The sequence below is a fragment of the Uranotaenia lowii genome, chromosome 2, assembly GCF_029784155.1.
Source record: "Uranotaenia lowii strain MFRU-FL chromosome 2, ASM2978415v1, whole genome shotgun sequence".
NCBI lineage: Eukaryota > Metazoa > Arthropoda > Insecta > Diptera > Culicidae > Uranotaenia > Uranotaenia lowii.
Window position 1 is genome coordinate 395610707 of NC_073692.1, and position 72089 is coordinate 395682795.

At 37.2% G+C, this 72089-nt stretch overlaps 3 protein-coding genes across 9 annotated transcripts in view; 2 read left to right on the forward strand and 1 right to left on the reverse strand.

Annotated features, from left to right (window-relative positions):
* LOC129744058 (long-chain-fatty-acid--CoA ligase 1) overlaps positions 1-7261 on the forward strand; it is a 107326-nt gene extending 100065 nt beyond the window's left edge. For all 7 annotated transcript variants that reach the window (XM_055736389.1, XM_055736393.1, XM_055736391.1 and 4 more), the window contains 4 exons: positions 2397-3293; positions 3356-3584; positions 3644-3817; positions 5293-7261. In XM_055736389.1, coding sequence (XP_055592364.1) covers positions 2397-3293; positions 3356-3584; positions 3644-3817; positions 5293-5430 — 1438 coding nt within the window. In that variant the 3' untranslated portion in view covers positions 5431-7261. The remainder of the gene's footprint in view (positions 1-2396; positions 3294-3355; positions 3585-3643; positions 3818-5292) is intronic.
* Positions 7262-12937: 5676 nt separating this feature from the next.
* Positions 12938-13682, reverse strand: LOC129743300 (gamma-secretase subunit Aph-1-like). The gene is made up of 2 exons (XM_055735286.1): positions 13461-13682; positions 12938-13339 (listed from the first exon to the last, which is right to left on the reverse strand). The coding sequence occupies exons 1-2, from the start codon at positions 13680-13682 to the stop codon at positions 12938-12940; spliced, it is 624 nt and encodes a 207-aa protein (XP_055591261.1).
* A 14619-nt stretch (positions 13683-28301) lies between these two features.
* On the forward strand, positions 28302-35697 carry LOC129743301 (uncharacterized). The gene is made up of 3 exons (XM_055735287.1): positions 28302-28466; positions 29338-31933; positions 33231-35697. The coding sequence occupies exons 2-3, from the start codon at positions 29463-29465 to the stop codon at positions 35695-35697; spliced, it is 4938 nt and encodes a 1645-aa protein (XP_055591262.1). The 5' UTR covers positions 28302-28466; positions 29338-29462.
* The last annotated feature ends 36392 nt before the right edge of the window (positions 35698-72089 follow it).

Genomic DNA, 72089 nt, shown 5'->3' on the forward strand with positions numbered 1-72089 from the left:
CAATCAGTTTCATATTGTTCAGCTATATGTTTATTGTTTCGAATTGAACTGTATAAAAAAACCCTTATTGGCCAATAAAATAAAGTTAACCAGATATTCGTGTTAAAAGAAACCCTGATTAGTAATACATAAATACATATGCCTCTCTCAAAGCCGTTCTGTTTACTACTGGACAGTTTAAACTTTGTTGATTATCAAAATTCTATGAAAACTATTCTACGCATTTTTTAAATTTATCAAAGTATTCCTTTTTATGCATGCTATTTAAAGTTGCTTTTGTTGTCGTTCCTTTTTAACTTTTTTATTTAACTTTTATGAAATCAATACATGTTAAACATAGCTTTCGTCGTCACTTGGATAAAATTTCCCACGCTACGATTTCATAATTTCAACAAAAACCCTGAACATATGTTGAATTCCTTACCTGAAAAATCAACGTCAAACCTCAAAATTGGAATAAAGTTGTTTTCAATTCTGTATAAAAAGTTTTCAATAGTAAAGTTTACTTATTAATTGAGTTTTACTCTTATCGTTGAGTGTTATGTGCTTTTAGTAAGAACATTCCAAGATTTAAAAATTATAGATGGATAGAAAAGATTAGAAGAAACATGACAGTTATTGAAAATGAGCGAGGAGAGATTTTTGAGAAGCATTTTTCAACCTACCTAACTTTGGTTCAAGCACGGATCCACATTTTTGAAGTGACAGAATCGGATAGGATTGAACCACTTCGAAAAAGTTGAAACGTGCCACAGGGATGCAACTTTATACGATTACTCTATAAAATGTGTGACCAACATCTATTTACATACAAAGTGTTAGTGAATCTCGTTTTTAAGCTTTTTTTATCAGATTTGAGCTTTTGTTTCCTTGATAGCATTGAAAATGAAAGCTTAAATCTAATAAAAAAAAGCTTAAATCTGACCGAAAAAGTTTAAACCTGAGAGATGCTCTCCACACGGCTTGTATAAGGTTGCATTCCTCTGATCCGTGCTTGAACAAAAGTTATGTAGGTATGTGATGAAAACACTTCTTTAAAAAAATATCTTCTCCCTCATTTTCAACGAGGCTGGATCATTCGGCCGAAAGTCATGAGGCCGAAAGCCATTCGGCCGAAGGTCAATCAGCCGATGGACGTTAGGCAGAATGGGCTATCTGGCCGAACAGGCCACAAGGCCGAATGGGTTATTCGGCCGACGGTTATCCAGCCGAATGCTGTTGCCGAAATGGCCATGAGGCCGAATGGTCGTAAGACCAAATGAATACTTGGCCGAAAGGTCGTAAGGCCGAATGGTCATAAGGCTGAATGATCGTCATAAATGGTTGCTAGGTCAATAAGAAATCTTTTACACTTGTCTGCAAGCAAGGCCGAATGGGATAGGCCGAATGGTCAGGCTATTCGACCTAACGACCTTGTAGCATCCATTCGGCCTATCGTCCATTCTGTCTTACGACCATTCGTCCTAATGACCATTCGGCCTTACGAACATTCGGCCTTACGACCATTCGGCCTAATGACCATTCGGCCTATAGTCCATTCGGCTTAATGACTATTCGGCCTAACATCCATACGGCCAAATAATATTCGGCCAAATAACCTTCGGCCTAATGTCCCATTCGGCCTTTTGTCCTATTCGGCCGAACATCCGTCGGCCTTTTAACCCATTCGGCCTAGCGACCTTCGGCCTAACATCTTTCGGCCTATCGGCCTTTGGCCGAATGTCCGGCCCCCATTTTCAACACCTGCCATTTTTATTCTAATCTTCTTCTTTTTGTCTTTTATTTTAAATCTTGAAATGTCTTTAATAAAAGGACATAACACTTACCGATAAGGTCGTTGAGATTAATTAATAAATAAGACTCTTGGTGGTTAATCTTCATTGATTGAATTAACTCTGTAATATTTTAAATTCATTTGGTTTGTTAGCTTGTTTCAAATTTAGTATTATTTTCTTTTAAACCGAATAGAAATGATACCCCTGCATAACTTTTTTTTCATCACTATACCACGGCATCACATGTAGCTATGTAATTTAAATATTTAAGTAAGATCTTTAAATTCAAAATATTAGTTAAAGGTATACTCTACTCCAAAATTGAGCTCACTTTCACGCTTCCGATATATAAAAAAATGGACATATTGATATTACACACAAGTTAAATTATAGATCAAGCTCTTCTCAAAATGACAGCAATGTTTTAATTGTTAATATGCGCTTTGTTTATATAGTTCATCGTTGTATATTCAATGCGTTCTCGTTGTTGTAAGCTTGCATTTTTATTAAACTTACTTAAAGTCGTTCGTAGTTTCAATTACTGCCAGTATTTACTATTCAATTACGCTACCCAGTTAAACCCTTCCATTTAACGCCTACTTAAACCATTCGTTATTGCAGATCCCTTCGGAAACTGGTGGTCATGAAGGAGATCCGACCGGCGACGCACCAGCGGGCCAAAAACCTTGGCATCGAACTGCACACCTTCGACGAGGTGGAAAAGCTGGGCGCCTCGAAGAACTTCCCGGAAATGGAACCGAAACCGTCGGACCTCTGCACCGTCTGCTACACCTCGGGAACCACCGGCAATCCGAAAGGCGTCATGTTATCCCACATGAATGTAGTGTCCGGCTGCGTAGGAGTCCTGCTTCAGCTGGGACCTCACAAGCCACGCGTTGGCGACGTGATGATTTCGTTCCTCCCGTTGGCCCACATGCTGGAAAGGTGCTGTGAGAATGCGGTGTACTATAACGGTGGAGCGGTCGGATTCTACTCTGGGGATATCAAGGAACTGACTAGTGATTTGAAGGCTCTGAAGCCTACCCTGATGCCGGCGGTTCCCAGGTTGCTGAATCGGGTGTACGATAAGGTATTCGCAGAGGCCGAACGGTCTTCGGTGAAGAAAATGCTGCTTCGGATGGCCTTGAACGCCAAGGAAGCGGAGATCAAGCGAGGTATCATTCGGCGGTCCAGCATCTGGGACAAGGTTGTATTCCGGAAAATCCAGGAAGGTTTCGGAGGACGATTGCGACTGATGGTGGTCGGTTCGGCTCCTCTGTCTCCGACTGTCCTGACGTTCTGCAGAGCTGCCCTAGGAAGTCTGATTTGCGAAGGCTACGGCCAAACGGAATGCACAGCTCCGATTACTCTTACGGTGCAGGGAGATTTCGTCCCTGGACACGTCGGTCCACCGGTAGCCTGCAATTCGATCAAATTGGTTGATGTTCCTGAGATGGAGTACTACGCCTCGCAGCAGCAGGGTGAAATCTGCGTCAAGGGTGCTAACGTTTTCATTGGGTAAGGCAAACTAATATTTCCTTAATCAATTTGATTTGTTTACATATGATTTAATCTTTCAGCTATTACAAGGATCCGGTTCGGACCGCTGAAACGATCGACGAAGATGGCTGGCACCACACCGGGGATATCGGTCAGTGGCTACCGAACGGAACGCTGAAGGTAATCGACCGGAAGAAGCACATATTCAAGCTGAGCCAGGGCGAGTACATCGTGCCGGAAAAGATCGAAAACGCTTACATTAGGAGTATGTACGTTGAGCAGGCATTCGTGCATGGTGAAAGTCTGAAGGTAAGAGGAAAATTAGAATTGAAAGAGCATCATTAAAATAATCACATTTTTCTCTGTAGAGTTGCGTTGTGGCGATAGTTGTGCCAGATGTTGATGCCGTGAAATTATGGGCTATTCAAAACGGAATTCCTGGAACGCTCAGTGTGTTATGCAACAACCGGGAAGTTAAAACGTTGATCTTGAACGATATGCTGCGTATGGGCAGAGAGACCGGACTCAAGTCATTCGAACAGGTACGATGGTATAAATTATGTATTATGTAGTTGGCCTATTCTTTACATTTTTGAATACTGTAAGTAAACGGAAGATTCCAAAGTTCATTAGTTAAGCCTAGTCCAATTGAAGGCTATTTGAACTGCGATTTACGTTGTGAGATAAACTCCAACAACTTGCTGGAAACATGAGAAAATCTCTGTGTTTCGAGACCAACCGTCTTCAACTCTGGACTAGGCTTTAGAGGCCTTAATTGTTTTTTTTTCTGTATTAAAAAAAGAACAACGATCATACCCACGATTTTCTTCCAGAGTTGGATCGTGGGAATAATTGGGTCTTAACCAAAATAACCACAGAATATATTTTAAAATTTTACATAAGGTACACCGGGGCAAGTGCAAACTCGGGGCAAGTGCAAACGTTCATCTTTTCTCTGTTACAAAAAAAGTAAAAAATATTTCTTCTTCTAGAAATTGTTGTTTAGACCCAAACAAACAATCTGACATAGATAAACAAAACTTTCTTTGAATTTTTCACTAAAAACACGGCACTGTTTGATCACACACGAATTCAAGTTCGTACTAGACATGAACAGTGTGTTTTTGTTTTGCATATTTTGGCTACAAAAAAGGGCATTCAAATCCGAATTTTCGTTAAAAGGTGAGTGTTTGAGATCGATATTCAAGTGAAAGCAGAAAATTTATAATAAATTTTCATTACACCCCGAAAGTTGTGAAAATAATATTTGTTCTTGTCAACCCACACTGTGGGGCAAGTGCAAACGACACTACCGGGGTAAGTGCAAACGCACCTTTAAGCCATGCAACATAAGCCATTTCAGAAAATTCATCACCAAAATGGTTCAGCATTATATTAAAATGGTCAGGAGGGGTATCCAAAGTGTTGTATCTGAAGCGGATGTTCGAAACTCCTTAATGCATTAGTAAATGAAGGTCTTTTGCTTAAAACAACAGTCACCAAAAATGGAGTTCCAAAAAGTTATCAATATTGCAAGAAAACAGCAAACATATCAATCAAAGTTGATAAAACGTACCGGAACATGTATTCAATTCATTTTAAGACCGATACACTGACTCATCTGTGAATTAGTTTGGAAAAAGTATTGCGTTTGCACTTGCCCCCATAAACGGGGCAAGTGCAAATTTTGAAATTTTTTCACAAAAGCACCGTTACTTTTTACCAACATTTTTTAATTTTTCACTTCCAACAAGAATTTGTTGAGAACTATTTTAGTGATGCAACGAACGATAATTGATGATTTTTGAACATATACATATTTTTCTAGGACATGTGACAGTTGAACTATGGTGAAAACCGTTTGCACTTGCCCCGGTGTACCTTACATATCGCCGAATTAAAGTTACCTAGGAACATTAAAAAACAGTTCCCAGGAGCCTTAATCACCAAAATAATTACTCCAAAAGAAACTAAATAAAAGAGTGGGTAACTAAACATGGTTCTTCCCCTTCCACAGGTCAAAGACATCTACCTACATCCGGATCCGTTCTCGGTGCAAAACGGTCTGCTGACGCCAACGTTCAAGAGCCGGCGGCCGCAGATCAAGAACTACTTTGCCCCGCAACTGGATGACATGTACAAACACCTGGACTGAACATACATACACACACACACATTGAATGATCACAAAGGTTAAATTAAGCAGGACTCCTTTTTCGGTGGTCGGAACAGGGCGAGGATCGTCAAAAATTTAAATGGGTACCGGCAGAGGTACCTTATAGTTTAGTTGCAGAATAAATTTTGTATATTTGAGTGTACATTGGGGGCTTAAGTTTGTATAACGGGTGGAGAAAATAATTAATTCTTATTTGAAAAATTACCTCCCCTTTGGTGTAAAAACAGTGAGTGCTAGAATAGTGTGTGATCGAGACAATGATTCCAGAAAATTTAAATATGAATGCCAGCTTATACATGTGTCGCAAAATGAATGAACTTGAACTGTCGCCAAGCGCCGATTTCAGTTTATTTTCCTTTTATTTATATTTTTCTATTCGAATATTAGATAACCAAGTTTTGCATTCAGTGTAGAGCAGTAAATTTTTGTTACGCTGTTTTTCGAAGGCAAATTATCCAGATTAACGTGGAGGACAGTTATATAGTAGAGCGAACAGAAGCTATACCAAAATTACTTAGTTGTTACTTAACCAATTGGACTATCTAAAGTATAATTACAACCAACCTTAGCTAATAGGAATGAAACACGTTGTGCTAGGACAAGAAAGTAGCTTTTAAAACAAAAACCATCTGTACAGTAGTAGAAGAAACAATTGAAATGAAAAAGTGCGTGATCGATTCTTTTGAAGTGAATCAAAAACCAAGAAAAATATTCGTAATAACATGATGGGCTTGAGCCTAGTAAATTTTCACCACAAATCAACTTCACATTATCTAGGGCAAATGAATTCTTAAAGTCAATTTCGAGTTCTTATGAAGTTTTTTCGATTCTGTGAGAACCTCCATTCTGGTTTTCAGGGTTTACTAGTTACTTAAAATGTTTAGAACGGCAGACACACCATCAACACTTTAAAATGTGTGGGTGGCTTTACTTTACTTAGAGGATCAGAGGTGAACTGACATCACGAGTGAGTGCGTACAATTGGCAGTAAGACATTTTTAGAGATACCTTCCGATTCATGCGATAGATCCAAATATAGATTCTTTCTCGTTTTCCAACGAAAGGTGACCAACTCTAGTCATTATGATTCCCAAATGTAATCTTGTGTTACGTTTCAAATCTAATATTGTGAAACGAAAATAAAATTTTCTGTTTACGGGATAGGTAATACGACAATATCATTAACCAAATTAATCTTAGTAGAATGTTAATTAAAATGAATTTTTGGAGAAAACCCATTGTTTGCCCAGACAGAATTAAAACAAAAAAAATCAATTTTACTAGCAAAACTTCTTCGAATCGAAAAACATACCACAAACACGTTTACTTATTATTAGAAAAGGTGCTTCTTGTACCGACCACACCAGAATCAAAGTAAAAAATATTGTTAAATGATCTTTTCAATTTTCAACGGTTCAAAAACTCAAAACCAATAGGCTCGGTGAACTACAAGCACAGAGGCGGGAGCAATGTTTTCACGTTTAAAGCAGTAAACCCTTATGTAAGTAGTGGATGAGATCAGTCTTTAAGAAAAAATGACTCACAACACATGCACGCTAGAGCCTAAAATAGGGAAAATAAACGAGACCATAAGGAAATTATACCGCAACATGAACATATGTAAAACCGGATACTTACACAAACCACGATTGATTTGCCAGGAAAGAATAAAACGAACGAGGGCTAACTAGACTTGCAAATCATTTTAAGGAGCGCCTATTTAATCCTATGAAATTCATGCAATATGTAGTTAGTTGAAGGCAGTGCAGATATTGAATAAAAAATCCAGCGTGGGTGCTGTTGAACGGTATTTGAAAGTGTTTATTTATGAAGCAAAATAATGAGAAAGATTAGGAAATGTGGAAAATATATGGGTGTTTTTGTTCTGCGTAACGTGAGTGTATATATTGAACTCGATGGACGAATGGTGCATCAAGAAACCTATCCTCTATTATAGATATCTAATTCCAGGTATCACATTTGAAATAGATCGACGCCCAACGAAAAAAAATGCTATAGAATTTTTAAACAGCAACCACATCTGATAAGTAACTTAAAACGGTATGTTTCTACTACTAACAGAGTATCCACGTTAGTAGGCCAGATCCTAAAGTGGACTAATAAACCATTTAAATTAAACTGTTTTGATTAAACTTATCCTCGAAGCGCTCACAGACGAATCCGTTGTTCATGATGTCCGTGTTAGGGACAAGTTTAAATTCATACATTAGGACATAAAGGGTGAACACGAAATTATTGCGACACATTCAACAGGGCATAACTTTTTTTACCATTGGGTAAGATTCAACCAAATTTTGCACTCTTTCTCATTGATGTGTATTGTTTACATGTTGTCAAACTCGAAGTTGTCGATTCAATGAAAATGGAGGTGAACCAACGCGAGTCGTGAGTACAAATTCTTTTCAAACACATGGAATTTCCTGACCTGTCGCACCGGCAGTTGGGAAAAATGTTGAACATTCACCATTCAACCGTCTCCAGAGTATTGAAGCGGTTGACGTTGGACCACGGCAAAGGAGCTGGAAGAAAACCGAGACCGGAGAACAAAAAGACGGAGGGAAAGGTGAAGCGGATGATTAAAGCAAATCCCAACGTCTCAAGCGGTGATTTGACTAAAAAGATCGGCATGTCGCAGAGCTACGTCCAGAATGCAAAGAATGTCGCAGTTCACCTCCAAATATCTCGTTTGGCAGGCCATCTGCTCTTGCGGACTGAGTGAGCCTTTCGTAACAAAGGGCACAGTAAATGGCGAGATCTACAAATCTGAATCTGAAAAAAGCGTTCGATTCCATTGATCATGGTATAATTGTGTAAAAATTAGAGTACCTGTGTATAAGAGGAATCGCCAATGATTTAATATCAAGTTATTTAACCAACTGAATGCAATATACAACTGTTGACGGTGCGTGTAGTTCCCTTGGGCATATTGCTCCAGGAGTGTCCCAAGGTAGCATCCTAGGTCCTATACTTTTCTCATTGTTCATCAATGATCTGGCGTTTCGGGAATTGATGCGCCCGAACCGCGAGTGTGACCTGATGAGGGCGGTCTATAGCCCGATCTGCGCTTCGGGTGGTCAAGCGCCCGACTTGAAGATCGGGTAGTTGCGCTGAGTGGTGACTTAAGTCAACACTATTTGTGAGTTCGGAGGAGTCTGAGTCCTACACGTGACCTAGGGGGCTTACCCCCCCTACCCGCGTGTTTGAACAGAGAAAGTGTCGTCGACAACTCGCTTTGTGTTTCTGGATCTTGGACAGGATTCACAAAGTTAGTAGTTGCGCTGTGTGGGGACCTCATTCACACGATGAGGTGTCGGGTCCTAACTCGTCAGAGGAGGGGTCGCGCATCGAGTTGTGTTAGAATGAGGTTATGCTGACAGAGGATTCGGAAACGAGTATTGCCTTGGAGCGCACTAGCGCGAAATGACCTCCCACTATTGAAGTAAAGTGTGTCAAACAGTTCGAGGTGGGAACAAAGGTCAGTGGCCCCAGGTGGACTTTATGGCGTAGGGGGTACAGTGTTCCTTAGCATTGTATCATGAGTCGTCCAATTGCACCCATGGACCCAGAGTAGCAAACTGGGGGGACGCGGTGGCTCGCCGTGCCTTGGAATGCAATCCGTAAATTGGATTTACCACCTGGGTTCACAACTAATAAAAAAAAAAAATCAATGATCTGGCATAATTGCACCTCCACGGGAAGCTTCGCTTATTTGCTGACGATACCTCACTCTTCTACCGCTGTGGAAATTGTAATGTGATACGTGTAAATATGGAGCACGATATTTCGCTGCTTAAAAATATTTCACCTCCGACCTTCTCTCCCTGAATCTCTCCAAAACGAAACATATGTTCATTCGATCATCAAGATATGCATCGCCAGCCCACGATCCATTAAAAGTTGAAGGCCAAATCATTGAGGAAGTTAAGAAATATCCATTCCTTGGATTGGTTCTAAAATTCACGATGTCTTGGTCTGCCCATATAACATCTTTAAAATAGAAGCTTAGTACGTTCTGTGGATTGCTTAGAAAAAATTCTGCTTTCATCCCTGTTTCTTGTCTAAAGAAAATATATTTTGCTATGGTACACTCAAGACTGAGCTATCTTGTTTCCTGTTGGGGAGCTGCCAGTAAATCAACTCTACGTGAACTTCAAGTTATCCAGAATCGCTGTATTAAAGCAGTATTACGCAAATCACACCTGTATCCAACACGCCTCCTTTACGCTGACAAAGCTGATTCTTTTCTACCCTTAAGAGCGTTGTACGAGTTCCAGATGCTAGTACACGTGAGAAAAATTGTAACTGAACGAAAGATCATCAAGAAGAGCCGTTACTTTCATTCTATCGCGAACAAACAACAAATTCAGACGCCGAAAATGATCGTTCATCGGAGCAAAACTATACAACCACCTGCCCACACTGTACCTCAATTGTCGGACAACTTCAAAAAAACACCTAAAGCTGAACTTCAAAAGAAAGATAAACTCCTATCTTACATAACATTTCTTTTGCTTTTCTCTTCCGCCTCCCCTAGCCACCGCCACATCTCGCCGCCACCCTCCACCGCCAACGGCCTGCCCCTCTAGATCAACGTGCACCAGAACCATGCAGCATTTATAGTGAAACATAAAAAATCATTCATAAATATTCTGATGAATGTGAAGTGTTAATTGATAGCTATTTAACCAGAAATAGTAATCCCTTGAAGGAGTTCAACTGACTGGGATTGTACCATTGTAGAATGATTGTAAAACTGATTTGAAGGGTTTTTATGCCAATTGAAGAAGAGGTTTCAATGTAACTTAACTTCAACTGGCTTATCCCTAAAGAAAAAAGCAGAAATTAAAAAAAAAATGTATAGTTTTGCTGTTGATTTTGTCTATCAAATTGTAAAGTTTGGAGGAAAAAATTAAAGAGGAATAGTGCGAACTGTCAGAGAAAATGTCGATGGTTTACAAGCCTGGTGGGAGGTCTATTCGCGCTAATGCGCTCCAAGGCAATACTCATTAATGAGACCACTTTCAGCAAAACCTCTCATCCTTACGACTCGACGCCTGAACTCTCCTCTAACGACTTGAGAACCGACATATCCTCGCAATGACTCGAGATTCCCACACAAACCTCTCCTCTTCGCGACTTGATGCCTGATCTCTCCTCTAACTACTCGAGATCCAACCCTCCTCGCATCGACTCGAGGTTTACCTCTCCTCTGCACGATTCAAGGCCCGATCTCTCCTCTAACGACTTGAAATCTGACCTCTCCTCGTAATGACTCAAGGTGACCACTTGTACCCCTCCTTTTGTTGATAAGGGGCCAGATCCCTCCTCTTACGACTCGAGACCCGACCCCTTATTATAAATACTCGGGGTTGACCACACAAACCTCTCCGCCTGAAGTTTTGAGGCCTGACCTCTCCTTTAACGACTCGAGGCCCGACCTCTTATCTTCAGGGTTCGAGGTTTGCCACCTTGCCCGTCGTGTTGCTGATCGAGAGCAGCTTATCCTAGACTCGCGCCTGTCACGGCACACGCGCGGGACTTAACGCAACGACTCGGATGATTCCGACGAGACGTCATCCTACTCCGACTTGAATGGCTCACCCGGCGTCGAGAGCCACTCTACCCGTGGGTATTCCCGGACGTGGAATAACCCTTTCCCAACGATTTCCACTGCGAAGAAGGTAACAGCCGCTTCTAGGGCACTCTATCATGTACACCTGTCCGATCATCGTGCCCTAGGTCACGAAAGGTGCACTCCGCTTCCCACACGTGCAGATGGCTAGCCAAACCAGGAATTTCTTCGCAAATTTGGACATCTTCTGGGTGCGGACATGCTCCTGAACGCTGAACTTGGCCGTGAAAAACAGGTTGCCGGGGTTCTGTTTTTAGTCTGCCTTAACATATGTTTCATCGTCCATGATAAAGCATTCAACTTTCGTCAGCATGTTGAGGTACAACATCCTGGCACGGATTTTGGCGGACTTGTTCTGCTTCTCGTCGCGATTAGGGGCCTTTTGTACCTTGAACGTTCGAAGCCTAGTCTTAGTTTTGGCCTTCTGGACAAAACTTCGGCTTAGGTGCAGCTCATTAGCCACATTTTGAACGGAGGCGTTCGGATTTCGGTTGAAGGCCCCAACTACGCGGTTGTGATTTTTGGTGTTGTACGGAATACTTTTTCCTTCACTTCTGGGCTTCCGATCGGTGGTCCATCGTTCCTCGAACCGCTTAATCAATCGCGACACCGTGGAATTCGCGATTTCCAACGTTTTAGCGATGGAACGATGCGAGAGATCCTTGTTCTCGTTATGAATGCGCAAAATTTTATCACGCACGAGCTGTTCTTTCGACCCCATTTCCGCGAGTTTTGATCACAGGAGTTTAAAACTTGCAGGATGTTAACAATGCACTATGAACTAAATCCACCAAAATTTTGATTAAATTCTACCCAACGGTTAAAAAGTTAGAGCAATTTCATCGTGGGCACCCTTTATTCAAAAAATATAACAGCGCGCCTGGAAGGCCGCTCTAAAAGAGGATTTGAAAATCGTGTGAATCGGCTTTTGGAAACCTATCCAAAAGCAAAACAAAGAAGCTCTACTACAACGCTCACTATGTCAGCGAACCTTACGCTCAAAGCTTCGGTATGTAATAAGGGCAAACGATGGATAACAGCAACGGAAACGGAAACGGGAGTCTAGCAGTAGACAAGAAGCGTTTTTCTCAACTTGGCCGCAAAACGAAAGTCCTAGACAGCGGTTCCAATTTCCAAAGCAGTCCAGATTCAAATGATTGAATGAAAATTGGAGACCATGTACCATGGGTACATGGTTGAGGTACTGGAATTGTTATTTTTTTAAATGGGAGAAGTGGGAAGATGTGCGGTTCCGCATCCCAGTGCCGGCCGAGACAACAGATGAAGAAGCTATGCCCGGGATCGGGCGATTCCTTGTAGCAGGACAGAGTTCCTACCTACATATGATTTTTATAGCTTACATTTTGTTAAACGATGAAAGTTTGTTTAGATTAAATCGGCAAAAGTTTCAAATAAAAAAAATTTGGATCAAAGCCAATGACTCGTTGCCAAAGGCTAAAAACTGGTTTTCACTGAGGTGTAATAAAGGGTATTTCACATTATGAAACAAAATGTCTATTAAGGAACTATGAAATGCGTTACACCAGTCAGTACTATTGGAGTGCTATTGGTATAAACCAGTGATTTTCGTTATAATTCCTACAGCCCCCCCTGGGGGCGGTGAAAGAGCACAAAACTATAAGTTTTTGTTTCATTTGTATACACATTTGTTCGAAAATACTCCTAGGGGGGTGGTGAACTTAAAAATATCGAAATAGGGGCGGTGAGTGAAAAACGTTTAAAAACCACTGATATAATAAATGATAAATTGGTACCTGAATCAAAAAGTTTAATCAAGAGGTTGATAACCAGATCTTCTTCTACGGAAATTAGTTATGAATTTCCAGAACCATGCAAAGTTCCTCCAGCAGCTCGAAAAGCTAGAACCGTGGTGACAAGCAGCACCAGATAGGACCCCGTCAGGGTGACCGCAACAAGTCCCTGAGAATTCAGCAGAGTCACACACGATACAAACAGGTGACTTACTACCACGTAAGCAACGTGGAAATAGTTCTTCGTATCCAATGCGCTAAAAAATATCACATTCCAGAAGGTATGCAGCAATATCATGCAGAGAGATTGGGCCGCATTGAACACGAACAAGTAGCTGGAACCGGTTTTGAGTCCAAAGGTTGCTGGTCCTAACGATGCGCGCAGAATCTGGATCGAGGAAAACACTCCGCTCATGATTCCAAAGCCCAGGCCGGTGGCGTACTCAGATATGTGCCTACTGGGCTGATAGCGCAAGAAGGGTCCAATTTTGGGCAGAAATTTATACAATAGATAGCGGAAGCCCTCCAACGAAAAAATTTTTTTCGTTATGTGGATCCATCCCTAAACCAAACTAAGCACTTACCTGAATAAAAACGGAAATGATTAATGCAAACACAAGCTTGTCTCGTAGCGGAACAACCACGAACCAGATAATTGCGGAAAGCAGAAAAGACACCGACCAGAAGAAGGAACCAGCCACCATGAGTACGAATCGTTTGGCATCATGGGCTATTGTCAGGTTAAACATGGCAAAAGATGGTCCGAAAGCCAGGAATAAGCAGCCGAAAAATTCTGCAATGGCCATGCCGCTATCGCTTTGAAATCGACGATTTTCATTGAACTGAAACCGACAACTAAGTCTACTAGAGTTCTTTCTTCACATGACTAATAAAGACTGTTTGCTTTATTAAAGTCTTGTCCAAACTATATAGACGGTAGACTAAGCCATTTGATTGTTGCAAAGATAGGCAGGTTACTCATACCGTTGAGAGATTTGAGGAACACGCTCGCTTGTAATAAACCAAATAAGATGAATTTCAGCATAATTTAATGAAACAAGAAAGTCCTAGCTCAAACTAATATAGCCGAAATAAGCTGTCTTATAGAAGAGATAAGGGTATATTGGCCACCTTAAGAAGGACGCTTATTCAACCATAGAAAACAACTGTAATATGTGAGTTCCACCGCCGCCGTAGTATAAGCACCATTAGGGTGAGTGCTCTAACTTTGGACATAGAGCCTAAACTAGTCCTAAAATACCGAACATTGTAAATAATTCATTTTGCTAGCATAGGATAAAGATACTCCTATGCACACAATGAACTCTCATTCTTCTTGAATCTTACCATACCGCCTTTGGCCATAAAATGTCTTTCTGATAAAATTGTCTACGTTTTTAAGAATGTACCTCCTAATAAGTAGCAAATCAGACAGCTCAATTAGTGAGACGCGTTTTGAGAAAGTAGAGGGAATAAGGAAAAACACGTTTTTTTACTGTCCAAGCCAAAGCTTTAAGGAAAAATACTTTCACTGAGAATAATATGAAAAGTTTCAGCTTTTGTTTTGCTGATAGAGCTGACGGAGAGTGTTTGAGATATTCATAACAGAAATTTCAATTATTTTGAATATTTTTAAAGATGTAATACTTTTTTATAATAATATTTGATAGAAGATAACATTTTTATTGAATTTGTTTATTTGTTGTCGAAAACTTTTATTTTCTGTAGGAATTTTAGTTCTAGGTCGAATAAAGGGTACCAATAAATCGATCACAGTGGTAGCGAAAAAGTTTTTTAATAACTGTTTGCCAACTGCATTGTTGATATAAGACGCGAATGACATAAAGAGGTAAAACCAACTATAATCGAAATAAATAAAAAGTAACACTGCAGTATCAAAAAAGAACAGTAGGTCCAAAGTTGGAAATTTTTTATCATCCATATCTTTGCAAGTTTTCAATAATGGCCAAACCTTTATTGAAAATTCTCTTTCTAAATTTTTTTGATTAATCAAAAACCACTGCTTAAAGGTTCCAAAGTAGGGCAACTAACCCTAATCGGGGCACGATAAGCCTTTTCTGCCGTAGAATCTAGCAGCTAATTCAACTCAATAAGATAAAATGAATTAAAGAGCTACAGCTTGACTCGTTTTCATCTGACGATTTGGTCTAATGATAAGGTGTCGGAGAGATAATCAGAGGACTCGAGCTCGATTTCTAATCGTGGCAATTTTTTTTCATTTACTATGCATGATCGATGCATTCTACACTAAACGGTGAGTTTTAGATCCATCAAAAGAAGCAATAACAAAATAATGTATGTGTGGTATCCTAGCTATGCCTCTGGCTGTAAGACTATGAGAGACAAGCTCTTAACATCAGCGATAGCAATCGCTAGCTTAACTGAGCTCTGAAGTGTAGTGTTCGATAATGCCAGTTGAGAATCAATCTCGTGAGAATCTTGCATACGGACACCTCGGAATTCCACTGTATGTCTGTTTGTTGAATACAATCAATTGCAAAAATCAAAATTATCGATCATGAATGGTAAATGAAAAAAAAACAACCTTGACCAGGAATCGAACTCGAGTCTTCTGATTACCTCTCCGACACCTTACCACTAGGCTAAATCGTCAGATGAAAAGTGTAAAGCTGTAGCTCTATATTTCATTGAATTGGATTGGCTGCTAAATTCTATGGTAGAAAACGCGCATCGAGCCCCGATCAATGGTGCTCTGTTCGCCCCGAGTAAATAAGTTAAAGTAAGAACGCGTTTAAAATTGATTTTAGTGAAAAATCAAAAATTTCATCATGGTGAAAATTGAGTAACAATGTGAACATTATGTTGCAGTGCGTACATTATAGATCAAAATTATTTATCGATAGTAAGAGCTTATTTTCAGGTGCTCATAAATTTTAATATTTTCGTTACTCGAAAACCTATTTGGTTTTTTTTAAATATTTCTTTTTTGCTGAAAGATTAATGAAATATAGGAAAAACGAAACTAATCCTTATAAAAATTATTCAAGAAAATACGTACTTTTGAAGAAGTGAGGAGTGCATACTATTCCCCGGGTGCTCGTTAATGCCCCTATCTCCCCTACGTACCGCGTAAAAAACCGTGTTGTAATACCCGAAAACTACGTTAAAACCGAGTTAATTCCTGAAAACCGTTTAGAAAAAAAAACTTGAATTTGGGACTGTGAGGACCTGCTCCGCAAGATGAGTTTGAGATTATTGATTGAGATAATTGAGATTATTTGACATGAAACCTGAGACAAGATACATAGAATATGAGACCTGAGACATGCGACATGAGACCTGATGCTTGAGACCTGAGAACTGAAACCTGAGCCCTGAAACTTGAGAATTGAGAACTGAGACGTGAGACCAGAGATATGAGATTTGAGACCTGCGAATTGAGACGTGAGACCTGAGACCTGACCCTTGAGATCTGAGACATGAGACCTGAGACATAAGACACGGCTTACGGTCGCAGGTCTCAGGTCTCATAGTTTATGTCTCAGGTCACACAGTTTATGTCTCTGGTCTCAGATCTCAGGTCTCGAGTCTCAGGTTTCAATTTTCAGGTTCATTGTCTCAGGTCTCATGTGTCTGGTCTACGAAATGGTGTTTTTTTTCCTTTTTCATCCTAGTTCACAAATTTTTCTGATAATTGAAATCGCTTGAATTGTCCTGATTATTGAAACATGGTCTTTAAAATGTAGAGGAGTGTGGTATCGTAGGCCACTCTGCATATCTAGGATATGTGTTGAAATAACAATCTCAATCCAACTGTCATCATCGTCGCTCTGCGTAAGCATATATTTCCATATGTCGTAGACTTGTGTACGCATCTTATGCTCGTTCATTTCTAGCCTAGAAAAATGTACTTGCATAATTAAACAAGCACCCGAAAGTTGCATCGGAGAGAGACCTTATTAAGTACCGTAAACTGGGGGAATTTTGATCAACATGAAATTTTTGCAGATAATCATCATTAACTAAGCAAAACGTTAAAATATCTGAAAACTGTTTACTATACGTTTGAAAGCCTATAAATTGAGTTACAAATAGGCTAAATTTGGTTTTTATTAGAATTTTTTTTATATTACTTTAAAATGTTATTTTAAAATCTTAAAATATCTTATTTTTCGAAGGCTCACATACAAACATCTTTCCTGATCAAATTTAAGCATTTAGGAGCAAACGGGTTGTTTTATGTGAAAGTTCAACATTTTTCTTTATTTAGGTTTGGTTTATGTGTTATTTTTATGGACTTTTGGTGATAATTTTTGGATATTGGCAAAAAAACGGCGATTTTCCATTAGAAAGCGCGTATAGTAAAAATGGCTAAAACCCTATCAAATGGTTCAATTTGAAGAAAAATAGAACATGGGAATAGTGCGAGGACCTAAGGAATTGCATAAAGGCAAAACTTCATTTGTTTTTGAGGCCAGAAAAATTGAGAAATGTTTATAACTTTTACCCCTAGATGTATGCAGCAACATAGTCCATCTTTTGATTATAAATGGTTATGGTACATAACATGCTCAATTGCTGATGGTATTAGATTTGTCTGGCTCTTTCACATGGAAAATGAATTTTTCATGAATTATCAAATTGATGATATCAATAACTCACTCAAAGACAACCATTTTGCAAATCATAGCTTATAGGGAATCATGGGCCACATAATGTGGAGTATCTTGGGCCAAGGCCGTGCGAACGAGGGGGGGGGGGAGGGTGTTTAGTGGTGTAACCCCCCCCCCCCCATGGAGATTTTTTCCAAGTAAAAATTTCACCGTAGTAACGAAAAATTACTTTATCTTTAAAGGTGTTTCAAAATCAGTGTTAACAAGCAAGTCAGAAATTTGGTTCGCGGTTTTTAGGCTTGAATCACCCTTGACTAGAAACATTTCATTTTACGACACTATAAGACGTTCATGAATTAAAACTAATTTTAATTGTAAATTTCAATTGCAATTCATTCAATCTTTTGTATTGAATCTCAAAACTTGATATACAAAAACCCTACCGTCTTTAGAATTGGTTTTTATTTAGAAGTGTAACTAAACAAGAACAGAGTTTGAAACGAACCATTTTAACTTCAAAACTAATTTCAGATCTCTCGATGGTCAACAGATTAAGCTGAAAATATCTAAAATCTAATATCCTCTTCTCTATTATAACAAAATTAGATTAAAAATTTTTTTATGTACTTAAAAATGTTATGCTGATACAAAATAATTTTCTAAAAACCAACTTCAGTCTCAATTTAATTTCGCTCTTCTTGTTTTTTTAAATTCTCAACATCATATTTAAAAAGTTTTTGATTAATTACACAAGGCCACCAAATTTATATTTTTCTCAGGTGCAATGAATTTAAAAGGTAATTTTGATTAATTTGGGTGTTCTGAATCTAAGTATGCAATATTTCTACCAGCTTAAGTTATTAAAATAACTTTTGAAAATAGAAATTTAAGAAATTTCTATACTTTTGTGACAAAACTTAAAAAAATACATTAAAAAAAGAGGTTTTTTTTATCATTTATCAACTTTCCTCGAGACTTCAAATAATTTTGCGTTCTTCGAAAAAAGTTAAAGAAGTTTTATATTTGTTGAGTTCCCTCATTTAACGAAGTTTTCAAGAAGTTGTAAATAAAATTGTATTAAAATATCGCCACATCGCCATTACGAATTATTTTTTCAAGTTCAAAATCCTACAGAATTTACAATTAACTCTTCAGTTGAAAATGAAGAAAAGAATGAAAATTATGATGAATAATTAATCACAAGTATTATTTTTTTTCTTACAATTAATCACGGGTAATTTTTTACTTGATCTGATTATTATTTAAGAATTCAGATTTTTTTCAAATCTGTATTTTGGAAATATTTATTTCTAATTTGAAACTAGACAGCATACAAATTCTATTGAAGCAAATTTCTAATACAGAATAAAGAACATCATTTTGAAAAATGTATCAATGACTTACCGAAAATAGAATTGATTTGCTAATATCATTTTTAGTAATTTTATTTATTATATTAGACAAATGTATAATTTTTTAAGTTTGTGAGTTAATGAGTTTGAAAATAATGTTAGAAAGTGCTTTTTAATTTACTGGGTGTATTTAGTACTGTTATTATTTTTGACTAGGGGAGGAAGACTGAAATTTGCTGTACCGTTTTTTTACTGTTCTGCAAAAACCCAGCAATTTTCGAATAGATTTGTAATCGTTCAAATTTTTAACTTTAGATGACTTGTTTCGTGTAGCGAGTCATGTAACTCAGTTGTTTAGGTGCCAAATTTAAGTCTTCTGAGTTAATTGCAATGTTCCGAAAATCAATCATTTTCGATCAGCCATGCTTTACTGCATTTAGAGCCAAAAAACTGAAGCAGTCAAAATTCTGCAAAAAATCATGGAAAAGTTTTGAACCAAAACAAAGCTTTAAAACCCCAGGCACAGATCATCTGTGGTTAAATGATGAGAAAATCAAACAAACCTGTGGTGAAATAGTTTAACCCATTAACTCGATGATGGTCTTCAGTTTAGATGATGTTTAAATGGTGTTATTCGATATAAACTGCATGCCAACCAAAGTCTTGCTCGATTTCGCAGGAATGAATTATCTCAATGGATGAAAATCCCGTAGGAAAATTATTCCCATTAATCTAGTGGTGTCCTGTAAAACCGGATTTTTCTCATCGTGGTGAACTGAATTTCGACAAAACCACCTGGCTACATGAGCTCTTTTTTTCCAGATCACCCCGAAATTTCAGCTAATGTAAAATACACGGCGAAATCGTAAAGTCTCTGAAAAAAACAAATCACCTGATAAAAGCTTGGCCACAGAACTATTCTCAAATCTCAGCAACACTGTCCCCTAGAAGGAAATTAACATCGCATTTCAAAGGTTTTCCCACTACATAGACCGATATCATCGCATTCGAACCAATCTCTCCCGGCGTTTGGTTGTAGTCCATGCTAATCGAACCGCGATGTTTTCGAACCAATCTCACCGTCCGACACCTAGGTGGCAGCACCAGTATCGAATTGAGCTCACTGCTTCACCACCACATCGAAGGTGCTTTGTTTGATTGGGGGGCTTGTTGTGGGAAAACTTTGTTTCACACAGCGGAAAGATGCTTTCCCTTTGTTTGGGAGAAGGTGGTTGATATTCTGCTGAAGAAAAAATAACGAGATCGTATCCTCGGTTCATTTTATGCTCTCTAGGGATCAGGGATACTTTTTTTTATTTCAAACGCCATTAGCCTTGGAACAAACACGTGAAATGGTAGTAAAATCTAAATTTGCAGTACATTCTCTGTAATTAATCTTAACTCTGCACTTATTCGTTATTCTTAAAAAAAATTGGGGAAGTTAGAAATAGGAATATACATTCAGGAAATAATATCCGGAAGGCAAACTCGGTAATAAAATTGTATCGGAAAAAAATCTATTTAAAAAAAACCCTTTTTTTTATCTCCTAGAGCCTATTGTACCTCTGTGGAGTCCAAGACTGGCCTGAGGGTTCAAGCTAGACTCTGGCTTGCACTTAACTCATGCACTGGCTCCGTTTCTCTATCTCACCAAAGGATGGAACACTCTTTTCTGGCAGGATCGCCAATGTAAATTTTAAAAACATAACGTTCTTCAAGAACTTATCATCGACTTTTGCCACTAAACGGATATGGTTCCATCCATAAGATTTCAGATATGATTTAAAAAAAAAATTACTTGAATGCACATGAATAAAGACCTCTAAAAGTTTTAGAAGTTTCAAAAGGAACTTGATCTAGTATTGAGCGAAACCTTCACCAACTTTCAACTGAAATTTATTTTAATTTTAAAAGTTCAAAAAAGTCGCCAAAATTACCATCGGTTCAGAAACTTTCACTGCCCTCGAACCACCAATCAGAACATGCATTTGTGACCAGCAGTAATCTATCAGTCAGTAACTGATTCCGGCTGCCTCGAAGCTGGCAGACAGCTCTCTCCGGTTAAAATTTTGTCCCGGGGTTGTCGGATCCAAATAATCACCAGCCAACCGCACACCATCTGAAGGCATGGCGGCGAATGAACAGATCCGGCCCAGGGCAGGTTTCAGGCCAGGCGAGGAACCGATGATCCGGAGCCAAATTTATTTCCCTAAATAACTCAAAGCCGGTCTTGCGGAACTCCCTGCGACTGGTGTTAGTTGTTTCCTTTTCGGTGGGGGAAAATGTGAAGAAAAACATCATCATCATCCTTCTCCCTGGCGAAATGGCGTGGTGCTGTGGTGTTTTGTGAATTGTTTTTCCTGCCCCAGCCAGCCAGATCCTGGGGGTGGCAGAGAGTTGTTGAAGAAAAAGAAAAGTGGAAAAAGATAAAACTTTGATCCTTAATTTCGTTCATTTATCAACGTCTTTGGTCGACAGGCGTTTTCCGTTTTACTCCCGAAAATTGGTATCGCTTCGGTTGCGCTGCCGTGCTGTCTTGCGAGACTTTCTTCGGTGATTTTGGTTTGGTGATGGGAACGTTTGCTTCCTTCCTTGCTTCCTATCTCTCAGGGTGTAAGCGTCTTGAGATTTACTTTGGAGAAAAAGATGTACAGCTCCAAATTTGCGAGCTGTGTACTTTTATGATTAAGAAGATATCTTAAATTCTCTGATTGCATACACAAAGGCGTTAAAGTTTTTCTAGATTCACACTTCCCGAATTCAACCGCAGTCCTAAAAATTGATTTTTATTATTCGATACTCAGATGATAGACATTTTAGGTGACAATTTTTAAAGTCAAAGACTTTAGAGAAAAAACTTAAGCAACCCTACCTAATTTTTGCTAAACATCTTTACCATTTTAACGATCTTACCGACAATGGCTTCGTGTCTCCTGTAGCTCCGCGCAAAGTGCATCAGCTTAACCGAACAAATTCCGTTTCCGGTTGTGCTACAAATGTTCCCAGTTAAGCTTCCTTGCACCTATTTCCGACTATCATCAATGGCCACTGGGATAAATCCGATACTCCTGCTATCGTCATCGTCATCATCATCAACATCATCACTGGGCAATCAAGTTTATCTCCCTGGAAGCTGTTCCATCAAACTGCCAGAAGAGCACCCTGAGCCGGTCGTCGTTGGTGTCAATGTTCTGGAATCTCACATTTTCATCACACACAACACACGGGGGCGGACGTTTTAGCCATCATCTGCAGGGCAAGGTGGAACGCTGAAAAACCCTCAAAGTTCAGATAAAAGAAGAAGAGATCCTGGTGCTGTTTCCTCTATGCGTCTTTGGGGCCGAGAGGGGAGCAAGCTTATTCAGAGCGAAAATCCATTCAAGAAATCACTTTTGTATATTTATAGATCACCAGCCATGGAGAGCAACCATCCAGGCGACCCACAATGTACCTTGTGAATATGATGTGATACCTACACACATTTTGCTATCCATCAGGCAGCGACCGAACATTTATCGTCATCCCTTTTTACAATCTGGATGAAGTTATCTTTCCCCCTTAAAAGAAAAAAAAATTAGAGTGGGAACTTACAAATTTACCTATCCGCAGAAAACGCAATCTGATTTGAGAATTTGACGATTGAAAAAAAACTTCCATTTGTCCATTAAAAATGTGAAAATCGAAAAAAAGTTGAAGCCACAGATTTGAAAATCTAACATTGAAGTTATTTCGAAAGAAAAACAAACTTTGTCAAAAAACAAAACTGACAAAAATGACAAAAATGACAAAAATGATAAAAATGACAAAAATGACAAAAATGACAAAAATGACAAAAATGACAAAAATGACAAAAATGACAAAAATGACAAAAATGACAAAAATGACAAAAATGACAAAAATGACAAAAATGACAAAAATGACAAAAATGACAAAAATGACAAAAATGACAAAAATGACAAAAATGACAAAAATGACAAAAATGACAAAAATGACAAAAATGACAAAAATGACAAAAATGACAAAAATGACAAAAATGACAAAAATGACAAAAATGACAAAAATGACAAAAATGACAAAAATGACAAAAATGACAAAAATGACAAAAATGACAAAAATGACAAAAATGACAAAAATGACAAAAATGACAAAAATGACAAAAATGACAAAAATGACAAAAATGACAAAAATGACAAAAATGACAAAAATGACAAAAATGACAAAAATGACAAAAATGACAAAAATGACAAAAATGACAAAAATGACAAAAATGACAAAAATGACAAAAATGACAAAAATGACAAAAATGACAAAAATGACAAAAATGACAAAAATGACAAAAATGACAAAAATGACAAAAATGACAAAAATGACAAAAATGACAAAAATGACAAAAATGACAAAAATGACAAAAATGACAAAAATGACAAAAATGACAAAAATGACAAAAATGACAAAAATGACAAAAATGACAAAAATGACAAAAATGACAAAAATCACAAAAATCACAAAAATCACAAAAATCACAAAAATGACAAAAATGACAAAAATGACAAAAATGACAAAAATAAAAAAAAATGACAAAAATGACAAAAATGACAAAAATGACAAAAATGACAAAAATGACAAAAATGACAAAAATGACAAAAATGACAAAAATGACAAAAATGACAAAAATGACAAAAATGACAAAAATGACAAAAATGACAAAAATGACAAAAATGACAAAAATGACAAAAATGACAAAAATGACAAAAATGACAAAAATGACAAAAATGACAAAAATGACAAAAATGACAAAAATGACAAAAATGACAAAAATGACAAAAATGACAAAAATGACAAAAATCACAAAAATCACAAAAATGACAAAAATGACAAAAATGACAAAAATGACAAAAATGACAAAAATGACAAAAATGACAAAAATGACAAAAATGACAAAAATGACAAAAATGACAAAAATGACAAAAATGACAAAAATGACAAAAATGACAAAAATGACAAAAATGACAAAAATGACAAATATGATAAAAATGACAAAAATGACAAAAATGACAAAAATGACAAAAATGACAAAACGGATTTAAACTGAATAAAATGGCCTTATGTTATCAACAATAAATATAATAGATTCAACTATAATTTTATCAACAATAAATATAATAGATTCAACTATAATTTTATCAACAATAAATATAATAGATTCAACTATAATGGGATGATTGATCAACTATAAACATAATAGATTCAACTACATGTGTATATTTTCATTTAGGCATTCAGCTATAAATATAATAGATTCAACTAAAAACTGTTTATTGACCTTCTGCAATCAATCATGAATACAATAGATTCAACTATAATGGTGTCATTGATTTAACGTTAAACTTGATAGATTAAACTTAAATTGTATGATGGATTCTACGCATTCTTCTAAAGATATAGTATATTCAAACACTGGTTGATGTTTTCATATTTAGGAATCTTTCTGCGGGGGAATTTCTTATCATTTTTTGACCCTCTAGGTCTACCCTAAGGTTGCCAGAATTTTTTTCACTACCATCCGGGCCTAGCAATTCCGGGCATTTTTTCAAAAAAACCTGGCAAAATCCGGGCATGGATTTCAATTTTTCAAATCCAAAAACCGGGCAAAAACCGGGCAAAATTTAGGTGTTATTATATATAAAAGCAAAGAAAAAATGCAAAAAACATCGAAATTAATATTTTATTATTGTAATGGCAGACTTCCAACAACTTTTTGGATCACTTAAATATTTAAAGGTTTCTAAAAGTAAATCAGCGAAATTATTTGAAACAACCGTTGAAAATTTCCATACCGATAATCGATTTTACTGAAACGTACTCAAAAACTTTGATTTTTTTGGTTTCTTTATAAAGAATGTTAAAAATCCGGGCAATATCCGGACTTTTTTCACGATATCCGGGCAACCGGGCCGGACCGGACTTTCTCGAAATTTTGCATCAAATATCCGGGCAAACCCGGATAAAACCGGGCAATCTGGCAAGCTTAGTCTACCCCCGCCAGGTGCAACAGCTTTTAATCCTGCATCCTAATCTGTGCAGCTGCTCACGGTACGGAAGCAGCAAAATTAAAAAAATAAAAACAATGTTTTGGGCAAGGCCAGCAACAGCAGACAATTAAAGGGAAGCAAAAGCTCCGATAGCTCCGGGGTGATTATTGATAGTGTTTTCCGATTTTCAGGATCATGGCGGTGACAAAAAATCACATAGGCAGAACCGAAACGATGACCATCTTCAAGCTGCTGATCATCATCAAAATATTCGTCTTGTTTGATCGAGGCAGCTACCAAAACAATTAAAAATGTGGGAAAGTGAAAATGTGATTTTATAAGTTTTTAAATTGTATGATATAATAAAATTCTTCTTCTGAAAAAATATTGCAGTAGCGTTAAATATTTACAAGGCAAATCTACAATATACATAGTTTGCCGTATTAAATAAATTATATTTAAAAATATAATTGAATCCATCATATCTATAGTTAAATCAACTATAACCTTAGAGTTGAATGTACTTTACTAATTGTTAAATGCAGAAGATCAATCCTACATTTATAGTTGTGTCTATTTTATATATTGTTGAATGCATAAAACGAATCATACACATACATAATCCATAATATATTTACTGTTAAAAATTAAGAAAAACATTGAACAATTTTTAGGAGCATGTAAAAAAACCATGGAAAACACAAACATGTTCTATGATACCTTTATAGGCCATTTATGTATGTTTGTTCAGATGTACAAATTAAGCACTTAGGAAAGTCGATTTCCATTTCTCTTGAGCACCTCCTGGCCCATGTACGTATTAACATTCTACGACAGGAGACAACCTGGCATATGACATAATTGCTGGTCGAGTGTCGAAGTAATTTGGGTGGCACTAATATCTGATTGAAACTTATCGTTCGTCGATAATTCGAAAATACTTGCAAGCTCAATGCACATGATGTATTTTGAAATGAGTCATACTATCGACGTCAGCCCGTGAAACAAGGTAAAGTTCCAGACGACTGATCTGAACCCACAAATGCATTTCTCATTAGTATATCACGTTTCTAGATTATTTCCGCACAATGGTTGTGTCAACTTTACTCTCGAGTAAACGTTTCTGTTAAGGCTAGATTTGATTACTAAGAACGGAAATTTTCCTAGCGGCACAGTCTTGCTTGCATGAGTACGTCATTTGTGTCGGAGACGTCTTTATGGCTCTTAATTTAATCTCCCATTTAGCTCCAATTAGCGATGTTGAATTCATAATGTTGCAGAAATTGACGATAACGATTGCTGACTAACCTGAAGCAGTTGATACCCGATGATGACGCGTTGTGGGGAGTTTCTTCCGCGCCGCTCAAATCATTTCATGATGCTAACTAACTTCTACCTTGCTGGTGCTAATTATTGTGTGTGATAGATCGGAAACGTTATTCTTGACAAGGGCTGCGATTTAACTGTGGGCAGCAAAGCTATCTCAGATGTTCGTTATCTGCATATGGCTTAGTCGTGACCACTAATCATAGCTTGATGCTAACAGAGAAATATACAGTTGTTTCCATTATTCGGAAGTTGCAGTTGGAACTTTTTTTCCTGACTGCCAGGGAAAACCTTCAACCACCAGGTGCTAATTGAATGAACTTTACCGTGTATAGACGATTCATAAACTGTATAGTTGGTAGTTACTAAACTCATTAGATAGCAACAGCAGCAGACGTGGGTTTGACAGAACGACTTGCCGACCATCAGAAAGGATTAGTAGAAAGGCAAACACATTCTCCAGCTAGTCCTTATTTTTTTCTTCGTTCTAGTCGATTGGAAGCGATTCATGAAAATCAAAAACCAAACGACCAAAACCTGGACGGGAAAGATAAGCAAGGGTTGTCCTCTGGAAGTGTTCAATCAGATGGAATTAGCCAGAAGTTGATCCTTCTTTAGTAAGCCGGTCATCACTGGTCGGTTTATCGTGGGTGGCACCCAAAGGAACGTTAGGGGATGATGATTTCTGTGCCAGTTTTATGGTGAGGTTAAATTTAGGGGTTGTCAAAATTTTCTTACACAAAAATATTTTTTTTGAAATTCATCTTTTTCACAACCTTTGAATAGAAAAGTCTGTGATTAAATTAAAAAAAAATGTATGTATCTCTTCCCATAAAAAAGTTAGCAACCTTCCCTACTCGGTGAAACCTTAGTAGGATTCGAGAATGACGAAAGCAACAACGACAGGACAATCCTCTTTTGACTGAAGTGTGCAGTAGCAGCTGAAGATGGGTAGTTATATGAAGCTACACCTCCATACTATACATGGTGTTGGCAAAAATATCCAATCGTGTACATAAGCCATGGCAAAATGGGTTTCCTTTGCTTTGCCACTTGCTTATTAGTTGTTTGTGTGGGCAATTGGAGAATCGATTTTTTGCTCATCAGCTGTGGCAGGTTATTTGAAGTTAAAAAAAAGCTTGCAATCAAGAGGAGAGATCACGAATAATTTTCCATGAGTAATTGATCCAAATTTCGAAAACTTTTTAAATAATCAAAACAAAAAAAATCTACAATTCGACTATGAGTGAAGACGACTATATGCACCTGAAATACTCAAGTTAAAATCTAACATACGTCAAGAATCAACCGATTGCAACCATTTTAATGTATTAGAAAGCAAAAAAAAAAAAATATATGCAATTCTCATCTAAAAATTACATTATACTGATGGATTTTACTAAATTTTATTTATTTATTTATTTTTTTTAATTTCTCGCGTTGATGTTTTTCCAATATATACCTTAAGTGTCGAAATTTCTACCACTTTGTTCCAACACGAGTGAACTTGGCCTAAGTTCACCAGGCGCGGTCATAGAGCTGGCTTTCTGGAACATCCAGGCTAGACTTTTCAACGAAAAGTTTCTGGTTGGAAACCTGCCAGGTGCCCGTGAAAAAGCTAGTTTTGCTGTCCTACGCGAAATTTTTCAAAAAACCGTAATTTGTTCATTTTCACCGTAAGCGGTTTTTTTTGCAGAAATAAAAAGTCACACATGTTTATTAGACAGCTAGATGAACTAGTAAAAACAATTTTTCGTCACTTCCCAATCGAAGTATTTTTTGCGCTCGATAAAACCTCTAATATTCCCTACCTTCATGGAATGAGTCATCTTCACTTCATGAATAGTGAAAATAAGAATAAATTAGCACACTTTTAGATCCTCTTGGACTCCTAAAAAGATTTACCATATAAATTTTAATCGAACAGTTGATATCCAGCTGTTTTTGAGTCTCCCACTGCGATATTACTGAATTTTTCGTGATCCTGTGTGAATAAATAAAAAAAGTGATGATACAGTCCACATTTCTTACAGTGCACTTTGTGCCATAATTTTGCTATAACATATACACCATCTACACACATACTTTTGTTACCAAGTCAGTTGAAATAGAACTCTCGTTAAGATCACACGCACGTCTTTTTACTCGTCACCAAACCATCCGAAAATCCATTATCCAAACCAGTGCATTTATCCTAAATCTACATTATTTTGGTCCGTTCGATTCCGGATTTGGATAAATCGTGTTTTAAGCAGATTTCCGAGCGAATTTAGTGATGGTTTTCGGTGATTTTAGTCGTAAAAGTTCTTGAACCGCGTGTGAATTTGTGCTCCGCCATTTCTTGCATCATTCGGTGACCGTTGCGCAAAGCAGCCGAACAAAGTGTAGTTGTGTTAGTGAGTCGCCGTTTGGCCGAAGAAAACCGAATCGGTAGTTCGATGCTATCCGATCACAACACAAACGTCTGTGAATTGTGTCTTGTCGCCGATTGGCCGAGAACAAAGAAGAACGAAAAAAGCCGGTTGCTACTGAATGATGCAAGTGAATGCGTGTGTGTGAACATTGTCGTCGTTTGACCATGGACAATTGAATCGTCGCCGATTGGCCGAAGGCTGATGTCATGCTGAAGCAACTAGCAACGCGACCTACAACGCAACGTTCACACGACTAACCAGCTCTCATTTGATCTCCATGGAAATCGCGCAGACCTGTCATACTGGTCGCTTTGTAACGCGCGACCAATCTGATGCCAATGTGTTTTGTAGCGCGACTAGTAGGAAATCTAATAGGAATATTGTTTTTTCTCGATTTGAAGCAGTGATTCCGGGTTTTAAGCACAATAGTACGAAGATCTGTCCGAACTTGTGATAATAAACTAAAAAATATCTTAATCGGCGAGAAAATTTTCATGAATTCTTAGTTCCGGCAAAAAAACAAGGAATTTTGTCTGGTCAAATTTCGGCATTCTTGCAATCCGGGTCGTGATTTGATGAGTTTTTGATGGCTCCCGAAAGAAAGGAGACAATTCAAAGCATTATCAGATGTAGAGAAGTGATGATTTGTAGGGAATTTCAAAGTGACCGGTCGCGCCAGCATGACATACCAATGCGTTGCAACGCAATCTTATTGGAACGTTGCGTTGCGTTGCGTTGCTAGTTGTTTCAGCATGACATCAGCCGAAGAAGCAAAGCACAAAGGAAGAACAGAAAAACCTATTGTTGGATGAATGTATGCATAAGTGGGGGAAATATCCTTTGTGAAACTCTTGCAAGTGAACCCCAATGAGTGAGAAAAGGAAAACAAATAGTGAGAAAAAACGAGATAGTGATACTCCCAAGCCAGTTATTGAAAACATACAACCACGACAGCTGGTTGAGTGTAGCGAAGAAAATTTTGGAGAAGTGGAATTTGGTTCAAATAGCAGTGTGTTAGTGCCAGCGCAAGCCGCAGAAAAACGAAGCATGAAGAAGCAACTGCTGCTATTAATGGATCGCCGTGATCGCATAGTTCGGAAATTGCTGCGCGTGCAGGATTCAATCGAAAATGAGGCAGAACCAAACATCCATCGTCTCAATCTGCATCTCGAAACAGTTCGTCGTTGCTACGATGATTTCGAATCCACACATGAAGCCATTTTTGGCCAAGTACCGGCAGAAGAAAAAGATGACGTAGAATCGGAATATACTAATTTTGAGAACTTGCACGACGGACTTTATGTACGATTGCAGACGATGATAGCCGACATGAAGAATGCTCCCGTTATGAATCCTGCCGCCCTTGAATTTCAGCCCAAGCCACAGCCAATTAATCCGATTGCTCACCTCCAGGTTCCGCTCCCTACATTCGATGGTAAGCTAGAAAATTGGTTTTCTTTTAAATGCATGTTCCAAACAATCATGAATCGCTACCCGAATGAATCCCCTGCAATCAAGTTGTATCACCTCAAAAATTCCTTGATCGGTGGTGCAGCTGGGAAGATTGATCAAGATGTGATCAATAACAATGATTATGAATCGGCATGGCGTCTGCTGGAAGACGCATATGAGGATGAACGACTCATTATCGACACCCACATCGACGCTTTATTGGAATTGCCAAAATTAGCCAAAGAAAACGGTGATGAGTTGCGCAAGTTAGTAGAAGCACTAACGAAACATGTCGATGCTTTAAAAAATCGGAATCTCCCTGTGGAGGGACTATCGGAAATGATGCTGATTAATGTTGTTGGCAAATGTATGGATCGAGAAACGAGGAAACTTTGGGAATCTTCGATGAAAAGTGGATCATTGCCGAGCTACCAGCAATTAGTCGAATTCCTGAAGGAACGGAGCCGAGTTTTGCAGAAACTTCAAGGTCAAGCTCAACAGCCAACCAACACATCAGCATCAAGGAGCAAGCAAGCAAAAGTGTTTGTGCAATCGACGAGCGAAGCATGTCCTTGCTGTAAAGGTGAGTCATCCATTTATAAATGTCTCTCGTTTAAGAAACTATCAGCAAAGGAACGATTCGAGAGAGTAAAGAAGGCGGGTCTTTGCTTTAATTGTCTGCGTAAAGGCCACCGCACAGCTCGATGCAAAACGGATCAATGTTGCAAAAGTTGTGGTAAGCCACATCACACTCTCTTGCATTTGAGCGAAAGTACGTCAACGCAATTTGATAACTCTCCGAATCCAAGCACATTCACTCACCAATACAACAAGAAACACGATGGAACAGCTGACACGCAAATTGTTAACTGCTGCACGCAAACTCAAGCAACTGCTGAACAGATTTTTCTCTCGACTGCTGTAGTATTGGTTGCCGGTGCTGGCAACAGGAAATTCGAATGCAGAGCTTTGCTTGATTGCTGCTCCGAGGCAAATTTGATAACCGAGAATTTAGCTGCAAAATTGAATATCACACCCACCGATTTGAATCCACCGATTACAATCTGCGGATTGAATGGCATGAAGACGATGTCATGCAAGACTGTTCGGACGAATGTTTCGTCGCGATATCGAGCCTTTTCTGCCAGTCTGGATTTTTTAATCACCCCTTCGATAACTGAGCTGCCTACAGGTAAAGTAGACATTAATTCTTGGAACTTTCCTCGAGATTTTGAACTCGCCGATCCTTCTTTTAACGTTCCACGCGAGGTGGACATGATAATCGGCGTAGAAGTTTTCTATGACGTTCTGAAGAAAGGACGAATGAAAATCGGTAGCAACCTTCCTACTCTCGCTGAAACTGTGTTCGGCTGGGTTGTTAGCGGTTCAGCAAAGACAACAAATAAACGATCCTCGCAGCGTGTTTGCCAAGTGAACACCACCCATGACGATGTTAATCGAACGCTTATGAAGTTTTGGGAGCTCGAAAATTGTTGTAACTCTTCTACTATGACTGCGGTGGAACGCGCCGTAGAAAAGCATTTTGAAGAAACGCACCGTCGTTCATCTGATGGCCGTTTTATCGTGCGCATGCCTTTTAATGTTCTCAGGAGTCAACTAGGCGATTCCTTTGAAACTGCCAAGCAAAGATTCAACAAGCTTATGGTGAGTCTTTCTAGAAATCCTGCCAAGCGGGAACAATACGAGAATTTCATGAACGAATATCTGGCCTTCGGCCACATGAAGGAAGTTAATGACAGTCCCAAGGAATGTTACTTCCTACCGCACCATGCGGTCTTTAAGGAATCAAGTTCCACCACGAAGATTCGAGTCGTGTTCGACGCTTCGGCGGCGTCGTCAACAGGCATTTCGCTGAATGACACCCCGCATAATCAATTACAATATATAGAGAATATTCTATATTGTCTCTAAACGTTATCGTTTATTGTAAAGTGAACAGTATATGTACAATAACACAGACCATATTAACAATCTGTATTATGATTATCTGTTAAAGTACCATATGGGGAAAGGGCTGTTAAGCATGTTTACCATTCAAAAAGAGCGATTTTTTCGAACAAATATTTCATGCTACATTATTGGATACGGTTAAAATATCATCCACTTTTGGCGAGCAAAACAATCTACCTGAATGTTCTAGCTACGTTGGAATACAAAATCATAGATTTCATCAACTTCAATGGATATAGTTTGCTTATAGTAGTTTGTAGTAAAAATAACGCTCAATCATACGTTCCGCATATTGTAAAATATTTTTAAAAAGAGCTTCCCTGTACCATAACCAATATAGTTCCAATTCTTTCCCACAAAAAATAAAATAAAATTAAAAAATTTAAATGTTGAGATTTTTATTTTTTATTTCTGATATTATACATGGATTATACAATCTTACCTATTTGTGCAGATCTGCATTGTTCAGCCTTTCAGTAGATTTTTTTTCCGCTCTCCGCTCAGCAGAGATCTTTGTTTCTGTAATTTCATTAGTTTTATTTAATCTCACTAGTTTTTATCGATAATATAATATAGTTTTACTTACTTTTCGCGTTCTGTGTGTTTTTCTCAGCGTGATTCTTTTTTTTCGGAGCCATTTTGAACACAGTTTTCAGTTCCGAACCTGGCGTGGGGTTGCCGACACAAATTTTAACGAAGTGAAGTGAAAATTAGCAGATGCTGAACCCAAGAGCGAAAAAATGCATAAGCTCACAACTACATCTTAAAATAACAATATTAGTTATTATCCGCAAGAGGTGAAATGATAACGACTTGTCTAACTCATACAATGTTGTCAATGTTGTTTTTTTTTTTAATTTAATGTCTAATGCTAAGAAAATATAAGGAAACTTTGTCGTACACTGTTAGAGTCCTGGATAAGGTCCAGAGACAATATTCAAAGGTTGCAAATTTTTATTCTCTTATTATACTATACTTACTAAATCATATATCATATTGTCACTGTCACTGATACGATCCTGTCATAATTTATTGAGGTAATAAAATTTTGAACATGTATAATGAAATGATACTTGGAAGATATTTCATACTGGTACTGCTACCAATATATTAAGTTAATAGTTAGTACTATATCCCCAACTGTTTTTAATTATGCGGGACCCAATTGGTCGGCCCAACGGTGCAAAATGATTTAGTCACTATCATTTTAAGATTCTGCATTCATCAGGTGGTTCTGACAGCCGATATTCCCAAGATGTACCGTCAAGTTCAGATCCATGAAGACGATAGACGATTTCAGCGTATCTTATGGCTCAAAGAGAAGGGTGAAATGTCTACTTTCGAATTATCGACGGTCACATATGGTTGCTCAAGTGCGCCCTATTTGGCAACACGATCGCTAATCCAGTTGGCATCTGATGAATCAGAAACATTCCCGCTCGCGGCGGAAGTAATTCGAAAAGACAGCTACATAGATGATTTCATTACGGGTGGCAAAACAATTGCTGACGTAATTGAAATATACAAGCAGCTCAACGGAATTCTCGAGAAAGGTGGTTTTGGTGTCCACAAGTTCTGCTCCAACAGCGAAGAAGTTTTAAAAATGATTCCCGCAGAACTTCAAGAAAAGCAGATGGATTTTGAAGGATCGGACATCAACAACACAATCAAGACACTTGGACTGATATGGAATCCGAGTGAAGACTACTTCGTGTTCAACGTACCACCGCTAGACAGCAGCATCAAACCGACGAAGCGCATAGTTTTGGCCGAAATTGGACGTCTCTTCGACCCACTGGGATTTTTAGGTCCAGTGGTGACTTTGGCGAAACTAACTATGCAAGAACTATGGCGATTGAAAATGGATTGGGAAGATGAACTTCCACAAGAGCAACTGGACATCTGGAAATCGTTCCGGCAACAATTGTGTTCAGTGAAGAATATTCGGAAGCAACGATGTGTTATTCCTGGAAAAGTAAAAAGTGTTGAACTACACGGGTATTGTGACGCCTCTAAGGTCGCTTACGGTGCCTGCCTGTATGTTCGAAGTTTAACTGAAAATGAAGAAATCGAAGTACGTTTGATCTGCAGTAAATCCCGTGTCGCACCACTCAAGCCTATGACCATCCCTCGACTGGAACTCTGCGGAGCCCTCTTGTTGGCTCAACTTACAAAGAAGGTGAAAGAAGCTCTCAACATTAAATTCGACAGTGTTACGCTTTGGTCAGACTCACAAATCGTTCTGAGTTGGCTGAAGAAAAGTACATTAACGTTAAATGAATTTGTATGCAATCGAGTGGCTACTATCGTAGAGTTTACTCACGATTACGAATGGAGATTTGTACGATCCCAATGCAATCCAGCAGATTCTTTATCCCGTGGAGAGTTTCCAGAGCAACTTTTGGAGAACGAGCAGTGGTGGACAGGCCCAGTAGCACTACACAAAATGGAATCGATTGAAGAACCCACTTTTGAGATTCTTGCAATTGAAAGTCTGCCCGAAATACGAAAGGTGAAACACACGCTGATAATGGCTCCAAAGCAACAACCATTTGATTTGTCACGTCTAAGCAACTTTAACCGATTGAACCGAGCGTGGGGATACGTGTTGAGGTTTATTGCCAACAAATGCACCAAGATGAAGAATTATGAGCCACTTACAGCAGAAGAGCTTTCCAGAGCATCCCGCATAATTTGCAGATTAGTTCAGAATCAAGCATTCGGCGATCTTAAAAAGTATTTGTCATCAGGTTCTATGAAACGAATCAACTATTCAAGTTTGGCACCATTTATCGACGAAGACGGATTGATTCGAGTTGGAGGTAGATTGAAATATTCTGACATTCCTTATGACGGTAAGCATCAAATCCTTATGCCAGAAAAGCATCCTATAACGGAAATGATAGTTCGTCATTTGCACGAGAAGCACTTCCATGTCGGGCACAGTGGCCTGCTCTCGTTCGTGCGCCAGTCTTTCTGGCCAATCAAAGCTAAGTCAGTCATCAAGAAAGTCATTGGAAGATGCTATCGCTGTTTTAAATGTAAACCTCCACAACCGCAGCAATACATGGGCAATTTACCAAGCTATCGTGTCACGCCAGCCCCACCTTTCAGTCGTACAGGTGTCGATTTTGCTGGTCCGTTTGTTCTCAGGGAAGGAGGACGAAAGCCGAAGTACTACAACTCCTACGTCGCAGTATTCGTATGTATGACAACCAAGGCACTGCACTTCGAGCTCGTGACAGATATGCGGACGGAAACTTTTATCGCTGCGCTTCAACGCTTTAATGGTCGTCGTGGTTTTCCGTGTGATATGTACTCGGATAACGGAACAACGTTTGTGGGAGCGAACCACGAACTTGCAGCCTTGCGGAAATTATTTGAAGATCAACTCCACCAAAGAAAATTGAAGGACTACTGTAGTTCTGAAGGCGTAACATGGCATTTTATTCCGCCAAGAAGTCCTCACTTTGGAGGCATCTGGGAGGCTGGAGTAAAATCGATGAAATATCTGATGAAACGTGTTGTTGGCGAAACGCGTTTAACCTACGAAGAAATGTATACATTCCTGGTCCAAGCAGAGGCAATCCTCAATTCACGTCCGTTATCGCCGTATTCGGATAATCCTAACGATTTTTGCGCTTTGACTCCATCACATTTTTTGACTGGACGATCCTAAAAGGCACTACCGGAACCAAGTTACGACGATCTCAAGGTTGGAAGACTATCAAGGTGGCAGCACATTCAAATGATGCGTGACCATTTTTGGAAAAAGTGGTCAGCCGACTACTTGCATACTCTCCAGACACGTCAGAAATGGAAGGGCCGTGTGTTGAAAATCCATGAAGGCGCATTGGTTCTTCTACGAGACGAAAACATCCCACCACAACAATGGAAATTAGGTCGAATCATCTTAACGCATCCTGGCAAAGACGGCATCGTCAGGGTGGTAACAGTTCGTACAGCCAAAGGTGAATACCAGCGTGCTGTAACCAAGGTTTGCCTGCTTCCTGATGTTGACTCTGACGACTCAACGGGGGGAGTATGAATAAATAAAAAAAGTGATGATACAGTCCACATTTCTTACAGTGCACTTTGTGCCATAATTTTGCTATAACATATACACCATCTACACACATACTTTTGTTACCAAGTCAGTTGAAATAGAACTCTCGTTAAGATCACACGCACGTCTTTTTACTCGTCACCAAACCATCCGAAAATCCATTATCCAAACCAGTGCATTTATCCTAAATCTACACTGTGCAACAAATTTTTTCAATGACCTTCTGTATTGGACGACATCTCAAAAACAGCTTGACAGAACGTCACAAAAATGAAAATGTAAACGTTACACTGATAGGTAGCTTCACTGAAAATTTCATCAATTTTTCATTCATGCATGCATTTTTTCGAATACACTCCTTACATCCTTAAATAAAACAATCTGCAAATCTAAAATATTCAAGAAAAAGTTGATATAAAAATAACATGAAGGAACAGTATTTTTGGTGCCTAACTGATTATGGATTTGTCAAATTTTGTTTATTACTTCTAGTTAGCATAAATTGAGAACTTAGGCTCACAAAATTGTATTGGGCTCACCTCTCTCTTCCTATGTACCTTTCACTGAAAGGAGGATGATGTGTCAGATAATCATAGAATCATACCAAAATGATTTTCCATGTTAAGTTTTGTCCATTGCTCGGATTTTGTAAAAAAAAAGTTAAATGTAAGCTTTACTCTTCCCTTGAGTCTCTAGTTATGCATAAACTTGAAAGGAAGTACCATCTCAAACAATTATTAGAACACTAGCTGATTTTACCCGGCCTTGCTCGGGTTCACATAAAATATAAATCAAAATAAATCGTTTAACTTTTCCGAATTTTGGAAACTTTGTATTCATCATAATAGAAAAATTTGGCACATGTTTGGCCATGTTAGCTTTGTAAGTTTGGTTAGTTGTTGGGAATATTTACTGCATTTTTCATTTCCATATCATTAAAAAACAAATAGCTATTAGGTTTGTATAAATAGAAATTAAGAATAATTTCCCAAGAATGGTTATTCATCCCATCACGAAAAATATTTTAACCCCACATTTTTTTTAATGGAAGCTTTAATAGATTTTGCCTCATATTTTTTATCTTTAAATTATAACAATGTTTTAATATCTTTTCCATGTGTTATCTTATTGAAATTCAGTTGTTTAAGCTACGACCCCTTTTGAGGATCCCACTTTTCAAAATGGATTATTTCCCCGTAGAATTGTGTATTCAAGTTTTATTAACAGTAGAACCCCACTTATCCGAGGTCGTCGGGGAAAGGACCACATCAGATTACACGAAATATGTACATTGAAAATCTAATCCCTGGTATTGCATATCATCCAGGCGCATAGCTCGGTAAAGACATGGTTTTTGTTATGCTATTTAATCGACGTTTTTCGCAAATTAAAACTTAAAACTCGCCCTAAACAACAATTTAATTGCATAACAATATATAACAGTGATAAAATACAACTTTACATGGATTTTGTATGAAAATGATGGCTCGGATTACGCGGAAACTCAGATTATCGAAGCTCGGATAAGCGTGGTTCTACTGTACTTAGAAATTTCTAAAAAGACTTCCTCTGAAACCTTGTTTAAGACTCACTCTGCAAGTTTTCAATTGAATGTGTGTTTCTATTCACTGTTTTATGATAAGTTTTTCTAAGATACTGAAAGTTCAATTTATCTCGGACAGGGGCATTTTATAATGTTATGATGAAGGTTTTATTTCAATTCTTTCGCAATACTAAATGTGCAGTACTAAACGGTTTTCATTTTCTTAATTGAATGATATAATGACCAACAATAATTCAAAAGTTATAAATTTACCAAATTAAATTGTATCAAACTGAAAACTTCAGATTCTATTACTAAAAATTTCATGCGTTGGATTTGGTTTTAAATGTTTCCAGAAAATGCTCGTTGAATCGTTAGTTAATTCCTACACGGCTATCAAAGCGTTGAAATCGCAGCCTTCAGCTTTTAAACAGCTCTGAGTATAAACAATTTTCCTTTTTCTATGAGAAATTAAAAAAAATATATACTGGTTGGAAAATTAGTTTTCAGCACTCAGTTCAAAAAGTTATTCAGCTGAAGAAGTCAATACATTTTGAATATGAATCATTGCATCCATACTCCCACAGTGTATGTTCTTGTAGACTTTTAACGCCTCCCAGCGGCGGTAGGGACCACTTGGAAAACCATATCAATTCTAGTCAGTATATTCCTAACAGGCTAGTTATATTTTTCAATGCAAAGTGTAGGCTCATTATTGCATCCAAATATCTCGTACCGGTACCACTTTTTTTCTAACAGTTTTTTTAAATCTTAAATGTCATTCATCCAAGAACCACGTGCTTGTGCCCGTGCTACGAACAGTAGAAAGAAATAATCCGCCAAAATTTTCCCTTTCAAATCTTCAATGCTCAGCAAGCATTGATTTGCTATCCAGTACACGTGAACTCTGGATGGTCGTTTCTAACGCCCAGCCCATGGGGGTGGTGAAAACAACCCCGCCAAAGGAAACGAAAATCGGTCGACAAAATGGTGCCATGACTTTTGGTTCGTGGAAGAAAAAACGATAGTTGTATGGGAGGGTCCCTTTTCTTAGGTGGGAGGGGCTCAAAACTATTACTAAAACCTTACCATGGTCCAAACACATAACTGTACCAAATTTCAGGTTGATCGGTTAAGCGGTGTGGATTTGTATAAGGTGCATACAAACAAACAAACATATATAGTCCAACTCATCTTTATATATATTAGATTAGATAGATTAGATTAGATTAGATTAGATAGATGTCACGTTCCCAAATATCCACCCATGCTAAATTTGATTCCATTTGCTTGATTAGTTTTTAAGTTATGTAAAAAAATTAAAAAAAGGGCCCCTCCCCCTTTCTATCTCCCTACTGGAAAGAGGGAGGGGTCTCAAATAATCGTAGACATATTTTTCGTATCCAAACACCTTCCCATGCCATATTTGGCTCCATTTGCTTTATTAGTTTTTGAGTTATGTAAAAAAATATGAAAGAGGCCCCTCCCCCTTTCAAATGTAAAGAGGAAGGGGTCTCAAATAATCACTGAACTATTTTTCGTATCAAATTTGGTTCCAATATCTTGATTAGTTTTCGAGTTATATGAAAAATTGTAAGGTAGCCCCCCGCCCCCCTTCCTATCACCCAACTGAGTGGAGGGAGGGGCACCTAATATTCATTGAAATATTCCCCGTTCCCAAATACCACCCCATGCCAAATTTAATACCATTTGCTTGATTGGCTCTCGAGTTATGCAAAAAATTGTATTTTGTTGGGAAGGCCCCTCCCCCCTTCCTGTTAGGGGGAGGGGTCCCAAACCATTATAGGAACCTTTCCCGGCCTCCAGTACCCCCATCTGCCAAGTTTCACGTAAATCGGTTCAGTAGTTTTTGAGTCTATAGGGAACAGACAGAAAGACAGACAGACAGACAGACAGACAGACAGACAGAAATTCATTTTTATATATATAGATACTATTCTTTAAAACAATTTGGATCAATTGCAATTAAAAACAAATTTTGCGGAGTCAGAGCGGATTTTCTACTCAATATCTGAAACAGGATTTTTACTTAACATTTTTAATTACAACTGTGTAGATGGAATACATTTAAACATATTTCGTTCTGTAAATTCTTAACACACAATCCTCTTTTTTGATTTATTGTTGCTGAATTTAGAAGAAATTTTATATTTGATTTCGGTTTTGCAGTTCCTGTTTCTATACGGTCAACCATTATATGAATTATTGATGTGATGGATTTTAAACGGAATAAAATCAAGTCGGGTCAAAAATTTGAAACTATGATTCTTGGATTCTAATAATATAATTATTTTTTCCTAATTTTCTAATCTAATTATAAATTAGATTAGTTATCACCCTAATCACACCCCCTCCCCACCATAGGACTGCGCATGAAGTGAACAGGAAAAGAAAGAGAAGATTAACATGGTAAAAGTACCCGATCTTGATCACAAGGTGTGCATATATAGGAGGTGTTATCGTATATCAAATTCCCATTCAGCCATTTTGGCTTTTTAGGCTATGCAACTGCGGAACTCATAGCGTTTGTTTACCAACAAATGGTTGACAAGTTTCTTCAAAATATCAACCTTCGTGAATATCTTTGAAGTTTTTACTTGCTCAGTGTCAAGTGGGAATACGTTTACTCAAAAGAACTTCGAATTACTTCAAGAAAAAGCCAATTAATTATTCACTGTTCTGATTCGGTACCCGTGCCTGTTATTGGCTTTTTCAAGGCTCCGTTTGTTGATTCTCGCAGAGTGAAATAGCTTTTAAGTAAAAAATGACAGTTGACACATTCCGTAACACAAGGTCACTAACAGAAAGCAAAAAAGTCCAAATTATCCAAACCGAAACATTGGCAATTCAATGCACGTAATGATTTCTTTTGTGTTTTCTATAGCTTTAACAACTTCCGATGTAAACAGTATTTAATTATTCAATTTTAGATTTCATTATTCAATTTTAGTAATTTATATCTATTTTAATGTGACTTCAAACGTAGAAGTTCAATGAAAATATAATTTTCTATATTTCTACGATATACATGTACTTCAGGAAACGATGAACTTTGCTTTGAAAAAAAAAGCGGATCACCCATTATTTCTGTACCTTCATCAAACGAAAAGACCCCATCGAATAACAACAGTATAAAAATATACGAAAAGGACCAACCCGGACTCCTGAAACCCGGAAAGAAAAGTTCACGTAATCGGGAAATGGCACACAGGAAAGAAAAGCGCCGCTCCGAGGAGGAAGCTACGAAAATGTTCGAGTGTCCTTCCTTCAGCTTTGTCGTTCTTGATACTTTTAACGTTCGTTCGCTTCATCTGGTGCTTTTCCCGTGCATCATTTACTTTCATGGGTTTGAAGCTTCCGCCCCGGGAAAAGAAGAAAATCCTAAGGCCTATACACACGGCTGGACGGGTTTTGTCGTGTCCTTCTTTGTCACAATGTACAGGAAATGGAGCCAAGAAAAGGGTCCTCGAAGCTTGATGGGTCCTTTTCATGTATAAAAGAGAAATTCTTAGCTTTCTGGAAATTTGCATTTTTAAATATGTTTTATGTGCGCTACGTACACCCCGGCTAGGAATAGCTGCTGCCGTTAATCCCACGCTCGAATCTACATCCGCACACACATTTACACACACACTCACACAAATCTTACCATGAAGGGAAAGTTTCCAGGATAGCTTTTCCATCCCCCGGTTTTTGCCTTTCTGAAAACGAGCTGAACTTTCTGATGCTGATGATGATGATGCTGGCAAAATGCAACACTTGCACTTGCACGTTGTTACGTAATGGATGGGGTTTCTCGAAGTCGAGGTGCAAGCTCACACATTCCAAAAGTTATGTGAATGCTGAGCCAGGACCCCACTCACTCTCACTCTAGGGATAAAATTCTGACTTAGCGCGGACAAAGTTTATAATTTACATATTCATTCTTAAATCAAATTTCTGTGCAAAGTTCATTTGAGCGTTTATTGTCGAACTGCACACATGGCAACTGGCAACATTTCGAGGCAGGAAACTGTTCCTGCCAGCATGAACTTTTCACTGTATGAATTAAACAATTCCAAATAAGTTTTGTTGCATTTTGAGAATGCAAATTGAAATGATGATTGAACAACTTGCAAGGGCATTCAATAAAGTTTGTAATCCAAACTGATGTACGATTCTTGAAGTTTTATAACTTTGACTATTATTTTCACTTAAAATGTAAGTGACGACTGGAGTGAATTTTGCCCATTTGTAAATTCATGTGAATTGCTAGTGACCGTCGAATGAAATTCAACTTAAGTAAATCTGAATTTCTGTTCCTTAAAATCTGAGTCAAAGAAAATTAGAGTGCACTCATGAAATGAACAAAATGGGATTTATATTTCAAAACGACTAAACCTGAACTAAAGTGTAAAAAAGATTTTTCAGACATTATTCAGTTAAAGCATATCAAGATCACATTTTTTTTGTACTTTTTGTATGTACTTCTATAAATATTGCAAGCTCAAGGATTCTTATTACATCCAAGTGTTTACCTGTTTACCTCATAAAATGACTGGTTTTCAGCTCATAACACATGAATCCCTTATATGCATGAATTAGGTATTTATGAAGTGTATCATTATTTTTCTTTGTCTTTGTAACCCTAATCCACTCTTGAGTGTCAATATGACACGATTGAAAGTTTACGGCTTGTAACTTTATTCGGGTGCAATTTGAAAGCCCAGGAAAAAAAAACTTCCAAATCAGACCTTGAGTGTCAATTTAACACTCCTCGCTTAAAACCACTATATCTCTCTTGTTTCTCATCCGCTTATTACAAAGTTTATAGTTTTGGAAACCTCGTAATGTAGCTCAAGTATGTTCTAGAGGTTTTTTTCAGCAACAACTCTTCAATTTGCCGTTATTCAAAGTCTTAGAAAATAAAATCGAAAAAATTCTTCGGAAAAAAAGACTGTAGATCAGCAACGATATGCTCAAAAGAAATTAACTTAGTTTTCAGGAAAGCTGAAGTTAGAAGCTATACGTTGCTCATAAAAATAGATATTTTTTGAAAATGTTTAAGATCATGACCACAAAGAATGTAAAAAAGTGGTTACCGTACTTTTAAATCAATGAACCGTCAAATGTAAAAAAACAGCTACCTTTGAAAATTCGTCAAAAATTCTGTGTTTCGTATTTTAAAAATTTATAAATGCATAATGTGCCATACTACTTCAATTTTCCCATCCTCTTTTCAAAATTTATCTGGTGTGACTTAAACAATTTTGACGTTTCATTGGTTGAATAGTACGGATTTTACACCACTTTTTTTACATTTGTCGTCATAATCTTAAAAAATTTGGAAAAAATATATCCTTATGTGCAACGTATAGCTTCTAACTTGAGCTTTCATATATTGGTTTCAGTCAGGAGTGTAAAATTGGTACTCCTGGTACTCTAAAATTCAGGGAGAGATGAAGGTTAAAGATGAATAAAGAATTCAAGAAAAAATCCAAATGATTTTTTTTATTTAGACCCTTGTTTAGAAAATTAAATTCCTTTATTGATATTTTTGGCTAGTGAGCGGTAGACAATGTGCAACTCGAGACCCCATACACCCAACCTTCGGGTAGTGGTCATATCACCTCTTATCTGCAACTCCGATACTCTACCTCCCCGTGGTGCTAGCTGGGGTGCGAGCAACCTTAGCGGAGATCGGGTATCCAACCCCGGTGGATGCTTTGGTCGCATGCAAACTGAGTTAGGGGGCTTCGTACGTGTCTGTTCTCCATGTCAGGGGCGGCGTGCAGAGTGCAACAACGTCCTGGTGGTGTTCGGGACCCAAAACAGCAACATCACGACGGCCCTCCTGCGAGATAGTGGGGTTAGCTGCGGGCCTTGCGAGCCTGTGACTACAAAAAACATAAGCAACGAACAACGAACAACAAATTTCGGATGGAAATCGGCAAAGACCCACGCGACGGAAAGGGACTAGCGATTGGAAACTTGGAACATGGAACTGCCGAACTCTAAATTTTGTGGGCAGTACCCACGTGCTCTCCAACGAATTGAAGAGCCGCAAATTCAACATCGTAGCGCTGCAGGAGGTATGCTGGAAGGGCACTACGGTACGAACGTACCCAGATGATCCAGAGCTGCGGCAACACACACGAGCTTGGAACAGCTTTTATAGTGATTGGAAAGATGCAAAAGCGCGTGATCGGGTGGTGGCCGATCAACTCACGAATGTGCCGGTTGAGAATCAAGGGCCGGTTCTTCAACATCAGCATCATCAACGTGCACAGCCCCCACCTCGGAAGTACCGGCGACGACAAAGACGAATTTTACGCGCAGCTGAAGCGTGAATACGACCGTTGCCCAAAACATGATATCAAGATCTTCATCGGGGATTTTAATGCTCAGGTCGGCCAGGAGGAGGAATTCAAACCGACAATTGGAAGGTTCAGTGCGCACCAGCTGACCAACGAAAACGGCCTCAGACTTATTGATTTCGCCGCCTCCAAACGAATGGCCGTCCGTAGTACCTTTTTCCAGCACCGCCTCCCACACAAGTACACCTGGAGATCACCGTACCAAACGCAATCACAGATCGACCACGGCCACGTTTTGATTGACAGCCGGCACTTCTCGGACATCATCGACGTCAGATCCTGTCGATGCGCCAACATCAAGTCAGACCACTATCTGGTGATGGTGAAGATGCGCCCAAAACTCTCAGTAGTGAACAACACAACGGTTAAATATCGCACGACTGAAGCAACCTGAGGTCGCGGCAGACAATGCGCAATCGGTCGAAGCAGCGCTGCCGGCAGATGGCGAGCTTGAAGAAGCCCCTCTCGAGGACTGTTGGGATACCATCAAGACAGCCATCAACAGTGCTGCGGAGAACGTCATCGGTTATGTGGAGCGAACTCGACGGAACGACTGGTTCGACGAGAAATGTAGGAGGGTGATGGACGAAGAGAATGCCGCGCAGGCGGCAGTAGTGCAAAGAGGCACCCGTCGAAATGTGGAAAATCACCGACAGCGGAAGAGGCAGTGAGTCCGAATTTTCCAGGAGAAAATGCGCCGTCTGGAGGAGGAGGAGCTCGAGGAGCTGGAGCAGCTGCATCGTTCCTAAGAAACACGAAAGTTCTATCAGAAACTCAACGTATCCCGCAAAGGCTTCGTGCCGCTAGCCGAAATGTGCCGGGATAAGGACGGGGGCATCCTGACGGACAATCGTGAGGTGATCAAAAGGTGGAAGCAGCACTTCGATGAACACCTGAACGGCGCACATGCAGGAGATCAAGACGGTGGGGGAAGGTACATCGCCGGCGTAGACAACGACGTAGACGATGAGTGAAGTTAAGGAAGCCATTCGCCAGCCATTCGCCAGCTGAATAGAAACAAGTCGGCTGGGAAGGATGGAATCGCAGCTGAACTCATCAAAATGGGCCCGGACAAGTTAGCCGATTGCCTACACCGGTTGATAGTCCGGATCTGGGACATAGAACAGCTACCGGAGGAGTGGAAGGAGGGGGTAATATGCCCCATCTACAAGAAGGGCGACAAATTGGACTGTGAGAACTACCGAGCGATCACTGTCCTCAATGCCGCCTACAAAGTGTTGTCCCGAATCCTACTCCGCCGCCTAACGCCACAAGCAAACAGATTCGTGGGAAGTCATCAGGCCGGCTGCATGAAGGGACGGTCAACGACGGACCAGATATTCACATTACGGCAAATCCTCCAAAACTGCCGGGAACACCAAGTCCCTACGCACCATCTATTCATCAACTTCAAAGCCGCATACGACACGATCGACCGTAACGAGCTATGGAAAATCATGGACGAGAACGGCTTTTCCGGGAAGCTGATCAGACTGATCAAGACGACGATGGATGGAACGCAGTGCTGTGTGCGGATCTCGGGTGAATTGTCGAGTTCATTCGAATCACGCAGGGGGCTTCGACAAGGTGATGGTCTATCCTGCATGATGTTTAACGTGGCGCTAGAAGGTGTTATTCGACGAGCAGTGGGCGAAATGCGGGGCACGATTTTCAACAGGTCCAGTCAACTTATCTGCATTACCGATGACATTGATATAGTCGGCAGATCATCTGCGGCGGTGGAAGACATCTACCGCAAACTGAAACGCGAAGCAGGAAGGATTGGGTTGATGATTAATACGTTAAAGACGAAGTACATGCTGGCCTGCGGATCCGAGACCGACCGAACCCGCTTGTCCAGTAGTAACAAGGTCACGATCGACGGCGACGAGCTGGAGATAGTCGTAGACTTTGTCTATCTCGGCTCACTGGTGACCGCAGACAATGATACCAGCCGTGAGATCCGGAGGCGAATTATCAGCGGAAGTCGTGCCTACTATGGACTCCACAAGCAACTGCGGTCGAGAAGACTTAGCCCTCGCACGAAGTGTAATCTGTATATGACGCTCATTAGACCGGTTGTTCTCTACGGGCACGAGACATGGATATTGCTCGAGGAGGACCGCGTACACTCGGAGTATTCGAGCGACGAGTGTTAAGAACCATCTTTGGCGGCGTACAGGAGAACGGAGTGTGGAGGTGAACCCAGTATCCAGAAGGTGGTGAAAGCTGGCGGGATACGCTGGGCGGGACATGTTGCGAGAATGCCGGACGACTGTCCTGCAAAACAGGTGTTCGCTACGAATCCGGTAGGAACAAGACGAGCGGGGGCGCAACGAGCGAGGTGGTTAGACCAAGTGGAGCGTGATCTGGCGAACGTGGGGTGCCCGAGAAATTGGAGAACGGTTGCCAAGGACCGAGTGAATTATAGGAATTATGTTCGTCAAGTTATGTCGTGAGACAGTATATAAACAAATAAAAATTACTGATATTTTCTATAGCTTTCAAATCAATTTTTACTTTTACATTGAAACCTTCTATAAAGTTTTTTTCACTAATTTAAATTATATTTAATCATTGAATGAAAAATAAACATGCTGAAAATTTCAAAACAACACGCTATGATAAATTGAAAATCTGAGTTTAGGTTTTTTGTTCCAATGAGCTTTGGGGATGCTGATGAATGATGTCAATGACAATATGTATTTGTTAAAATATTTAATTTTTTTGTGAAATTCTAAAAAAATGCCAAAAAATCCTGGTTATCAAATCAAACACATCCCACCCCATCGTAATGGTTTTGTTTATCCTATTTTTTTTTCTCAAGAAATCACGTTACTTTTCAACGCGCGACGGTCAATATCCCATCTGTTGTTTATGGGATGCTCTTGAAAATAAAATTCGCATTGCTTTGAACATCTTCCACCAACGACGTACTGCCCTCCCCACAATCTAACCTGCTCTGTTCATTCTAGGTTAATGACAGTCAAATTAAAATGATTTATCACAGGTACAACTTTGAATCCGGACCCGCGCTTAAAATGCCTCCCCTTCTAAGATTAAAATGATTTACAGTGCGGCCGCTGCTGCTCCTGATGCATTTATTTGCCAGCCAGCAGCTGTCCCGGTTTTGAAATGTAAGGAATTATAATTTAGATTGTGCAATTTGCAGCATCATTCCTCGATTTACGATTTCGGTTGGCAGCCCCCCATCAGTAGATAGATATACGGGTTTGTTGTTTTGTTGTGTGCCATATGAATGTGTACTTATACTTATAATGTGCCTATAATTTTGCAAATCTCGCTTCAGTGGAAGCAAAACTCGGTGACAAACTGTCTAGCAGGGCCAGGCCGGGATGTCTCTTCCATTGCTCGCTGGCTCAATGGCTGGCTGTCACAAAGTTTGCGCTGCTGATGTTGTTGTCCCAGGCTAGCTGAAACTGACCGGCATTTGTGTGTACGTCCAATGACATCGCTTACCGGCATAAATTAGCCTGTAATGAATTTAAATTTAGCTGTACATATTGCAATATTTCCGTCCGAACTGCCCTGCCATTAAGTATTACTCTGGTCAAAGGCAAAGCCAAAGCTTAGCGCGACTTCGTTGGCAGATTTTGCATTCAACAGCATCGCCGTTCAATTATTGCTTCAATGATATAAAATGTGCAGCAACACCGAGCTCATACTGTCCCGTCAACTTGAAATCCTAAAAACCTCAAACCAAAACCTCAAAGGTACAGATTGATCAGAGAGTTCGGTTAGAAGGGAAAACGTTTGCTGGAAAAACGTGAGCGCACACGCTGCGACATTTTACTGAGGAGGGAAGCACATAAGACACATTGCCTTAGAAGCAAGCTGCCCAATTGGTTTGCTCCACCTTCCTCGAAGAGTGAGAGGGTCCATCAACCTCGTCATCGGGTCACGATTTTACCAGATGCATTGGAGTTGCCAATTTGAATTACAGATTTATCTCTTTCCAGTTTGTGGCTGTTCAGTTAGGATTGGATCTAAGGCAAAGCGATTTGAAAAAGTTGAACTAAGTGTGAGCTAAATGGAGCTCTTAGAGCAGTTTCAGCCCGAAATATGTCATCTAAGTGTACTATTGATATTATACGAAAAAGTCCTATTTTTATGGGGTGGTGCCAGTGGTTTGAAATCTTTTTTGTTTCTTTCAAAAAACAAAAAAAAAATTGATGTAAACAATGTTTCACAACAAAAAAATCTTTCAATACCGCTTTTCTTAACCATTAACATTTATTTTAACACGTTGTACACAAATACTAAGAATATCTTCACAGAATATGGAGTTGTAGCTAGATATGTGGTCTATTTGAAATAAAAGAATATTTCAAACTATGAAGAAAGTGTTTTGAAGGTATAGCCATAAATTGAGTTAGACTTTTCCGAATATCATATAAAACATACTGAACGATTAGGTACTGGGTTAAGTGAAGGAGGCGTAGCAGCAGTGGATCAATTTTATCAGAATTACCGTCAATGTAATACAGAACTTTGAATGAACCATCATAGCTTTCGATAATAAGTCCTAGAAGTTGTCAACATTTATATGAAATTTGGAAATAATAAATTAGGGATCTTGAAGCACTCATTATATTTTTAATTTTTTGTATTTACTCAAAATAGCTAGTTATAAGCTTATTCTTCTTAACCACAAAGATAACCATTTTAAGCATTGGTAAAAACTTATCAAATATTTACAAATAAAAGTGAGAAGATAAGTTCGTTGTTCAAGTCAAATTTATTTTTCTACTCTTGTAAACTCGATTCAAATCAAAGACTATAGTTTGAAAGATTGTATTTTGAAGAATTTGTTAAACAACAAACAAATATAATATATTTCCAGCTGCATTTATATTTGAAAATAAAATACAACTTCTATGACCAAGAAAAATTTATCATTAATGATTTAATTCATAATTATAATCCAGTGAATATTTTATCAAAAATCAGAATCTGTATTTTTCTAACAACGAAAAATTCCAAATTTGTTTTAAACATATTTGTAGTTTCTTCTGATTTGTGTATCCAAATTGACTTTGATTGAATATTGAATTTTAATTTTGAATCCCAATTTAAAATTTTGAAACTACGATCTTCTGCAATTTGAATCCTTTTTAAAATTCTTACATTGATATTTTAATCTTGATTTAAAACTGAACTGAACTGAGTTGAATGTGAATATAAATTATTAATTTTATACCGAATCTGAATCCTGTGTTTCAACTTGAGTTTGTAATTTGAATTCCGAATTTCAAAACGATCGAATCGAAGTTCAGATTAGAATTTGTATGAACCAAAAAGCAATGCAGAACTCTCAACAAGAAATCAGTTAATTGAATTTTGTATTTTTGGCTTTCAATATCGATTCGTTATTTGATTATTTATTCAAAATTAGACTTGTGTGTGAATCTAAAAGAAAATTGCGAGCCATGAAACTTTTTTAAATTACAATTCTACATTAGAATTAAAAGTAAAAATTTGAAATCAAAACATTGAAAATGGTTTGTCATTTTAAAATATTTTCTTTTCATGTTCCGGGATTATGAATTTGAAAAGCAAAACCAAGATAAAAATCAGGATTTTGTGCGGATTGTGATCCAAACTAAAATTCGAGAACAATAAATTGGACTCAGAATCCGAAATCCGATCACAGGTATTGAATTTTAATGTTTAAATGAAATTGGGAACCATACAATCCGGTATAACTCTGACCTAAGCTTCCCAGATTTTTCCTGCAAGTATCTGAGCCGTATAAATCCAGGCTATTTTTCTCAATATCTACCAATATCCAAATTATTCAATTAAAATTTTCAAGAGAAACATTTGAAATATTGTTTTTATTATCGAAACACATCAGTCAATCAAATTTGAGATCTTTGGAGACAAAGGGGTAGAAGTGCCAAAATTAAAAAACAATCGAGATAACCATCTAGAGCGAATCCTTGACTACATACATCATTTGCTATTTTATTCCATTATTTTCTTATGTTTTGATTTCTTAGAAAAAATACTGCCAACTGATAGTTACATTTTGTTTTTAGTCAAAGGGGTGTAAGTGCTAGACTGGTGATTTTCTTATACCCTTTTGCCCCCAACCCGAATGTCATTTCTAGCAAAGAGTGGTTTTTTTTTCATCGGGATTAAAAAAAGTAAAATTTAATTTGCATTTGAGAAGTATATCATGTTTGAAAATTTACCCTAAACAGTCATTCATTTCATTGCATTAATTGTTAACTCTAGAGGCTCATAAAGCCTACAGAAGCGATAGAAATTCAACAAACCATCAACATTATATAAATTTATGCAAGTAGCTCAACTCATGTATTAAAAACTCTTTTGAAAAATACAATCAGGAAATTGAAAATGGCATTAAGAAAAACCCAAAAGCATTCTTTGGCTATGCTAAAATGCGGATAAAAAATTCAAACTTTCCGACTTGTTTTGACACTAGACGGAAACATTGGCAATAATCCAATGGAAATATGTAATTTATTTGCATCCTTTTTCAAGAAGTTTACACATCTTTCTCTGAGAATAACCGTGATAGAGAATACTTTTCATGAATTCCAGAGTTTGCGTGTGACATTCAAGTCTATGGAATTGATTACAATAATGTTTACGAACGACTTAAAAAACTTGATGCTTCTAAAGGAGCCGGGCCGGATGGACTCCCCCCATGTTCCCTTAAAAACTTAGCCGTTGAGTTAACCGACCGGAAAAGCTTCTGCTAACATGTTGCTAAGTAATAAAAAAGTGCCCAAATTTTGGAAAAAATCATTTTTGATCCCAATTTTCAAGTCCGGAAAAAAAATCAGATGTACGAAATTACCGAGGAATAGCCATTCTATCTTGCATTCCTAAACTCTTTGAATCAATCATAATGGCAAAATCTATCAACAAGTAAAAAATATTGTAACCAGCAAACAACATGGATTCTTCAAAGGGCGCTCTACCGCATCAAATCTTCTCGAGTTCGTTTCATACGTAATCAATTCCATGTGCCGAGGCTTTCACGTTGAGGCTCTTCAATCATACTTAACCGATGGAACACAAATTGTTCGCTTCAAAAACGAATTATCCAAACCCGTAGCTGTAACCTCCGGTGTGCCTCAGGGGTCTCATCTAGGACCTCTTCTTTTCATACTGTTGGTAAATGACATTTCCTTCATACTAAAACGGATTGAACTCCATATATAAACTGACGATATGAAACTTTTTCTGAAAATCAAGACAACCGAGGATGTTGAAGCATTTCAAAACGAAATCAATGTGTTCTATGAATGGTGCAACAAAAGTCTACTTCAATTGAACGTTAAAAAATGCAACTCCATATCGTTTAGTAGAAAACAAATTTACCCACTCATTGAAACTAAATTAGGCAGTGAACCGGTACAAAAATGCCAAATTGTAAGAGATCTTGGTGTCATCTTGGATTTGAAACTTACGTTTTTAGAACATCAGAACACTATTATTAATAAAGCTAATTGCATGTTAGGATTTGTTAAGCGTTTCAGCCACCACTTTCAAGATCCATACACCATAAAGTCACTTTATATATCTTATGTACGATCGATATTAGAGTATTGTAGTGTCATATAGAATCCTTATTCAAATAATCACGAGCAACGTCTTAAATCTGTCCAAAAACAATTTTTATCGTATGCACTCCGTAAAATAAACTGGATCACATTTCCTCTTCCATCATACGATTCACGTTGTAAGCTAATTGACATAGAACCTCTCAGTAAACGTAGGGATTTTTCTCAAATTTCGTTTTTAAATGATATTGTTACACAAAGAATAAACAGTCCTGAATTACTTTCAAAACTCCACTTTTTTGCATCCTCCCGTCCATTAAGAAACAAATAATTATTTTACATTAAATTTTATGACAAGGACTATGCAAAATATCAACCCATTGATCAAATGATGTACAAATACAATGCAGAAAGTGAAATTATAGACGTAACAATGAATACAACACAATTGAAAATTGCATTTAAAAACTAATACATACATACAACTTCAAAATAATAAATAACATTAGTTTTAACTAGTTTTAAGTATTGTAGTCTACGAAGTTTGACGAAATAAATAAATAAATAAATGCATAACTCTAAAAGTTCAATTTTTTTTATAATTTTAACTAACATTTCAGTAAAAACAGCAAATTAGAAACTTACAATTTGCTAGACGTTTCGGCCTTTGGTCTCGGCTTTCATCAAGGAATATCTTGAATAGCTGAAAACTTTTAAAATAAGCAGATTTTCGTTTGATTTCACCAAAAAAAGTGGAAAAAAGCGGGTTAAATCTGGGCAATTTGACAAACTAATTCTAATGTTACTAAAATGCGATATTCGGGACTTAGTGTTAGACTTAGTAATAGTGAGTAAATAAAAATAACTGGTCTTGGTATATTTGAACTCTCACGAGGCAGGGGGGATAAATTTAAAATAGATTAAAAATAAATTTAATATTCTTTATTGAATATTTGATTAAAGAGTGCACAGTATTGTAAAAAACCATCGTCTTCACTTACCTCGAGCGACCCCGGTGTACCTTTTTCATTTATTCAATTATTCATGATTTTTTTCATCGTTCTTTTCTTGATTGTGAATAACAATTTATTGAATCCATGGGAATACATAGTACTATTGACTGCTACTATTGTCTTATTTCATTAATAATTCATCATCTAAAAGAAAAATTTACAAATATTTAGCCACAGGTGACTTTAAAGCGTCTTCTAAGAGTCATACATAGTACACTTCTTGTGGGTTTGTTTAAGCATTTGTAAGATGGTAGTCATCATATCCTCGAAAGATTGTACGCTAAGAGTTAAGTAAGTAAAAGGAAACATCAAGTTTCATTGACATCCTGTAAGTGTTTGTGTTCGTGTTTTACACATTATTATTATAAATGTTTCTTATTTATACTCGGCGGAATGAAAAACTAGAGAGACATTTATTTTTATAGAATATCAAAGAAAGCTCGTTTGAAGTGTGGGTAAAAGCATGCTCTCAAACCACCTCACAGTGGTGCAGAACACCAATTCAGCTGTACTTAATTATAAGCGCCCAGGAATGACGCGATAAATATGTGGTGTCTTCGGAGACATTGTTCAGTTTTACAAGGAGTATATTTAGGTATATAATTTGTTGCAATTTTTATTCATTCAAAACACTGCAAGTTCCACCGATTTCCACACTAGTTTAAGATGAAAAAAATCTATTTATCATCAAAATTAATCACACTAAAGGTGGTAGTGCGACCATGTGCACCTTTCGATGAACGAGCCTTTGAAAATCACTTGAAAATACACTAAATGTTTTTTACAAAGCTTCGGCAACTTCCAAAATCAACATATTGTTTGAAGAAATTGTAGATGTTGGCTTTTTCCAACTTTGTTCCCAAGACAGCGAATCATTTTATCCAGTCTACATCGTTCCAAATGTTAAAAACTGTTTTTTCAAGGTATTTACTTTCATTCAATGTAACTTCTGAAGGTGATGTAATAGAACTTTAACATATTTGACAAATATATGTATTTTGACCAGAAAAACAACTTTGTCGAAGACATTAAAGCCCTTAATTTAATAATAAAAAATTGGCAATTTTATCTCGCTAAGATATACTCCTTATATAACTGAACCATGTTGCCCAAGTCACCAAATGTCTATCTCTTCATTCTGGGCTTTATTCATTTAGTACGCTTGCACTTGCGCTCTTTTGCATACTTTTAAGATGTACGAATAAGGCCAGTCCCGATTCAAATTGCATCACGAGAAAAACCGCTGTAGGAAATAACCCACTGAAATTTTTTTCATGAAAATTTGCACAGAGATAATTTCATATGTATTGTTGACAGTGCATTTTTTCGATTTTCGATTTTTCAAAAGTTAGAAAAAATGGCGTCACTAAAAAATTGACGATGCAAATTTATTCTGTACAAAATTCGGAAAGTCTTGAAATCGTGCAGCTAACGGCGAGTTTTCATTTTAAACGTCATTTAGAATTCTGAGTGTTGAAATGAAGAATAAATACAGGCAAAACAAATGTTTAGTTAGTGATCATGAACAAAAACGTGTGGTGGCAGTTTGAAGTGAAATTTTTATTTTTCGACCAGGGCGCTATGGGATAGTTCTATGGAAACCAAAAAAGTATTTTCATGCTTTTTCGATTTTTTCTTAAAACCTATTTCTTTTTTGATAAAGTAAAACTTAAATATGATTTTTCTTACCTGTAATACGTGTAACTTGCAGTTAATTGTAATTTATTCATTTTTCTGGATCAAAATATCAATTTGCCAATAACCAGCTCACAATTTTGGTCCCAGCTACAAAATTACTGAACCGATTTAAAATAATTTTGTTTTATGAAATCGTTTTTAAAGCTGGTATATTTATGATAAATTTTAATACATTTGACTAGCTGACCTGGTAAACTTCGTTTTACCTTTAAATTCAAAAATGGTTTAGCCCTTTTTGCCGCTAGTAATATTCGTGCATTGATTCCACTTTTTTATTTTGGGAACATTAACCTCAAAAACCCGTTTTTTGCCCGTTTTTTTTGTACCGATAGTTTTTAAGGTTAATTGTCACATCTGTACACGCTCAGCAAGTGTGTGTAAGAAATGTCAAAAACAACTATTCAAATACTGGCTTGGAGATATCTGGACCCAAGGTATTCATTTTTGTACAAACAACATTATTTTTTACAAAACTAATTTTAGTACATTTAAATTTCTACTCAGAGTTGTTGATTAGAATAACTATACAATTGTCATTAATTTTGAGAGACATATCAGTTCAACGAAGTGGTATAGAAAAACAAAGAGTGGAGTGAGTTACATTTGAAAGAATTTTATTCTTTAAAGATTGGAGAGCTTAATCAAAAGCTTTGATTCAAAATCATAAATCTACAAATGTATACTTGAAAGATTATCTACTCAAGACGCGATGTCCATAATCCTTTTTATGCTAGTATAAATACGCATTTCTGGTTAAAATTTGAGGAAATCTATAGGGAAACGGCACGAGCTCTTCTAACATGCTTTTCTGAGGCACATCAAAAGTAATAATCTTCAACCTGGGAGCTATACAAAAGGTAGGTAAAACAAAAATGACAGAGGGTGATGCACTTCGTTCGGTTGGCCTCTCCAGTAGGTGCTATACCTATAGAGATATGTCGATATATTCATGCTTTCCGTCCATCCATCGTGTAGCCGGAATGTATCGTTCAGTATTTCCATCAAATCCCTTCAGCTTTCCTCTCCACGCACCGGTCCATTTCTGTTTCTACCTTAACTCCCTGACTCTCCACCGTTTTGGCGAATCCCGAAGTGCATAATGCACAAAAGCACGACTACAGCGGCAGAATATTGTGCAACAGCTCCTCTCTCTTCGCCGAACGGAACGGTGTCGATGTGTCCGGTTATGCGCACCAGCCAATATTGCACTTTTCAGATCGTTGCCAGTTGCTAAGGGCTCGGAGTTTTGTTTGATTGCCGGTTTTGTGTTTGCTGCTTGTTTGAAACCTTTTGGGCTGCCCCCAGTAGCTGCAACTATAGCGTTTTTCAATCCATCGACCGATGCTACTGGCAAACAAAGAAGTGAAAATTCTTTCAATGGTTTAAATTACCATTCCCATCGATCTTAGGATTCGCCTCTGGGTGGTATGTACGCGCGGCAGCTGTCAAATTTTCGTAATTTGTCAAAAATACTGGCGAAAATCGCAATTTTCCTGTTGCCATGCGGATGCATCGCTCTTTTCCACTGAAAAAGACTTCACTCAGCAGGGCAAACATATGAGCGAAAATAACCTCAATCTCCCCAGCCCCATCAGACTCTGCCGCGCCAAACGATCGAAAGAAAAACCTCCCAACAGCCCGGCCTGTATGTGCAGCGACCTTCGAAAGCGAAGCTGTTTACGTCCCCATCCGAACTCTCCCGACCTCCCCTAGCGATTCAGATTCGGATCCCCCCATATGAACGTTGTATACAGGAGGGCAGGCAAATCTTCGGTCATTTTCCTCCACCCGAGCGAACGGTTTGAGTGTTTGTGTGAGTTCAGCTGCTGCAGATAGTATATGCCCCCAATAAGCCGAACTGTTGCTGTTTTGTGGGTATATAAAGCGTTCGGTTTCCACTGACCGGCTGACTCCCCCCGATCGAAAGGAGGGCGAACCTCCGGGCTGGGTGATGGGTTGGGCAAATACATAACGAACAATCAGCTGAGAGCTGTCAAAGCGAACTTTACCGGGTGGCTCCAATGTATGGATGGGGTGCTGTGGGGAGGTGGTCTTCCGGTGGGTGGCAAGCGGGTGCCGGTTTTTCGTTCGCCGTTTGCTTGTGTGAGTGTATCTATGTTGTGCCAACGAATAAATAACGATACCGGTTTTCACGATTCCGATAGAACTTGGCTGATGCCGGTTGTTTTCCGTTTGTGGTGGTGCCAAGTTTTCCATCGTTCGATGTTTCTGTTGTGGAAAGCACCAGCTGAGCTGACTACCTACATACTACTTACAGCAGTTGTCGGATCGGTGGAAATTATACGGGGAGTTTACTTGAAAATTGGTCTCAGCAAAAAATGGCCAATCATCATTGGCGATAATAATTATCTATTGAAAGTAATGGACTTAATCCAAACGTATCGTTGACAGAGCATACCATTTGTCAATTTTCTATGAATGTCACTGCTAAAAGCTTTGGACTTAAATTCGGATTGGGAACATAAATGGTGCCATTAAGATTCGTCTTTGTTGTTAAGTTAAGTCATACTTTAACAAAATCAACTGATAGGTTTTTATGAGAATGTTTCCACAAAAGAGTTTTGTGGGGTAAAAGTGGTCCTCCGAAATAATGGGTTTTACTATTTTGGCGAAATTTATGTGGATTCCCATGTAACCAAAAATCTCATAAAACTGGTGGTATGAAATGCGTTCCATGCAGCTCAAAATTTAACTTAGTTCATGTCGATACTTTAAAGTTCCAAAACAAGTTTTTATGATCTTTTATTCAGTTTCCAGCGGCCTTTTATTTCAGCTTCCAAAAAATCGTTTAATAAGCGAAAAATTCTCTCTCTACCTCAATTGCACTCTTGGCTTCGGTTCATATCACCTTCTCCTGATTAATTACCTTGTTCAGTACATGGTGCTGCCATGATGCAACACACCGGATTCCAAACATGAAAATGGATCAATTGCTTCTTTCCCACACTTCCTAAATATATCGCATCAGAATGATCACTCAAGTACCAAATTATTTATTGAAAAAAAAAACATGGCCGGCTTGGGGATCGAGCTCCGACCTTCGTGATGAGAATAGAACACGCTACCACAAGACTAGGGCTAGATGTTGTTCTTACTGAAACTACCTCAATGCACTTTTTGTGACTTGGTAAATCCCGTTTGTGAGCACTTTTGTGCTCTTTATGTGACTCAAGTCCCATACAACGTACATATTAATCACTTTTGCAGCTTTCAAGTTCATTAATGAGTACATAAAATTAACTCAAGGGATTTGGGCAGTTGATTCTCTTTGTCAGCGAATATGTAAGTTTCAAAGCCTTCATTCAAGTAAATATGTGACTTTTGGTTGCTTGGGTTTCTACCGGAATAGAAACGGTACGGCAATTTAAACGCAGGGGTGGAGATTAATCTGTTAAAGTTTAATCGGTATCTCGTGCGCCCGCTCTGTTCTGGCAAAAGGTGTATACTAGGAACGGAAGTGAGAAAAAAAAATTTTAAGTTGATAAATATTATATCATCCAAAAACAACATTTTGAAATGGTCAGGAGAAGTCTGTTTTACGTCTCCATGGGCGAGGCGTCGAGAGCAAATGTCGTCGCAAGAGGATATTTAGTAATCAAAGAATATTGTTCATTGATCGCTGGAAAAATTTTACAATTGATCGCCTACTTATGCACGTGGTAGCGATATGCAACCTAGATATGTTTTTTTGAATTCTAACTTATTTCTCAACCTTGTACACAGAACATGGTAATGAATGATGCCTCAAGGTGTCTCTGGGAGAAAACTTCATATTTCAAGAAATAGCTTCGCTTATTTTTGCACCATTCGAAGGCTGTGACATTCTTCATTCATTTGAGCCAAAATTTGAAATAATCCATTTTAATAAATAGTTTTTTCAAAGACAAAATCACTCTTATGACGGTTAAAACGCTTGTCTTACCTTTAGCGTTAATCTTACTTCATATTTCAATAACATGATCTAAAAAGATATTTGATTGTATAAATAAGCGTTTTTGGAGGCATTCGTGTATGTAATAATGTGGTCGAATTTGAGGTTCCAAACGAAAATTCGAGATTGTTCATTTTTGTCAAAATAATACGAACTAAACCCAATGTTTTTCATTGATTTCTTTCAAAAGGAAAAAAAAAGATTAAAATACGCAACATCAACATTGTTTCCGAGAATTTTTAGTGGTTGATTTGATGTAAAACTATTTTCTTTGAAAATATTCTGTCTGTTCATTTTAGGTTGTCAAAACAAAAGTCATCAGATTTATTGTGAATTTATCATTTCACTTTCTAAAAGTTTTGCATTTGTTCAATTAAACTATTCTTTTTTCAAAATTCCCAGATGAAAACGCGAGTTATTATTTGGTAGTATGGTACACTGTAAGCATTTGCCGGTGGATTTCTGCGTTTTTGGCTTCCCCTAGAATGCCATTTTCTTACTTTTATGAAAACAAAAAATACAATCGCGTCATCAACAGATTATATTGCAGTGGCTTGAAATGCTAAAAATAAATTTTCTACATTTATTTGCCTAGATTATACACATATTCAAGATGTTACATTGCTCAAAGAATGAAATGAGTAACAAAATTTTCAAATAAAGCTGGTGTCATCTATTGTTTATAAGGTAAGATTAATCACTTTTTCAATGTCTTTCTGTTTTTTTTCTGTTAATGGGCATGTTTCATATTTTTAAAACCAGTACTGGACTCCTATGAACGTATATCATGGGTGCAGAAATGTATAAGATTACTTTTAATTTGATTTAAAAATCGATTTCATCTCTGTTTAGAATTTGATACTTTGGGGTAACATTGATCAGTCTCTATTTTGACGGTTTTAACGAGTTTTCTTGATCATAAAGGATACAAAACACCTTCATAATATTCACAAGTGCTAGTAATTGATAAACTTAGGCAGTTCGTGTGTTAAGGCCGAACAACAATTAAATTCGAAAGATGCACAATGATTCTGCATAAATTAAGGGGCTAAATTTTTTAACGTTACTTATAAAATTTCAACTACAAACTTCTTCAAACTTTACCATTTGATATGGTTTATAGCTCTTTGTCCTAGACTGGTATACTCTTTGAAAACGTTCCTATTTTTTAAATATCAAATATAACCTCAAAATACAACAAAAATTACACCAAAACTATTAATTTGCCAAGGAAAAAAGTTGAACTCTAACATAAATCAAACTGTTCGCTTATAAATCAAACTGTTTGCTTCTAAACGCTTGGATTTCATCAGGAAGAATTTTGGTTTGCGGGCCTTCGAAAAAATAAATATTTCAAGATTTTGAAAACACATTTTTACTTCCATTCGAAATTAAAAAAAAAAAAACAAACCAAGTTTTCAAAATTTGAAACTCAAGTTATAGGTTTTTAAACGTAGGAAAAAGTTTTGGGATATTTTAACATTAGACTTATTTCTTGATGATTATCGAGAAAAATTTCATGTTGACCAAAACTACCCCGGTGATCAATGTTTCCGTGTTTTACGGTATTTCAAACAGAAATTTGATTAATTCTTCGAAAAAGTTGAAAGAACGGAAGCCAAACTGTAGAGATTGGAATTATATCATCTATTATTTACGAAACTTTGTTAACATTTCGATCTAAATTATCTCGATTTTGAGATTTTGTGCAATGTAAATTGTATACAAGTTTGTTGCATACAAGATTTGTGCAATTTTTTTTCGTGATTTTTTCTATTCAAAGTGACAAAAGTAGGATTTCAAATTTGTTCTTGTAATCTTATACATTTCTGCACCCATGATATACGTTCATAGGAGTCCAGTACTGGTTTTAAAAATATGAAACATGCCCATTAACAGAAAAAAATCAGAAAGACATTGAAAAAGTGATTAATCTTACCCCGGACTACGGTACGTACTTAACTTGAAAAGTGTGTTTTTCGTTTAACATATTTTGGCTGCATAAGAGAGAAGAAAATTTTAATATGCCTTTAAAATGTATAACGCACGGTATAAAATCGCCTGTTTTCATACGATGACAAGTGTTGTTGTAATGTCTCATGGCTACAAGTTTGGCAAACGGCGAAACATTTTTTAACATGATTTAGGTGAAAAGTGGATATTAATTCAAACTGCTTCGAAGGGCGTGGTTGGTGACAAAAAAATTGATAATAGTTATTAAAGATCGTCTGCACTTTTTTTTTATTACTATACCTTATTTTTTCTGCTTCAAAAATACTTGAAAAGCTGTACCGATTCAAGCTATTGACCGGTTTTTTATAATTCTATCTACATAAAGTGCAATATGCAAAAAATTCCCATATGAAAATCGTTCTATTTCAATTTAAAAGCTTATGTAAACTCAAACCGGGTGAATCAGCCTACCTTTTTCAAGCAGTTGGGGACGGAATGGGAAAAATGGGTCCCATGTAAGTTGTTTCTTGTCACAAATAAAGAACTTATCAAAAAAGCGGCCATATTTTAAAAGAAAGGCATTTTTGCGTACGAATATTTAGCATTAATCCAAAGTTTTTTTTTTAAATAATTGTGACAAATGTTTTTATGGAAGTTCGTGACCTTCCCACGTTGGGAGAAGGGTGAATTTAGATATCAAGTTTCAGTAAATAATTTGAAAAAATCCTTGTATTGCCATTCGAAGCTCCAGCTGCAGCTCTTATTTTCAAGTTGTTGCTTCTGAACTATATTCAAGTTTAATTTAAAATGATGCATAAAAAAATTAATTATTATGTTACAAATGACATTTATTTTTGAAATTTTTTGCAAAGCACAGCTAGTTTAATTAAACAATTGGACCATTTGAACCTACTAGTTTAATAACATACTGTTGTAATATTATAAGCTTAATCTGTAGCAAAAGAATAAAAAATGTAGTTCAACATTCATATTCTTTTACTACAAATTAAGCTTGTAAGATTGCCTCGTTTTATCTGACTTGTGACTTGTCCAGATATTTCATTCAAAACTTGGGAAATGTCCGATCTGGCCTGGTTGTCCAGATTTATTAACATTCTCTGCTCAATCAAACAAAAAACTAAAACTGGGTTGTTAAAATTTTCAAATGTTTGCTTTTTTAAACCAAATTTTGCTTTAAAAATCAAAAGAATTAGAAGGAAAGGCAATTAAACACCTGCTGATGTGGTTCGATGAAATGAATTAAATATTGTCAATATTTTTCTTCATGAATATTTAACCTAAAAATTCCGATCAATTTCAACGTGAAGTGCCAAAGTTTTAGGGATTTTTTCCGGTAAATCGTTCATCATAAAAATGAATATTTGACTGTCTGCCTGTCTGTCTGTTTCTTATATACTCAGAAAGTTGTGGGCCGATCAACGTGAAATTTGGTATATGATTGATTCAAGGACCGCGGATAGTTTCTATAATAGTTACAGAGCTCTTCCATTTGGGAGAAGTGGGACTCCCATACAAAAATAACACAATGTATGACACAATCTAATTACTTTACTAAGTGTTTTTCATAAAATTTGGTACACAAACATAATTAAATAAAATTAATTGATTCGTTATGGTGGTTAACAGGTTTTCTTATATTAAGGGGGAGGGATGGGGGGGGGGGGGCTGAGCGTACCTTACAATTTCATTGAAAAATGTTACAGAATTCAAACGATTTTCAAAAGAATATAATTAAATGTGCATAAAATTTAAATTTTTTGGCATGAAATAAGGGCGGCACAAATTTTGAATCCCATTTTTGTCACTCGAAGATGGAACATCGCGAGGGGGGGAAGGGGGTAGTGCATAATGAAAAATAAAGTTTTACAAATCTTGTATGCAAAAAAGTTGCAAAATGCCAAATAATCGAAAAAATAAGTTTTTTCATTAAATAAATCAAATCTTATTTATTCCCCTCTTAAGGTTTTTTGAAAATATCAAAAGGGGGGGGATGATAAAAGAAGAAATTGATATTTGTTCCAGCCCAAAGGTTTTTTTTTAAATTAATGAGAGCTCTTATATTATATACATCCAATATAAAAATTTACACTTATCGAAATATTTCTTTGTAACATTCATTATAATTAGTTTAAACATTCGAGTTTAACATAGTTAGATGATTTGTAGATTTGTAAAACTTCTCCAATGATTGTATACGGGCTCTCATAGATTTTTATGCATAAATTGAGAACTAATTGAGCAAACAAACCAAATTTTGAACAGGGTGAGAAATATTTGAAAACAAGAAATGATTCGATTCTATTTTGTCAAAAAAAAAAAAAAAAAAAAATGGAAGAGAAATGGAAAGGGGAACTCCCATACAATTTCTTACATAACTCGATAGCTAATTCAGCAAATGGAACCAAATTTGGCATGGGAGGGTATTTGAGGATGCGAATATTTGTGAAAAGATTAAGGTTATTTATTTGAAAAAATTTGACATGGGAGGGTTTATGGATACGAGAAATATTTCAAAAACTGTTTGAGACTCCTTAATTTTCATAGAGGGAAGATTTGAAAACTAATGAAGCAAATGTAGCCTAATTATGCACGTGATGCTACATAGTTACGAAAAATGTTTCTATGTTCAAATGAAACCTGCCTTCATTCGTTGGGGAAGATGAGGGGAACTTGATTCAAGTAAAACAAACATTTTTTCTTAACTTAAGTGCTTTTGAAGCAAATATAGCCAGTATAGTAGTACTTAGATATTTGAGATTTTAGACTTTGATAGAAAAACCAAATTTTAAATAACATTTTGAAGACTGAAAAAAAATGATTCAAGAAATTTATAATTGATCTTCTTAATATTGCAGTTCGGAGCTGAAATTGTAGCTTCCATTTTAAAGAACAATTTTGAAATTAGAATTTGACGTACTGATTAAAATTCAAATAATTTCATATGGTGATGCAAAGCACACCGGTTCAGCTATTCGGTACATATCACAGTGAAAAATGTCTGAACCAAAACTGCCTCATACTTATTCTTAAAAACTTTTTCTTAGTGAATTTGTTTTAGAAATATGAAAGGATAGATTGAAATGGATCTAAAATGTTTATATTTTTGTCAAAATAAAAACGTTGATTTCAGGATTTTGAATTCTCACATTTTTTCCAACAAGAACCATTAGGTTAGTCTAATCTTTATTCAGATGAACACAAATTCATCAGGGAAAAAATAATCCATCCATATGAAACCTAAAAGACTACAATGTATTGGACGACTTCTTGCAGCCAGCCAGCAGAGCCGGCTTCCTCTATCATCAATTACCCGTTGAGCCGTTATTATCTGCCTTCCGTTTGACTGAGCTCACAATTTTACTCCCGCTCATCTCAATCCCGAAAGCCGAGAAGGGTGGATTAGGTGGAAAATTCTAAAGAAACATTTCCACCTGAACAATCTTCGCTGAAGTTGCTTGCCGAAGACAAAGTGCAGAATTCCTGATGACAGAAGGAGGTAGGTTGGACTGCAGATCACAAAACGGACGTAAGAAACTTTAACGGAGAAATGGGAACTTGGAAGGAGGACGGAAGAAAAAGAAAGAGTTAAACTTTCCTAGAATGGAGTGCGACAACTTTTCACAGCGACAATCTGGGGATAATTTTCGCCTCGATTAACATTCGCCAAGCGGGGGAACTAATTTGCTGCACTGCTTCTGTCGGTTTTCAAACCATCTATCTATTCTCCAATGACTTTGACGACGACAACGACGACGATGATGATGGCCGGCAGGCTAAAAGAGCCTCCCGGAATGGCTTCTGCTGCTGCTGATGGCGGTCTTTTCGTCCAAACGGTCTGTCGGTCGTTTGAGCATTTCGTCATGTCATTGTTGCTTACCGGTGTTTAGTTCCTGCATTATAATTTTGCAACATTGTATCCCGGCGAACAATTGGAAAAAAGGTTCCAAACCAATTCAGTTACCTTTTGTGAGACGAACTTTGTATTTGCATTTCTTCTGCAATGCTAATTGACGAGATGCACGATAGATAAGAAGAAAAAAAAGGCGAAGCAAAGGATCAGTCATTCAACTAGTCTAGTACAAGAATGGTAAACACGGATCATTGACTTTTCGCAAGTGTACTGCAAGAAAAAAAAAAAAAGAATCTTAAACAAGTCATTCGAGGTATGTCTCAAATGGCTCCGGGACACTATAACATCGCTTTGAAGAAATAAACAAGATTGCAGGTATAAAATATTTCAGATGGTTTTGGACGTGTATTAAATTATTCTACAAAATGGATCATTTCTCCAGCACTTAGTTTTAAAAAGAGCCCAGACATTGAACGAAATCCATCAGGTCCTAAGATGCCAATAGTTGCTAAGCCGAATGGTGAATTAAAAATTATTGACATTAATAATACACTAAAGTCTGTTTCACATAGAATCTGGACGGATAAAATAGATCATTTATCCGCAAAGAAATAACGTACAACAAAAGTAAAAATGTCATTTTGTAGGGTTTTTATTGCACTTTAAAGGGAGAGTAGGGTCTAACGGGTAAAAAAAAAACACCATTTTTACAATTTTTTTTAGAGTTTTCGTTCAAACAAATGTATTAAAATTTTTTGCATTATACAAAGCATTGTTGAAAGAACATTTAGTAATTTGGACACTGTATCTCAGCACAGAATCATCTGAAGTCAAAAAATCAGAGCAAAATATTTTTAATAGATGTTTTTCTGGACCCCAACGATTTTATTTAACTTACAAATTTTTTTATGAAATTTTTGTGGCTGTCTGAAGTAAAAACTACGATTTTTCACGAAAAAATCCGCCTTTTTTATCTGTGAAATCTCCTCAAAGTAAAAAAAAGAAAAAAAAACGTTGGGGTTTGGTATTTTATATGTAGAAAATATGTTCCAAATTTGAAAAGAATCGACGAAGTAGTTTTCAAATGACGATGTTCACGGACTTTAAAAATGTGCTTTCGAGAAAAACGCGTTTGAAGTTTCTGCTCTCTCTCTCTCTCTTGCGGTATTAGATAAGAGGAGATAAAGGCCTATAATTTCTACAGTTTTGCTTCGATCGACTTGAAAATTTGACACAACATTCTTTAAATGTTTTACAATAAGAAAATAAAAAAAATCGATTTTTTGAAAGTGTTAGACCCTATGTTGGATGTAGACCATTTTTCGGATGGAAGAAAAATGTGTCTCGATTTGCCGACGAATAAAACAAAAGAGATCATTTATTTCACATACATCTTGCATTACACTTTTTCCCGCTCAAACATAACGGCAAATTTACATTAAAATCAATTAATTGGCAACACTCAGCAAAACACTAACATGAAAACAATTGAGGGGCTAACTTCACGTTGAATTTACGGTGACCATTTTCGATGGGATCGATCACCCTACTATCCCTTAAGAAAAAAAAAATACATAAAAATCATTCGTCTGCTTTTCGGACGAATTTTCGAACTTTTTTTGTGATACCACCCATTATTTTCTGCCCAATACTGCTGGCCATCTTGTTCCACACTCAGAAATGAATATAATATAGGGTAAAACTGTACAAGACGCACCAGCGGTGTAGAGACCTGGTTTATCGGATCAAAATCAAGTTTACCTCGTCTCTGAATTCCCGTAACATTTTCCACTCTCATCTTTCGCGCCGGTGTCAACAAACCTTCCCGTGCACACGCTCGGTCATAACTACCCGTTCCTTAGTCTCATGTAACATGTCGCATGGGCTCATTTTCTAATAGCGAGTAACAATACGTTTGGGCACGCCTCTACATCCCCCCTAACACATCCTGATCTAATGTGACCCGTAGGTTTAGAACCATGCAGGTTATTTACGCATCTGCATTATTTCAGATTCCACTTCAGTTTTCTCAATAGTTATCTTTAGAATTCTTCCAGACAACCTTTCGTTATTAGTTACCCTTCTTAAGGTGAATAGTGATTCTTCTTTACTTAACAACGACTCAATATGACTTTTTTTTTTGTAAATTCTTTATTTGAAACGGCTCATACCTTTAGGCTTTAAGGAGCCAAACTCCTTTTGTTTTTTTACAATAGTTTGTTTACTTCTAGTTCACTTTTTTTTAAAGAAAAGAAAATAGATAGGGAAATATGAAAATAAAAAGAATTATAGACGAAGATCAATAGCTTTGAGGAAAAGATATATTTCGAACATGTAGTCCAAGTCTATCACTGCCAGCACATCTCTCAATGGAACATAGGGTGGTTTTCCTCGGGCCCGAAGGGAGTCTATCAAATTCGTTCTAGCGACAAGATGGACCTCGCACGACCAAACAATATGCTCGATGTCGTGGTAACCTTGGCCGCAACTACAAAATTGCTGCCAGCAATATCAAAACGATAGAGTACCGCGTCTAAGGAACAATGATTGGACATGAGACGGGAAAATATACGAATAAAATCCCGACTCAAGTTCAATCTATTAAACCATGGTTTAAGGCTTACCTTTGGGATAATCGAGTGGAACCACCGACCCTTGTCATCCTCGTCCCATTTGCGCTGCCAGTTGACAAGAGAGTTTTTTCGAACTAAAAAGTAAAATTCGTTGAAGGACAATCAATATGACTTATTGATCAAAGCATACTTATGAGATGATTAGGACCCCTTTTGGGGCTCCTGCATGTCTATGAACACACAGCCCCTTTAATCTTCATATCTATAGATGTATTCGGCCTTTATTTCTAGGCGGTGATGACTAATATCAGAGTCATATTTAATCCACATTTGCCCAGTGTCACTAATTGTTTCAGGGTAAATGTACATACGTTTTATCATTTATTCCTTACAAATCGTTCAATCTAGTAGTACTTCTCAGAGCCATGTACACACTCCTACTAAGCGCTGCTTGTCATATGTAAGCTTTCTTCCCTATATCCCTTGAACAACATGATTTCCAGCAAATTTATATGTTCATATGACACTCCATTGTCAATAGAAACCTCCTGAAATTATAGACCCTCTTCATACTTTCTATTCGACTCACGTTTACTTTACAAGGTCACCATTGCATTGCAATGTATTTTATTCCGTTCCTAATCAGATCTCTATAAATCTGAATCCCGAGGCCATGCTTCAAATAACTTCAAATCAGTCACTTATATGTTTTTATTTAAAACATATTATAATGGATCTTAAAATTTATTATCTTTTCTCGATACGAAGAACGTTCCAGTATCTTTCTTTTTTTCTTTTTTTTAAGAATTTAAACTCTACCGTCGGTAATATCTATCGGATAAACTTTTATCTTTAGTAATCATTAACATCACACAACCTTTTAAATGCAACACCAATAAATCTCGTTAGAGAAAGAATTCAATTGAAAAGTATACTTCGTTAGAACACAGTTCACGTTGAACACGTGTACCCACTTCGCCATCCTCAGAGAGATCTGTTTATTCCTTTCGTATTCTCCTCAGAGAATTCCTATTTAAACCTCTTCTGTGAAACCCCAACCATCTTCTTAAAGATGTGCTAATTCTTTTCTTCTCAGAGTTAAAGAATTTCTCCTCTCGTAAAAAGCCATCTCAGTTCCTCAGAACTATCCGGACTACTAAGAGTCCCATCATTTTAAACAGAAGGAACCGCATTCGACTTCTCAAAGTCTTTTCTGATCTGATACACTTCAATTTCTCCAAAGTGTTATCACCGTTCCATTACGATTGTACCAGTCCAATCGAGTTCCTCAAAACTATCAACACTTGGTAAGCGCTCGACTCCTACGGGAATCGATACGTGTTCCTCAGAACCATCTGCATCAATGCAGTATAAACATCATCTGATAATCATTACATCCCGATCAAATCACAAATTGTTCCTCAGAACAAAATTCTCAATGTTCCACAGAACAACTTTCTTACTGTTCCTCAGAACAATTCTCTTTATGTTCCTCAGAACAATTTTCTTATTGTTCCTCAGAACAAATCTTTATTGTTCCTCAGAACAAATCCCTTATTGTTCCTCAGAACAAATCTCTTATTGTTCCTCAGAACAAATTTCTTATTGTTCCTCAGAACAAATCTTTATTGTTCCTCAGAACAAATCCCTTATTGTTCCTCAGAACAAATCTCTTATTGTTCCTCAGAACAAATCTCTTATTGTTCCTCAGAACAAATCTCTTATTGTTCCTCAGAACAAATCTCTGATTGTTCTTCAGAACAAATCCCTTATTGTTCCTCAGAACAAATCCCTTATTGTTACTCAGAACAAATCTCTTATTGTTCCTCAGAACAAATTTCTTATTGTTCCTCAGAACAAATCTCTTCTTGTTCCTCAGAACAAGTCACATATTTTTTCCTCCGAAGAAATTTCTCATTGTTCCTCAGAACAAATTTCTTATTGTTCCTCATAACAACTCTCTTGTTCCTCAGAACAAGTCACTTATTTTCCTCCGAATAAATTTCTCATTGTTCCTCAGAACAAATCTCTTATTGTTCCTCAGAACAAATTTCTTATTGTTCCTCAGAACAATTAGCGCATTGTTCCTCAGAACAAGTTTCTTAATGTTCCTCAGAACAGATCAATTATGGTGTGTTCCTCGGAACAATCCAAACCATTCCTGAGAAATATTCACGTATTGCTCCGCAGAACAAATCACTGATAATTCCTCCATCGACCACATCCGATTTGTTTCTCAAACCACATCGCTACCTGTTTTCTGGAACAAATCATAAATCGTGCTTTCGAACGGATAACAAACTATTCTCCCGAAACTTAAATCACAAAAAGCATATCTCCCTCTCTCAACAGCAAACAGAATTTTGCAACAGATCCTTCAGTTCTCCTTACACAACCCACTCTCCAGCAAGACGCATTCACATCATTCCCTATGCAGGAAAAACGCGTTCGAAACATTTGGGTGCTACGCCCCGACAATTTGATTGCAAATTTTTCCCAACAATTTCTTTCCATTCCAAGTTGTAAAAAATAGCTCAACTTACCCAATGATCTTTTATCCTCGTCGCCAGATGTAGAGACCTGGTTTATCGGATCAAAATCAAGTTTACCTCGTCTCTGAATTCCCGTAACATTTTCCACTCTCATCTTTCGCGCCGGTGTCAACAAACCTTCCCCCCCCAACACGCTCGGTCATAACTACCCGTTCCTTAGTCTCATGTAACATGTCGCATGGGCTCATTTTCTAATAGCGAGTAACAATACGTTTGGGCACGCCTCTACAAGCGGGGTAATATGGCCGATGCCATTATTTCTCAAATATTCACTAACCAACGGCTTCGAATGATGTTTTTCTTCATTTATATTGTAGCAAACAAGCATTTTCATCATTCAATAGATGAAAAGTTCACAAAAACCATTTCAGTTCTTAGAAACAGAAGAATTAATGGAATCAGCGTGAAACTTGTTATTTTTCATAAGTAACATATAAGGTTTTATGGTAAAACAGACTGCGCAATCTGATAAAACTACAGCTTATCGTTTATCCACTCATGTGCACTTTCGGAAGACTATAAAATTTTAGTTGTATTTTAATAACTTCCTACAAAATTTTATCAAAATCGTTCATATGAAAATTGGGGCAGAATGCCCACAAGACCACGTGTTTTACGCTCAAATTTTGAATGCTGTTAACTTTTGAGAAAACCCGAATATCAAAACAAAATGCCATTCGTTTTATTTGCTGACTCCCAAATTACGATAACAATGCATAATTATGACAAATTTCGTCCTTGTTCGAGTAAAAACGGTGCACCAATATTCGACTCGAAAAAATTATCGGCCGCCATGTTTGCCGCGATATAACTATATCAGTCGAAAAAATTGAATTTCGTTGCCTACTTAAAGGCGTTTTATATATAAGGATATTAAAAAGTGTATTTTGGAAAGCGAAATTTTCGTAGAGTTTAGCAATACTAAATGATTTTTAGCCAACAAATGGTTAGTTAACAAAAATACGATGAACATGTAATCAAACATTTGATGTTTCAATAATTACATTCCGTATAATCGTTGTTCCATTTCTAACCACCCTTCATGTTTGGTGCGTTCTGTCCACTAGCTTTGGCGTTCTACCCCGCGGTTTGTTTTCTGGCTGTTTTAGTTTTGTACAAAAATATAGTCAAAAACGTGCCTTTATCATATTTTTTATTTTCGATAATACGTAAATCTGATCACTGAATCGTCGTCAAGTTTCAATTTGGTTCTTAAATGATTGCTATCGCTGTAAACAGCAATTATGCTTAACTGGTGCGTCTTGTACAGTTTTCCCCTACTCTGTTGTGTTATGAGCCTACTTGGTTGAATGATTCAACTGAATCAAAGCAATCGAAAGATTCCTTTTAATTCAACCACGGTAAATGAAAAGTTCATATACCAGTATTTCGATAGCAACTTACTACCTTCTTCAGTGAACTTTTTCGATTTATCATTGATTATGATCAGTGGATTTTCTTTTAATACTTACTAAGAATACTGGAATTTTGGATATTGATTAATGATAATTGGGAGTTTTTACGCAGCCTTACTTCCAATTTATTTTATATTTTCAACAAATAGTTGATAAGGATATTTTTTACATGATGTTTCAGCTTTTATAAACATTGGGAGATTGGGCAAAAATTTGTGGACCTTGGTTTTCAAAAATGACAAAAATTACAAAAAATGACAAAAATGACAAAAATGACAAAAATGACAAAAATGACAAAAATGACAAAAATGACAAAAATGACAAAAATGACAAAAATGACAAAAATGACAAAAATGACAAAAATGACAAAAATGACAAAAATGACAAAAATGACAAAAATGACAAAAATGACAAAAATGACAAAAATGACAAAAATGACAAAAATGACAAAAATGACAAAAATGACAAAAATGACAAAAATGACAAAAATGACAAAAATGACAAAAATGACAAAAATGACAAAAATGACAAAAATGACAAAAATGACAAAAATGACAAAAATGACAAAAATGACAAAAATGACAAAAATGACAAAAATGACAAAAATGACAAAAATGACAAAAATGACAAAAATGACAAAAATGACAAAAATGACAAAAATGACAAAAATGACAAAAATGACAAAAATGACAAAAATGACAAAAATGACAAAAATGACAAAAATGACAAAAATGACAAAAATGACAAAAATGACAAAAATGACAAAAATGACAAAAATGACAAAAATGACAAAAATGACAAAAATGACAAAAATGACAAAAATGACAAAAATGACAAAAATGACAAAAATGACAAAAATGACAAAAATGACAAAAATGACAAAAATGACAAAAATGACAAAAATGACAAAAATGACAAAAATGACAAAAATGACAAAAATGACAAAAATGACAAAAATGACAAAAATGACAAAAATGACAAAAATGACAAAAATGACAAAAATGACAAAAATGACAAAAATGACAAAAATGACAAAAATGACAAAAATGACAAAAATGACAAAAATGACAAAAATGACAAAAATGACAAAAATGACAAAAATGACAAAAATGACAAAAATGACAAAAATGACAAAAATGACAAAAATGACAAAAATGACAAAAATGACAAAAATGACAAAAATGACAAAAATGACAAAAATGACAAAAATGACAAAAATGACAAAAATGACAAAAATGACAAAAATGACAAAAATGACAAAAATGACAAAAATGACAAAAATGACAAAAATGACAAAAATGACAAAAATGGCAAAAATTGCAAGAATTGAATGTTAAAGAATTATTCGATACAATAAAGATGGTGAATTCTTTCACGGTAGTTTTTTCATCGAAATACATGATCTGAAATTATTGAATTTCATTTGATCCGCATAGAATTGTTGTATTTTTTTAGTTATTTCAGGTGGACGTTTTGAATCAGTATCCTCGAAGAATAAA

What these genes read in the sequence shown, in the direction of transcription:
- LOC129743300 (XM_055735286.1), bottom strand. Translation starts at nt 13,682, where the DNA reads ATGGCCATTGCAGAATTTTTCGGCTGCTTATTCCTGGCTTTCGGACCA. An exon ending in TCATTTCCGTTTTTATTCAG is followed by an intron (nt 13,340 to 13,460) that starts GTAAGTGCTTAG and finishes TTGCGCTATCAG; the next exon opens with CCCAGTAGGCACATATCTGA.
- LOC129743301 (XM_055735287.1), top strand. Translation starts at nt 29,463, where the DNA reads ATGAGTGAGAAAAGGAAAACAAATAGTGAGAAAAAACGAGATAGTGAT. An exon ending in ATTTCGCTGAATGACACCCC is followed by an intron (nt 31,934 to 33,230) that starts GCATAATCAATT and finishes TATCATTTTAAG; the next exon opens with ATTCTGCATTCATCAGGTGG.